Consider the following 72,089-nt stretch of genomic DNA (forward strand, 5'->3'; position numbering starts at 1 on the left):
CATACACACACACACACACACACACACACACACACACACACACACACACACACACACACACACACACACACACACACAGACATATATATATATATATATATATATATATATATACATATCAAAGGCTTTTTCCCTCTGACAAGAGAGGTAGCAAAAAATAATAAATAAAAATAAATAAATAAGTAAAATAAAAACCACTCCTACCCATTCCACCCCCCCCCCAACACACTCTACTCCCCTCTACCCTCTCCCCTCTCTCTCATTTTGGCACCTCGTGGATGACGGGTCATCCCTACATCTTGCCAACCGCCCAGGGTCAGAAGCAGTGTCGCAAGACGCAGCACATCCACAATAAGACCGCTTCATCAAATCGGTGACCCCCTCCCCCCCCTCTCCGTCCCCTCATGCAGAAAAGAAGACAAGGAGAAATCCCTTCGGGCTGCGTCAATTTTTTTCTCATACATGCTCCCTCACCACCCATCCCCCACCCACTCCCCATCATGCGTGACAGCATCATCCACACAAAACCATTCTCCATTCACCCCTGTCTTCTGTCCTCTCCCATACTTCCTCAACAGACATTCCCCTCTTTCCCAATGCCCCTTTTACTCCATCCATCCATCTCATCCTAGGTCGACCCCTCATGTTTACTCCTTCCACCTCTGCTTTCCACACCTCTTTTACTAATCTTTCTTCATTCATTCTTTCCATGTGTCCAAACTATCTCAATAATCTTTCATCAACCCTATTTCCCAACTCCCTTTCCATCCCCGTTCTCCTCCTCACCTCCTCATTTCTCACTCTATCCAGCCTAGTAACTCCTATCATATTTCTCAGATATCTCATCTCAAACACATTCAAACTCCTTCTCTCTACCTCTCTTGTGTCCAAGGTATTTACTCGCTTCTCTCAATCCACATTCTACCTCCACCACCCCTCCCTTTCCTGGCACATTCGCACCCAAGTATCTAAAAGTATCCACTTCCTCCATATATATATATATATATATATATATATATATATATATATATATATATATAATATATATACATATTTATGTATGTGTATATACAGTATATATTATATATATATATATATAATATATATATATATATATATATGTATATGTATATATGACCCTGAAACATGTCTTATTATTAAATATTTGGGGACCCACTGATGATTTTGGCCTTATTGCCACAAGTAGGTAAATCCTGCCCCAATTATTCCTGGGTCCATTTGTAGTTCATATTGGTTTTCCTTCAGAACCTCAGAAGGTTCCATAGAATTCATATTCTCGTATTATCGGCATCCATGACTTTATAACTATATATTTCGTCTAATGAATTATTTTACATGTCCACTGCAATCACAAATATATTATTCTAGCAGCAGAAAACTATGGATATATATTATAGGCCGCTATCATTAGAAAGATATACATATCAAATATACTTTTTGTATGTAAAGGGATAGATCTTTACAAACTTTCAATGATCGTTGTGTAAACTGCGGTCATACGTTTCAATTTGAGCGCGTAAAGGCGGGGATGCATCGTCTGCTTCGAGATCGATTGTATAGCAGGTCCTCGCAACACAAAACAAATGGCGCGAGCGAAGAGAAGTGTTTATATCATTTTCCAAATGTAGCAGAGAAGGATTTCAGGGAAAATAAAGCATTAAATGTACGAGGACAAGTCTAGAAATACAAATAATTGACTGGCCAATCACCTGTGTCAATAGCCTTATTCTGCATTGCGAAAAAACATAGATTTTTGAACTTATTCCGAATTAGACCTCGTTTAACGAAACAATTTAAAATCGTACCAACTAAATAGAAAAATCCAACACGGACGCATTGAGAGTACGCGCAACTATTTTGTCTTGAGATGAAGATGGCAGCCGCCAGTAGAGGAGTATTTGTATTAGTTCGCCATGTTCACAAGCTCACATCTCTACCATCATCCGTTTCATGGTACTCTATGTATTTTGTAAAACTCGTGCAGTATTATATTTATTGTTGTCGATGTGGTGGAGATATTTATGATCCAAAAGTGCAGTTTATTTTCACATTTGGTACTTTCATTCGCTCAACTCGATCAGCTGATCGGGGTACATGTCTCGCCCACTGTGTCTGTTTACATATGTTTTGAGGACAAATTACTTAAAATTACGGAATAGCATATTCGGATAGACATTTCATATGTTGCTGTTAAGAGTGACAACATAATCAGAACACTATTAATTGTCAGAACTTTAATTAAACTCTTACCTATGGCATTACACAACTGTTACTGTATACAGTTGTGTTTAGGTTTTGTGATTGCTTATAATAGATTGTCTGTTATAATATATTTTTAAGATACAGAAGTAAGTTAAGTGAGTTATACATCATGGCCTGATGACCACAACATGAGAGATGGTCCATTTTTACCAAATCATGTTGAATAGAATGACTATTCAACCGGTAATAGAAAAGAGATCACAGACCTAGTCTAGTGAACAATTGGTATATTACGTCATATGTGGGCTGGTTAAGTAACAACTGAATGATAGAGATTAAAACAGCATATTAGAAGCAATGCCAAAGATAAAGTATGCCTAAAATGCGGCTCATCAATTTTGAAACTGAAAAGGTTCGTTGACATAGTTCAGTACCTTTACATGATTATTCAGGGGTGGTGAACAAAATGTTTATCAAAATGAACAAATGACTGACAAGTAATATGTGGTAATTTTAGGATGTGTTTTTACTTGTGGGTGATACTAAACTGAGTGTAAAAATTTCCTGAGATGTTTCATGAAGGAACTGGCACACAGCCTCTGAAAACCAGACCCAGGGTCTTTGTAATTCAGGAGTATTTCCTTCACCTTTTTTTTTTATAAAAAGATGTGACAACTGGTGGATACTCCCAACTATTGGTACTGCAAGCTGGTGCCAGAATTAGTTCCACATTAATGCAATATCCCTTTAAAGAGAAGTTTATGAAAGGGACCAAGGTTTGCTGCCAGTAACCCGAGGCAATACTTGTTATAATTACATAGGACAACTGCATGTAGGAAACCATCATTAGTCCTTGGAGGATCATAAAAACCATTATTTAATACTTAACTTGTTTATACCTAGAGTTCTTCATGGATAGATAAGATTGTATTGTGTCAATTAGAATTAAATCCCTAAATCTCAACATGTGCACAGATGGATTAATCAAAACTGGCATAATCCATTCGTGCCTGGAGTTCTCTTAACAGCAGAAAAAAATGGTATTTGTAAGCATTATATTTATAAAATTCAATAGACATGAATTAATGGAGATTATGAACTGTATGTTACTGGAAAAACTTTTCTAACTGGTTAGAGGTGTGGCAGCTGTACTCTTAATTTTCATGGTTAAGGAGTACAGCACACTTTTGTGTACAATTAAACTGAGTTCCACTTGTGCAGTTCCACCCACCATGAGTTAGAAATTCAAAATGGCTGTAGGTGATGAGCTGCTCTAGGTGAAATTTGAAATTAATTCCAAATGAATTTTGTTTGAAGAGTTGCAATATACAGTTCAAAGCCATGAACAAGAACATTATTCTAAGCTGTATGGTAGGTTAGGTAGGTAGGTTGGTTAGGTTTAGTTTGGCAATGTTATGTAGGTTAGGTTAATAGCTGATCATAATAGCAAATATAGCACACTTGATCACATGCCGTATTCACTATTGTATTCAGCTATGAACATGGCAGTGATGTAAGTAGTGACATTGTATTCCTGCATGCTCGGAACACTGCTATACGCCTAGCAATGAAATTTTGTAGTATGGCTGCCATACCCATATCTTGTATATAATATTTTTACCCATAATTGATAATTAAAAGATATAGGAAATGCTTTGGATAATGTATTTTTGGATTACCTAGTACATCAGTTAGGTTACTGTATTATAACAACTTGTGTGTATGTTAGATAATTGAATTACTTATTGTTGTGCTTTCCCAGTGGGCAGTGTTATGGAGGTGCCAAGTTGCAAGCCAGCAGAGTCCTGAGTAACCCAGTACCATATCTAAGGGCTTATTCAACCTCCAATCTTCCATCAGTAGCTCCAGCTGTGGGAGAAGGGCTTTTGCTGAGTGATAGCTGCATAACTCGACTCAAAGAAATAACAAATGACGATAGCTCCTTTCTGCGTGTTGTGGTGGAGGGTGGAGGATGTTCTGGCTTTCAGTATAAGTTCGATCTGGACACAGAAATTGCTGAAGATGATAAGTAAGTAATTTGTTTTTCAATACAACATTGTACCAAAACTTACATCCCGACAATTCACGATACATGTTTTACTGAAAATCACCTTTGTTTTACTTCCAAGATATCTATTTTTAGATTTTCTATACTTTAAGATATTTGTTTAAATTGCAGGGTATTTGAAAGAAATGGAGCAAGAGTAGTGATTGATGAAACGTCACTAGATTTTGTGAAAGGATCGACAATAGATTACCATAGAGAGTTGATCCGCGCTGCCTTCAGAATTGTCGATAACCCACAAGCTGATACTGGATGTTCTTGTGGTGCTTCATTCTCTATCAAGATATAAGACTCTGGTCTACCTATTGTATATAAATCAGCTTGATAGTAATATCCTATTTATATATTTTGCTTGTTTCAACTTGTTGAATATATGCCTTTTCAAGCAGGTTCTTAGAAGGTACTATACTCAGTTTTGAGCATAGGCCTAAGATTCAAGTCAACTTAACTTTTGAATAATTTTTTCTCGCATTACATTGAATGAAAATGAAAAAATAAAGAAAACTAGGGGAAGTTGAGAGAAATATGGGCTGCAGTGAAGGTAATGGGGAAATGGGGAAGAAGAATGGATGTTCAAAGAGGAATTGGCAGTGTGTAAAAAGATGATGTGTGGAATGAGGAGGATGGGAGGGAATAAGAGAGGCAGCGAATAGTAAGATGAGATGATGGCATGATACCAGAAAGAAGCAAGCATGTGAAAAATGTGAGCAAAGGAGAAATGGGGAAGCATGTGAAAGGTACAGAATAAAGAGTGAAAGCAAAATGCGTTGTAAGGGAGGCCAATAGGAGAGCAGGTGAAGGTGAGATACAGGTTTGATAGAATATTAACAAAAAAATGTTTTGGAAGAAAGTGAAAATAGTGAGGGGGTGATTCCAGTAATGAGAAGGTAAAGGGTGTAAATGGACAAATTCTAATGGAATGGAAGGTGGTAAGGGGAAGAAGGATAGATTATTTCAGGAGTTGTTGAAGGTAGAGGAGGATAGTAAGGCTTTGACTGTAGCAGTGGAAGATACTAGGAAAATGACTGATGGAAGAGGAGAACGATACAGCTATAGAAAAAAAAAAGATACAAACAAATAGTGTTCAAAAAGATGAAAGTTGGTGAGGCATCTGGGTTAGATGGTTTGTAAGTGGAGTGTGACAAGTAGTAGTTATAGTGGAATGACTAATGAGATTTTTTTAATGTGTGTCTTAGAGAATGGAGTATTCCAGTGGATTGGGTAGTGTATATGTAATTGCATTAAGTAAAGGGAAAAGGGACAAAATTCAATGTAGTAGTTTGAGGGATTGTTCTGATAAGTGAAGTATGTAAATTTTATGGGAAAGTGTTAATGGAGAGGATTAGGAGGGAATTAGAGGGTGTAACCTGGGGAGAGTTATGTGGGTTTAGGAAAGAAAAATATACTTGGATAAATTTTTCATAATAAGATGGATATGCAAGAAGTTTTTGGCAAAGAGGAAGGATGTTTTTTGGACTTTAATGGATTTCAAGGTGAATGGTAGAATTGACAGAGGTGTTATAATGTTATGGATGTGTGGGATAGGGGAAAGTCTGTTCAGAGTGGTCAAGTTTTCATAAGAGTAGCAAAGCTTGTGTGAAGATAGGAAATGAGAGTGAATAGTTTGAGGTGAGGATGGGGCAGTGCCAGGGTTGTGTAATGTCACCACGTATATGGATGGGGTGCTGGAGGAGGTAAATGTGAGGGTGCTAGGCAGGGGTTTGGAGTTAAGAGTGGAGGAAAATTGGAAGGTTAGCCAGTTGTTTACGGGTGACACTGCCATTGTAGTAGCTTGTGGCAGAGTTTGGGAGGGTGAGTGGAAAAAGCAGAAAGTAAATGTGGGCATACGTAATGTGATGAGATGCACAATGGGTGATAGTGGAGGCGAGTTTAAAATATGAGAGGTAGGAGGAAGAGGAAAACTACCATATTTGATGAGTTATAAGATTAAAAAAAAAAACACACACACACACACAAAAAGTCTTGGAAAATCAACCTGTGTCTTATAAAGCCGAGGTTAAGCTAGTGGTAAGTGTATGTCATTAGTGGCCCTTTAATCAAACTAAACAAATTTGCACTTGTAAACACAGTGGTGATTGCTTCTATGTATACCACAAAAACAACTTGACAAGGTAATAATGTATAACAAATCATACTGGCAATACATATTGAATAACACCAGTCAAGAAGAAATTAGGTGATGATGCTTAACCGTGTATGTACCAAAATACACTAGAGATCGGTTGCACACCAAACCAGATGATGTGTTTAAGACTCGTTGTGTTTCATTAGTATGATGCCATTGAACTTGTTTAATTGAAATTGTTCCTTATCTTTTAATATTCTTACTGTACATCCATGTTCAATAAAACTGGAAGCTGTGGAAAATTGCTACCTAACAAAACAAAGAGTTTATAAGTGAAGAGAGCAACATGATGAAAGATGGGTTGTGGCAATGATATGCACAATATTTACACAATATATTGTTGATAAATCATTGAAGTTTGAAATTTGTAGATTCCTTCATCTCAACATCATAGTCACAGAAATGACATGCCTGCACAATTGCTTATAAGTTACAAGTAATACAATTTGCAAATATTGAAGTTTTTGAATGCAAGATGTTGGGGTCTAATAAGGATTTGATTACAAATGAAACTTTAAAAGTGACTTGATTGTAGGAAGGATTTCAAATGTTAGGTCCAACTTCTTTGCTTCATAATCAGAGCTTAAACCTGCTTATACTTGTTTATTTTTTTCAATGCCAGCTGAAATTGAGGTGGGTCTTATAAACTGCTGTATTTGGAGTCACAGTGTTGCAGGGAATGGAAGAGTGGAGGTGGAAGAGAATTGTCAATTAACCACTTCAGTACAATGACGCCCACATGGGTGTCATGAGCCGTGAGTGGGTACATGAAGATGCCGGCATCGGCATCTTGATATGTATTTTTTCGCAGTTGTACACGAGTTACCCCTGGATTCTGTGAACTGGTTTGATCATATTTTCTGTGTTTATTATTACTCAGAGTAAGAGAGAGTAAGTGATACAGCAGTGACTTTATATTTTATAATGCAAGTGGTGTGATGAATCGTACATTTGGCAGCCGATGCTGCGCACGAGAATTTGAGTTGTACTGAAGTGGTTAAGGGAAGCAAGTATGTGGGGGGAATGAAAAATGTCACAAGAAACAAGTGTGTGGGGATAAATGCAAAGAGTGGGAGTAACACCCCGCAGTGTAGCGATACTGAAATTATTTCAGCCCTGGGCGGGAGTTGAACCCAGACTGCAATAGTAGCAGGCAAGAACTCTAACCACAGCGTCACGAGGTATGTGTATATGCATGTATACATGTGTATGTATGTGTATGTCATGTTTTAAGGACACCTAATACAAAATGAACATAGTTCATGTGTAAGCGCATGGCTAATGTTCTTGGATATTTGTATCACAGTATTTATTTTGAATAAAAAACTGTATAATAGAATCTGAACTTTCTGTTGACCCTTTCTTATTTTGCAAATGACAAAGCTTATGAAAGAATGTATGCATACTAAACATATTTTTTTTTTATATAAAATCACTTCCAAGAAGACCAAGAATTGCACTGGCATGCCTATTTTCAGATCACTGCCCAACAGTAAAATAGAACACATAGATAAATGGAAGGCCCTTTTTTCCTTACATGAGGGGTGGCCAAGTCAGCACGCACCTACCACGTACACATTAGAACCATACCAACTCAAGACCTGCCTGGATGGCACTGCCCTTGTAGTAATTTGTGGCAGAGTTTATGAGGATATGCAATCACCACACAGAAAACAGAGGAACTTCTAATACATTGGTTAGCACTCAGTCTTTCTAAATGGTATCACAAAATCTCATCAACAAGAGACTTTGGGATGAATTAGGCCTGTGACCAATTTTTTGGGGGCTACATGTCTCCTACAAGAGAAATGGGACAATGAATTGATCATTTAACTCATCAGTATTCAAAACCTATCCAAGCCCACATGCTCTTTCTCTTCTGTCTCCACATATGGGGTATTGACTGCCCCATCATTGGTGGAACCAGTGACAGGTACTTGCAATATAAAGCTGCACTATTTCACCTTTCAAACCCTTCACCTCCATCAGGAGGTGCAGCCCTGAGGGGTGGACACTCAGTCCCTGGACTGGGCCCATGATTGCTCTCTATCATCTTCAACTGTAATTTCTACACCTTTCCACACAAGGAGGACCAACAACTACTGACTGTTCCCCTTCTCACCAGTCAAGATTTTCAGTTTTATTTACCTATGATTATACTCCGACTATCATCAAATCTATCATGATGATGATGATATGGTTTAACGTCACAAACTCCCCCCTATCGGAAGGCTAGGACAGTGCCCCTCACAGAGGACTTTGTAGCATGGAATTTAATGAACCATGCCCTTGGTTCAACTTTGCCGGTGGCAGGACTTGAACCACCATCCCCTTGACCTTTGCCGCAAGTAACGACGCCCTAACCTGCTCAGCCAGCGAGACAAGGAAAATACATTACACCAAAAGGTAGACAACTGTAAACAATGAAAAAAAAAAAAAAAAAAAAGGGTACAAGTAAGAAAACTAAAAATAGACTGATTGCCAGGAGGCAGCTGGTACCACTATTGTCCTGTAGGTCATAGTCACCATTAGTTACTGGTATAGTCTAGAAGCTTTTATTTTCAGGAAGAAACAACAGATCCAAGTATGCCATGCAGCATATCTATATATACATATGTATACCAAAAGGCCCTTTCCTATTGTAAGGGAGATGGCCAAGTTCAAGTAAACACACATTCATTGTCCTTCCCATTTTAGCTCCTTATGGATCATAACAACCCTGCCCCTTGCAACAGCAGCAAGACACAGCACCTCCACACCAGGGGTTGACAGCTGAAGCTGGTTTAATTCCACTGATATATTACATGGTGACACCCATACCCCCCCTGTCCTACATACATAATTTCTTCATCCATATCTCGTACCCTTTTCTTGTCCTTTCCTTTTCCTGCCTTATAGACATTCCTCTTTCATCCTATGCCTCTTTCTCTCCAGTCATTCACCTCATTCTCAGTCTTCCCCTTAAGTTCACTCCATCCTCTTCTGGCTTCAACATTTTTGCTTGTCTTTCTTCTTATTATTTCCATATGTCCAAACCATTCTCTGATCCACCCTGTCTACCAGCTCTTTCTGTGTTCTTCACATTACATTTATGTTTCTCACTATCCATTCCATTTCATCTCAATCATGTTTAGGCTCCTTTTCATTCCAACTCCTACTGTGATATGGGTACAATTTCTCCCATATGTAGTCTTCTCTTTACAACTATCCCCAGATATCACTTTCTCACTAAACTTTTCATTGGCCCCAAAAATTTACTTGCTTCCCTTACTCTATAATTCACCTACACCCCCACTTATCCATTCCCTGCCACATGTACATACATACATATACCAAAGGCTTTTTCCCCCTTACATGGGGGGTAGCCAAAAAGAAAAAGGCATAGAAATCACTCCCACCCATTTCATTTCTCATATATTCCACTCCCCTCCACCCTCCCTCCTATCTTGGCACCTCCTGGATGACGGGTCATCCCTGCATCCTGTCCACTGCCCTGGGTCAGAAGCAGTGTCACAAGACACAGCACATCCACAGCAAGGTTGCTTCATAAATTCGGTGACTCCCCTTCTCCGTCCCCTCATGCAGAAAAGGAGAAGATAGGGAGAAATCCCTTCGGGCTGCGTCAATTTTTTTTTTCATACATGCTTCCTCACCCCCCATCCCCCTCATGCATCACAGCCTCATCTATACACAACCCTTCTCCATTGACCCCTATCTTCTGTCCTCTCCTGTCTTGCCTCCACAGACATTCCTTTCTTTTGTAAAGCCCCTTTCACCCCATCCATCCATCTCATCCTAGGACGCCCCCTCATATTCACTCCTTCCACCTCCGCCTTCCACATTTCTTTTACTAATCTTTCTTCACTCATTCTTTCCATGTGTCCAAACCATCCTAATACTCTTTCATCAACCCTATCTCCCAGCTCCCTTTCCACCCCTGTTCTCCTCCTCATTTCTCACTCTATCTAGCCTAGTAACCCCTATCATACTTCTCTGACATTTCATCTCAAACACATTCAAACTCCTTCTCTCTTCCTTTCTCATGTTCCATGTTTCTGCTCCATACATTGCTGTTGGCACAATCTTGCCACGTGTAACTCCAAATAATGAATTTCTTCTTTTCCTCCACCCTTGTGCATGTAAAACTAATAAAAGATAAATTACAATGATATATATATATATATATATATACATAATCACTAATACATAGAATGCTACATCAAATCATGAGAATGGCCCCTTCTTCAGAGCTATATCCAGGTTAAAGAAATAAAAAATTATTGTGATTTATTTATTCAAGAGGTGTCTGCACTTAAAAGGCAGAACTAGTACTTGGTCAACAAAATAATTTTCACATGTTGAATGTAAACTTGGAGGAAGAGTATCATACTGGAATGGTAAATAAATCATATAATTGATATAATCAATATGAGGAAGCATAATCTTTCTATAATATGCAATGGTACATAGTAGTTCAATCATGAGTATTATACAGCTCCAAGATCCGTCTTGTACTATTTCTTTCCTTTTTTCCCCTGAAATTAGAAAAGAGAGTTGATCAATACATAAACAACACCTATAAATCTGAAACCCCAGAGTTAATGTAAATACAAGTGAAGAATATGGATTTCATGACATGTATACACAAACCCAAAGTGGCTTATTGGTTTTCTCTATTCTGATGTCATTAGTAGGTATCATGTGAAAATATATTGCAGCCAAAGAATTTAGTTCTAAATGAAACATCACTTTGCTACAGCAAAACACAGCAAGGCCAGATAGCTGAAGCTGGCTTACCTTCACTGCTTCATTACACAACCTCCACATATCATCCTTTAAATTCAAAGTGACAGTGAAAATGACCCAAATGAATACAACAGACACCACTGTGTCCTGCACAGTTCTATAGGAGGTCTTATTGGTGACTACTACAGTGTTGCAGGTTAACTGTGAAACTTTAGGCAATAATTACTGTGTTTATCATTACTGAGTGGGTATTTGCCTTTCGACTTGGCTACGTCTCTTGTAAGGGAGAAAAAAGCCCTTGGTATATAGATAGAGATTCATTACTGAAAGTTTGACTGAATGCATATCTAACACTATTCAATTTCTTATATATATAATATATATATATATATAATATATATATATATATACATACATACATATAGCAAGGCTTTTTCCCCCTTACAAGGGAGGTAGCCAAAAAGGAAAGGCATAAAATCATTCCCACCCATTTCATCCCTGAATACACTCCACACCCCTCCACCCTCCCTCTTATCTTAGCACCTCCTTGATGACGGGTCATCCCTGCACCTTGTCCACTGCCCTGGGTCAGAAGCAGTGTCCCAAGACACAGCACATCCACAGCAAGGCCGCTTCATTAAATCGGCGACCCCCCCTCTCCGTCCCCCATGCATAAAAGGAGAAGACGGGGAGAAATCCCTTCGGGCTGTGTCAAATTTTGCTCACACATACTACCTCACCCCCCATTCCACCTCATGCATCACATCATCATCCATATACAACCATTCTCCATTCACCCCTGTCTTCTGTCCTCTCCAGTCCTTCCTCAACAGACATTCCCCTCTTCCACAAAGCCCCCTTCACCCCATCCATCCACCTCATCCTAGGACGTCCCCTCATGTTCACTCCCTCCACATCTGCCTTCCATACCTCTTTTACTAGTCTTTCTTCACTCATTCTTTCCATGTGTCCAAACCATCCTAATACTCTTTCATCAACCCTATCTCCCAACTCCCTTTCCACCTCCGTTCTCCTCCTCACCTCCTCATTTCTCACTCTATCTAGCCTAGTAACCCCCATCATACTTCTCAGACACCTCATCTCAAACACATTCAAACTCCTTCTCTCTTATGTTCCATGTTTCTGCCCCATACAGTGCTGTTGGCACAATCACTCCTTCATACAGTCTCCTCTTAGCATCCATTCCCAATGTCTATTCCTCATTACACTCTTCAATCCACCAAGGCATTTACTCGCTTCTCTCAATCTACATTCTACCTCCACCTTCACTCCACCTTTTCCTGCCACATTTGCACCCAAGTATCTAAAACTATCCACTTCCTCCAGTCGCTCTCCCTTAATGCTCACTTCCAGTCTACTGCCACTTTCACCCCTTGTACATCTCATCACCTTACTTTTACCCACATTTATCTTTAGCTTTCTTCTATCACATACTCTCCCAAACTCTGCCACCAACTTTCTCAATCCCTCCTCCGATCCTCCCACAAGCGCAGTGTCGTCTGCAAACAACAGCTGGCTCACCTCCCACTTTTCTCCATTTTCTTTAATCATCTCCAATCCCTGACCCACTACCCTTGCATTTACCTCTCGCACCACCCCATCCATGTATAAGTTGAACAGCCAGGGCAACATAACGCATCCTTGATGAAGTCCCACCTTTACCTCGAACCACTCACTCTCTCCATTTCTAATCCTGACACATGCTCTACTACTCTCATAAAAACTCTTGACAGCTCCTAGAAGCTTTCCTTCTATCCCATATATCTGCATAACCTCTCACAGTGCCTTTCTGTCTACCCTATCGTAAGCCTTTTCCAGATCCATAAAAGCCCAAAAAACATCCTTACCTTTTCCTATAGCTTTCTCACATATTTGTCTTACCACAAAGATCTGATCTACACAACCTCTACCTGTCCTAAATCCACACTGTTCCTCACCAATTACTCCCTCTGTTCCTCTCCTAATCCTCTCAATCAAGATCCTCCCATAAGCCTTCCCAACTACACTTAACAAGCTAATCCTTCTGAAACTACTACATTCACACTTGTCCCCTTTTCCCTTATAAAGTGGAACTATACAGGCACTCCTCCAGTCCTCCGGCACTCTACCCTCTCTCCAGGAAACATTAAATAACCTCACCAGCCAGTCCACCATCACTGTACCTCCTTTTTTTAGACATTCTGCATGGCATCCATCCAGACCAGGTGTCTTACCTGCTTTCATCATCTTAACAACTGCCTTCACTTCATCCTTCCTTATTTCTCCTCCATTTTCCTCACTCATCACGGTCATTTTCTTAGCATTTCCCACTGCAACTATCTTTCCCTCCTTATCCTCCTTCACATTTAGCAACTCCCTAAAATATTCTGCCCATTTTCCCCTTACTGCCTTCTCTTCCATTATCATCTCTCCATCTGCACCTTTTACCTTTTCTTCTCTACTTGATTCGCCTCCTCTTCCTCTCTTAATTTCTTTCCAAAACATCTTTTTATTACTTTCAAAATTTTCTGTCATACTCTTATCCCACTTCACATCTGCTCTCCTCTTTGCCTCCTTTACCTTTTGCTTTACTTCTCTTTTCTTTTCTTTGTACCTCTCATATGACTCCCTCGTCCTATTTTGTAACCAATCTGTGAAAGCTCACTTCTTCTCTTCTACAACCTTCTTTGTTTCCTCATCCCACCATTCACTACCCTTCCTTCTATTTCCTCCTGTCCTTCTTGTTCCACACACCATCCTTGCACACTTTGTGACTCCCTCCTTGAACCATCCCCATTCCTCCTCCACACCTAGCTCTACTCTATCCTTCACTCCCTCCCACTCCTCCTTCAGCTTCTTCTTGTACTCCTTCTCCTTTTTCTTTTCATTTAAAGAGTTCACTCTAAGCACCTCCCTACCTTTTGTCCCTTTCCTCTTTCTCCATCTATCCTCCACTCTCAACTTACCTTCCACCAAAAAATTATCTGATATTCCCCCACCCTCTCCCCTTAGCACATGTACATCCTTAACTCTTCCTATCATAATCCTATTTATCACTACATAATCCATAAACGCTCTATCTACCACCCTTCCATCCACCACCATCTCCCATGTGTACTTATGCTTGACTTTCTTCCGAAACACTGTATTTGCTATCATCAACTCTCTTTCTAGACACATTTCCACCATCAACTCTCCACTACGATTCTTTCCTGGAACTCCACATTTCCCAACCACTCCATCAATTGGATCCTTTCCTACCCTAGCATTAAGGTCTCCCAGTACTATTACATTGACATTTCTCCCTAAATCCTCTATGCACTCATTTAAATCTATCCAAAAGGCCTCCCTTTCTTCTACACTCTTCTCACTGCCAGGCCCATATGCACTTACAAAGACCCACATCTCCTTTCCCAGTTTCACCTTCATCCACATTATCTTTGAGGAAACCTCCTTCCATTCCACTACACGTTTACTTATCTCTTCACTTACTAGAATAGGCACCCCTTCCCTCCCTTGCCCTCTCTTCACTCCTGATAACCTCCCACTTACACTCCCAAACTTACACTCACCCTTCTCTTTCAACTTTGTTTCACTCAAAGCCAACAAATCCATCTTTCTTCTCACAAACATACTACCTATCTTTTCCCTTTTACTCTCATCTGTACCACATCCACGCATATTAAAAGACCCAAACCTTAGGGTGCTGGTCGGAAAACTCCCAGACCCTCTTATGCCTTTACTTTTTCGTTTAGGAATGTCCCCTGTGGGGCTACAAGGAGAAGGATGCCTAGTCCCAATCCCCATCCCTTTCTTCTCGCCTCTTACGATCCAAGTGGAATTATTTGGTGGCAGTATTCTTTTCCCCCCACACACACTGATCTTGATATAGCTTACCTTATTGCTAAGTTCATATTGTAAATGTTCAATGTGCTCTGCCTGAGCAGTAATTTTTTCATTTAAATCTGCCAGATGCTCTGACATTGTTGATATTTGTTCCTTGTAGTTTCTGGAATGGAAATTATTTGAAAATATAATAAAAGTACAATTTATTCCCTTCCATTTCTCAACTCAAACAATCTGTTGCTCCAGTTCTCCTGTGGGAGATCTGCGGACTCAGGAAAACCAGCCACACCAATAGGTTTGGCTTATAAGTCACTACATTAGGAGATCTCATATTGTATCTAGGATGAGGAAGGGACAGTGTACTATTAAGTGTTCTGTGTCTTCTGCATAATTGGTATATCCTGGACATTTGGTGTCTGATCAGTCCAAATCTGTACTAGTACTATTTAAATGCAGGGTATTGACCTGAATGTACACATGTTAGTGTCACTTTTGTCTGCTTTGGGAAATTTCTTTGATGGATTGATTTCTAGGGGAGCATAAAATCTGGTATGCTGTATTGGTGATCTATAGGTATATGTGCATCTTGAGGATGAAGTTTCAAAAGCACTAAGTCAACAAACCTTGCTGTTGTTTGAAGGGTTTCCTTAAGCTGTGTATTGCTGGCCCTTTGTGAATCCACCTCTATTTCTGCATTGCTCCTTCCTTCCTCACTACCAACTAACCTTCGCATCAAGGACTCACACTGCAATAATTTGCTGCATCAATAACTTAATGAAGCATTGTTGTGTCATACCAAATGTATATGGTCATATTTTAGGATAAAAATTATACAATACCATTATTTCATACATTAAATTTGTTATTGTGTCTGCTTATACTGGCTTTATTTTTTCAAGTGAAGTAAAAATTTGACATTGTTAATATGAATATGAATTTGTACTTAAGTGGAGTGGGTGGGGATGTAATGGATGGAAGAGGAATTATGCCTTTTTGACTTTGGCTACCTCCCTTGTAAGGTGGAAAAATCATTCATTCTTTCCAAGTTTGACACATGGAAAGAATGAGTGAAGAAAGATTAGTAAAAGAGGTATGGAAGGCAGAGGTAGAAGAAGTGAACATGAGGGGGCGATCATGGATGAAATGGATGGATGGGGTGAAAGGGGCATTGGGAAAGAGGGGGATGTCTGTTAAGGAAGGATGGGAGAAGACAGAAGAAAGGGGTGAATGGAGAATGGCTGCATATGGATGATGCTGTGATGCATAAAAGGGAGTGGGTGGGGGATGGGGGGTGAGGGAGTATGTGTGAAAAATAAATTGACACAGCCCAAAGGGATTTCTCCCCATCTCCATTTTTGCATGAGGGGACGGAGAGGGAGGTCACCAATTTAATGAAGCAGCCTTGCTGTGGATGTGCTGTGTCTTGAGACACTGCTTCTGACCCAGGGCAGTGGGTGAGATGCAGGGATGACTCGTCATCCAGGAGGAGCCAAGATAAGAGGGAGGGAGGGGGGTGGATGGGAGTGGAGTATATGGGGATGGAATAGGTGGGAGTGGATTTTATGCCTTTGGTTTTTGGCTGCCTCCCTTATAAGGGAGAAAAAAACCTTTGGTATATATATGTATTAAACTTTGATTATGTGATGAATACCAAGTATGACAATGAATAAGTACCAAAATATGTCACACCTCATTCTGATATAGAGTTGCTTGTCCAACTGCTGCTGTAAGCTGCACATGTAAATTAGAACACCGGCCTGTGAAATAATTGCGAATTTCCTTTTCTCGCTCGTCTCCACCTTCTAATTTCCCTACAACCTCGCCAAGCTGAAAAATAAAAATAATCTTTAGTCAATTTTTTTTTACTGAAAGCATGGATACACTCAAGAAATTATATACAAGAATATATTGCAATGTTTTTTCATAAAGTTTTCTATAAGTGTTTTTCATTTTCTCTCTACAACCTTCTCATGTACAAAATAGAAAATGGATAACCTATAACTCTTGTACTAACTCCAATACTCTTTCCACTTTCTCCACCCTTTCACCCTATAAAATACATTCATGAATACATTTCCCAATACTTTTCTACATATTTCTCTGAACTGTACAATAAATTATACATAATATATTTTTCATTTTGCAATTGTAGTTATAAAAATACATTGTATCATGCATATGCAAGACAATTTCTTATATACTATAAATAAGAAAAGTCTAATTATTTATGCATATGATTGGTATACAAATAAGTGAGAAATATATCCAATTATTAACATCATCTCTGGCTATCTTCTTCATAAGGGAGAAGTCTATTGGTATATAGATAGAATAAGCGTTATCCAACTTACTATTGAAGAAGAGACAATTGATGTCCCTCCATCCTTTAGATTCTCTTTTGACTCTGCCCTTTCTCTATTTTCCTGACTATTTCCACTTAATAGTTCCTTTAATTTCATTTCCAGCTCTCGAACTTTCTGCAAGACATTAAAACATATATGCACACATATATATACTTTAAAGTCATCATGAATATCGTATTTATCATACTCTTCATAGTTAACATTATTTGTACAGGTAAGACACGATAAATATCATTGTAAACTACAAAGATGATACCTTAACTTCCTTCTCATGTCGACACTGTAGAAGCTGATGTTCAAGTCTCCAATGTTCTCTGTCTGCCTGAACCTGTGCTAGCCGCTGTGATACAACAGCAAGCTGTTTGTCTGAGGAAGATTCATTTTCTCCTGCTCGTAGTACTTCATTTGCATTTTTCAGAGCGGTTTCATAAGGGACAGAGGCAGCTTCATCCTTAAAAAGAAAGAAAATGGGACAATTTTGAGTCAAACATTTTTTTTTTCAAAGTTGTGTACCATTACGTCCATTGCGAGATGACTGTACACACGAAGGAAAGATCTCCACCCTTTTCACTCCCACTATGCTTCTATCCTCCATTTCTTTCTGATTAAACCATGTGAAAACTGTACCTTGTTTCTTCCAAAGCAGTACTATCAATTCATTTCCAGTATGCCCCTTTCATGGAACAGATCTTAGTCTTTACATCCTTCTCCAACTCGCCCATACACATGCTTGTCCAACATCCTGACCATGAGCTCATATGACTTCATTTACTCCATTCATCTTTTCATTAGTCTCCCCCTTGCTCTCACTCCTAACACCACCAGTTCATGGATCTTTCAACAATATCCATACTCATCCATTCTCATAACATGACCAGACCTTCAGTTGACCTATTCTATTCTTTCTCTTAATCCCATCTATTTCTCAGTCCATTCATCTATATACCAAATGGCTTTCATCCCCTTGTAAGGGGGGTGGCCAGCTAAGGTATGCATCCACCCTAACCCATCCAATATCCATTTACTTATTTTTTATCTCAGCTCCTTGTGAATGAAGGGTCATCCATCTCCCCTGCCCACTCCCTGAGTCACATTTCCTAACTCTGTATATATCCGTTGAGCATCTCATTTCCACTTCCTTTACATAACATTTCTCTTGAATACATCACCCATGCTTCAGTCCCACACATAAAACTTGGACTAATTACTGTTTTGTACATTTCTCTCAATGCTCCCACTGACAACCTTCTCAATTTTCCATACTATGGTAGCTTCTAATGACATATCACTTTACTTTACAAAGGATATTTTGGCATTCTGCCTTTGTGTGAATGAAAGTAATTCCTACAAGTAAAGGTGTCCCTTGTTCCTATAATTTATTTTGAGGTACATTACAATTCTATTCTATATGCTATTATAAAATAGAATTGTAATGGACCTCAAAATAAAGTATAGCAACAAGGGGAAGAGGGGAATGTCTGTTGAGGATGGATGGGAGAGGACAGAAGACAGGGGTGAATGGAAAATGGTTGTATATGGATGATGTTGTGATGCATGAGGTGGAATGGATGGGGGGATGGGGGTGAGGTAGTATGTGTGAGAAAAATTTGATGCAGCCCAAAGGGATTTCTCCCTGTCTTCTTTTCTACATGAGGGGATGGAGAGGGGGGGTTGCCAATTTAATGAAGTGGCCTTGCTGTGGATGTGCTGTGTCTTGTGACAGTGCTTCTGACCCAGGGCAGTGGACAAGATGCAGGGATGACCCATCATCCAGGAGGTGCCAAGATAAGAGGGAGGGTACAGGGTGGAGGGGAGTGGAGTGTATTAGGGATGGAATGGGTGGGAATGGTTTTTATGTCTTTGTTTTTTAGTTACCTCCCTTGTAAGGGGGAAAAAGTCTTTGGTATATGTATGTAGATTGCAATGTCAGGTGGCACACAATAATAGTAAACTACCTAGTGTCTAAAGGAGGGGAGTGTATCTTTCTTATGTTCGGATTAATAAAAGAAGTATTGTTCCACGTATTGTTTCACTGTTGTTCTACATGCATGCATAGTACAATACATGTGAACTGAGGCTTATAAAGTATAAAAGCAATGTAATGTAAGCTAAAATAAGAATATAGTTTGTCAAGAACTGACACTTTGGTGCTGTTAATAAGGCCAAATCCATGGTCACTGATGCCCATTGGGGCAGTGGCTTACAAGATACTTGGGGCACCCTTGTTGTCAGGTGTATGATGTCTCATATCTGCGTCCTACACCTCTTTCCCCCTTTTAAGCTGACTTGCTCGGCTTATTCCCGGCCTTGGCTCTGAGGTGGCTAGAATGGCAAGGATTTAGTGGTTGAGACTCATCTAAAACAGATGCAGAGTCATGTACAATGAGTACTGCTGGTTGCAAGTGGTGTCTGTTACGCCATAGGAGATGGCCATTCAACGGGTGAATGTGGTAACAGTGTATGGTGTGACCTAATGTCCACTATCACCATCACACCTTGTCCCAAACCTTAGATGTGGGATCTTGTAGTTGGACCTGCTGGGTAACATCAAGGGCGGGCAGTGTACAAGTACACTGGTTTTAGCAGGTTATGACATCTTATACCCATGCCTGTGCACAGTGGTCACATACGTCTGCTTCAATCTGCCATTCCTGCCTGAATGATGCAGGGTGTGCTAAGACACATGTATGGAGAGGACACCCATACAAAATTTGAGCTGGGGAACAACCAGTGTGGTTTGGGGTGTTCTGTATCTCAAGCTGGCCTTGATCAAACTCCTTGCAGTCAATATTGCCAGATGGGGCAACCTTCATTATGAGGCGTTTGATGGATATGACTGCCTCTTTGGTGTGGCCATTGGACTGTGTGTAATGAGGTGATGTCTTCACATGCTTGACTCCCCTGTGTTTCAGGAACTCGCTGAATGTGCAACTTGTAAACTGGGGTCCTCCATCGGTCCTAAGGTGCACAAGGGTGTCCATGTCATGAATGTAGCTCCTGAAGTGGCATATAGTGGCGGCAGCAGTAGTGTCCCAACTGCTTGGGATGACAACGGGCCAACATGACAGACAGTCACCAATGATGAGGAACTTCCCCATTACTGAGAAGTGGTCTGCTGACACGGACTCAAATGGTCTTGTTGGGTTGTCATAATTCAAGTATTCCTCTTGCTGCTGGCTGGGCAAGAGCATCTGGCAGGCAACACAGGCGAGGAAAACATTTGTGATGTCAGTGTTAATGCCTGGCCAGAACACTGTCTGCTGCACTCAGCGCTTGGTGGCCTCGATTCCATGATGGCTGATATGTGGGCATGTCAGCATGGATTTATGTAATGCTGTGGATTCTACGATGCATGGATTGTGGAGCACTAAGTTGCTGTCACAGTAGAGCTTACTGCAAATCTTCCTGAAGGGTAGGAGTGATGAATGGAGGTTGTATAGATGGTTGGGAAAGCTGTGATGTATGCATTTGAGCAGACTGGTGTACACCTCATCATCTGCATGTGCTCCATGATGAAGCCCCTCCATCCTGATGTCTCCTTTCACAGTCTGTGTGTTGGGCTCAGCGAGTGACTGTATGGCTCCGAGTGTAACCATAATCTTGACAGATACATCATGTAGCATTTCATCATCGTTACTTGGGTAGTTAAATGGGCAATGGGCCAATGCTTTGGGAATGCACAGCAATTTGGCTGCACACCATCATGCTGTGAACACATACAGCAACAGCTTTTCCTTGAGGCACTGCAGGCGAGGGTTCTTCACAACGTTGGAGATATACTGGTTCACTATAGGTATGAGCAGGCAGTGGTCAGTCACATGTTCGAAGTTCTAAAGTCCTTTCAGGTAGCAACTGCACTTGTGCAATGCTCATATTGTCATTAAAATCTCCAGCTTGATAGTGGCATAACACATCTCTGAATCAATTAGGAAATGGGACCCACATTGGACCAGATGGAGGCGGCCTCCTTCGTGGTCCTGCAGCAGTGTAGGTGATGCTGTTTAACCTCTTCAATATGAGTTAGATTCTCACATACAGCATCTGATGCCTGAGGTACGATGATTTATGTATCACAATACTCGTGTTATAAAATATAAAATTGCTACCATATTACTCATTCTCTTTCACCAAGTAATAATAAACACAGAAAATGTGATGAAGGCAGTGCACAGAATTCGGGGGTCACTCAGCTACAGCTACAAAATAAATACAATCAAGACGCATACACCGGCATCCTCATGTACCCACTCACTCCTCATGATGCATATGTAGGCGTCATCGTATGGAAAAGGTTAAGCGTGAGGTGTTGGTCTGGAGGGTGGTGGGCAGGTAGGGGTCAAATATTGCCAGATGTGGTGGACTTGATAAAGACTCCTTGACCTTGCAAAAGGCTTAAATGCATGTCACAGGCTCATTAGAGGCCTTAAAGGTTAGGCAGCTGTGGGTATATTGGGAAAACTCTGCTAGCTGGTTGAATAAGCCCATAAACGACCCAAAATCAGTAATGTTGGCTGGTGTAGGGAAGTCTGTGATGGCTCATACTTTCTCTGGGTCCATGGCAATTCCACTGGCAGACAGGATGAACCCACAGAACTTCACAGCAGGGGCAGCAAGGATGAACTTCTCGGCATTGAGAGTGATGTCATTCGCTCTGCACCTGGCCAGCACAGTGTTGACATGGAGAGAGTGGGTGAGGTAATCTTTGTCATATACAAGGACGTCGTCTACCACCTTCACACAATTGGGGACACCCTGTAGTGTCATGTCTCCTCAGAGGCAGAAGGCATTATTGGTTGTCACGAAACCCAGTGGACCACGCAAGTACTTGTAGTGGCCATATGGCATTATAAATGTAGTGAGTGGTTGGTCTAGCTCAGTCAGTTGCATTTGCCAATACCCATGCAGGGCGTCAATGGTGGTAAAGTACCATGCCCGAGTCCATACTCCTGATGGGGGCGAAGGGTGTGGATAAGGGGTAGGTAGGGCATGATAGTCAATCCAACTCGGTCTCCAGGTGGAAGATGGATTTGGTGGGTGGGGTGCATTTGGGAGCGGGTGTAGTAAATGGTGACATCTCTCATGATGTCACCAGTGGCTGCTGACCGGAAAGAGCCATTAGCAGTTCCCTTAACTCCTCTCTATCTTCATGGCATTCCAGTCTCTTCTATGCACGTCATTCAGCATCCTCTTGTTGTCTCTCATGAAGAAGCTGGAGCAGTTGCATAATGCCTACATTCCCAGCAACTTCCATGGCAATGGTCTTGAGTGCCTGCTGTTGTATGGTAGGTGGGGACATACATGTTGACACTAAGTAGCCCTGCAGAGGTGACAGGTGATGTGGGAGGGAGAGGGAGAGGGAGGGAGAGAGAGAGGGAGAGAGAGAGAGAGAGAGAGAGAGAGAGAGAGAGAGAGAGAGAGAGAGAGAGAGACAGAGAGAGAGAGAGAGACAGACAGAGAGAGAGAGAGAGAGAGAGAGAGAGAGAGAAATGGTATGGGTGTCATGTACTTGGGGTTAGTGATATACAAACTCTATATCAGCACTAGACAATCACTGCACTACACATGGAACACTAACACTAAGCACTGTTCACTGCACAATGCATGGAAATATAGTCTCTATGTTCAGTATGCTAGATATGCCATTAGCACTGCACCATGTATCTTTCTTACATTCAAGTTAATAAAAGAAGTGTTTTCCTGTATATTGTTTCACTATTGTCCTTTATGCATAATGTTACAAACCCCTCTAGCATACAAAAAGATCCACCGGCCTTGTGAAGCTCAGGGGCTTGTAACATCAAGAAAATATATTAAACTACCATTACGTAAAATAGAAACCCTTAGACCCTATGTCTATTACTGGGTTCAAACAATTAAGAAAACAGATCAAGGTCACCACCCTGCTGTGAGGACATGGGGAACAGAAAAATATTTAACTTAACTTTATATACATATACCAAAGGATTTTCCCCCTTGCAAGGGAGGTAGCCAAAAAACAAAGACATAAAAAAACACTCCCACCCATTCTATTCCCAACATACTCCACTCCCCTCCACCCTTTCCCTCTCTCTTATCTTGGGACCTCCTGGATGATGGGTCATCCCTGCATCTTGCCCACTGCTCTGGGTCAGAAGCAGTGTCTCAAGACACAGCACATCTATAGCAAGGCCACTTAATTAAATCGGCAATATAAAAACAATGTACCACCCAAGACACATGAGTACAATTAAACAGAAACATGACAATACGTGACAATGCACATCCAACCTCTGATTAACATGCCACATTTGCACCCAAGTATCTATGACTATCCACTTCCTCCAGTCTCTCCCTTAATGCTCACTTCCAGTCTGCTGCCACTTTCACCCATTGTACATCTCATCACCTCACTTTTACCCACATTTATCTTCAACTTTCTTCTTTCACACACTTTCCCAAACTCTGTCACCAACTTCCTCAATCCCTTCTCTGATCCTGCTACAAGCACAGTGTCGTCCACAAACAACAGCTGGCTCACCTCCCACTTTTCTCCATTTTCTTTAACTATCTCCAATCCCTGACCCACTACCCTTGCATTTACCTCTCGCACCACCCCATCCATGTATAAGTTGAACAGCCAGGGTGACATAACACATCCCTGATGAAGTCCCACCTTCCCCTTGAACCACTCACTCTCTCCATTTCTAATCCTGACACATGCTCTACTACTTTTGTAAAAACTCTTGACAGCTCCTAGAAGCTTTCCTCCTATCCCATATATCTGCAAAACCTCCCACAGTGCCTTACTGTCTACCCTGTCATAAGCCTTTTCCAGATCCACAAAAGCCAATAAAACATCCTTACCTTTTCCTATAGCTTTCTCACCTATCAGTCTTACCACAAAAATCTGATCTACGCAACCTCTACCTGTCCTAAATCCACACTGTTCCTCACCAATTACTCCCTCTGTTCCTCTCCTAGTCCTCTCAATCAAGATCCTCCCATAAGGTTTCCCAACTTCACTTAACAAACTAATCCCTCTGAAACTACTACACTAACACTTGTCCCCCTTTCCCTTGTAAAGTGGAACTATACAGGCTCTTCTCCAGTCCTCCAGCACTCTACCCTCTCTCAAACATTATATAACCTCACCAACCAGTCCACCATCACTGTAACTCCTTTTTTCAGACATTCTGCATGGTATCCATCCAGACCAGGTGCCTTACCTGCTCTCATCATCTTAACAACTGCTTTCACTTTATCCTTCCTTATTTCTCCTCCATTTTCCTCACTCATCACAGTCATTTTCTTAGCACTTCCCACTGCAACTATCTTTCCCTCCCTATCCTCCTGCACATTTAGCAACTCCCTAAAATACTCTGCCCATCTTGCTCTTACTGCCTTCTCTTCCATTATCATCTCTCCATCTGCACATTTTACCTCTTCTTCTCTACTCTTCTTCCTCTCTTATTTTCTTTCCAAAACATCTTTTTATTTCCTTAAAATTTTTGTCATACTCTTACCTCATTTCACATCTGCTCTCTTCTTTGCCTCCTTTATATTGTGCTTTACTTCTCTTTTCTTTGTACCTCTCATATGACTCCCTCATCATTATGCTAGGTAAAAATTTGCCCCCTTGTATTATCCAATGAGCTTTGAGTGTATAACCCTGTCACACAAGGATGAACGAGTCTTTATGTATTTAACCAGTGAGCTGTGTTTTTGCCTTCTGGCACCTGCCCAGGGATACCCATTCTGTCAGATTCTAAAATGCTTACATTGAGGTTAGTACCCTCTCCCCTCAGTCTCATAGCAGTGACACAGGATTTGGCCATAATCAACCAAGATGTCACCCATAGTTATAGTACAAACATACATATTTGAAACATTACATTTCCTCATAAATATTAATAAATAATTACATATATGGGATATACACATCACTTAGATGTAACAATACAGAGCACATGTCAAATGAGGCTTATAAAGTATAACATTAATATAATTGGTTGAAATAAGAATTTAGTTTGTTAAGCACTGTCACTTTAGTGTTGTTATTGAGGCCAGATGCATGGTCACTGATGCCCATTGGGGCAGTGGCTTACATGGGGTTTGCCTTGTGCTTGTGTATGATGTCCAAAATGTGCATCCCACAGGGAGAGTGCTGGAGGACTGGAGGAGTGCCTTTATGGTTCCACTTTACAAAGAAAACAGGTACAAATGTGAATGTAGTAGTTTTAAAGGGATCAGTATATCATGTGTAAATTTTGTAGTTGGAAAGGCTTATGAAGGTTTTAAATGAGATGATCAAGAGAGGAACAGAGGGAGTAATTGGTGAGGAGCAGTATGGGTTTAGGAAAGGTACAGGATACATGGATCAGATTTGTGTGGTAAGGCAGATTTGTGAGAAGACTTTGGCAAAAGGTAAGGATGTTTTTTGGGCCTTTATGGATTTGGAGAAGGCTTATGGCTGGGTGGACATGATGGCACTGTGGGAGGTATTGCAGATATATGGGACTGGGGGAAAGCTGTTCCGGGCAGTCAAGAATTTTTATGAGAGTAGTAGCACCTGTGTATGGACTGGAAGTGGAAAGTGAGTGGTTTGAGGTAAAGATGGGGCTGTATTATGTTGCCATGGCTATTCAATGTGTACACGGATGGGGTAGCATGGGAGGTAAATGCAAGGGTAATGGGCAGGGGATTGGAGATGGTTAAAGATAGTGGAGAGAAGTGAGAGGTAAAGCAGTTGTTGTTTGTGGACAACACTGCACTTTTGGCAGTGTCAGAGGAGGGAATATGTGATAGAAAAAAGTTGAAGGTAAATGTGGGTAACAGTAATGTTATGTTGGAAGTATGTCTTAAAGGAGAGAGGAAGGAGGAAGTGGACAGTTTTAAGTATCTGAGGTCACATGTGGTAGGAAATAGAGGAATGGGGGCAGAGATAAACTATAGATTGAGAGAAGCAAGTAAACATCTTGGGGAATTGAAAAGTGATGAGAAATCTAGAAATGGATGCAAAGAGGAGATTATATGAAGGGGTGATTATAATTATGACACTGTATGAGGCTGAGACTTGGAATTTAAGACAGGCAGAGAGAAGTTTAAATGTCTTTGAAATGAAATGTCTGAGAAGCATGGTACGGGTTACAAGTTTGGATTGAGTGAGAAACAAGGTGAGGAAAAGCATTGGAATGGAAAAGGAGAAGGAAGATAGAGCTGATGAAAGAATACTGGGAAGGGTTGGACACATGGAAAGAATGAGTGAAGAAGGATTAGTAAAAGAGGTGTGGAAAGGAGAGGTTGGGGGAGTGAACTTGAGGGGATGACCAAAGATAAGAGGGATAGATGGGATGAAAGGGACTTTGAGCAAGAGGGGAATGTCTGTTGAGCAAGGAAGGGAGAAGACAGGGGATGGATGCAAGTGGAGAATGATTGTGCATGGATATTTCTGATGCAGCCTGACAGGATTTCTTTCCATCTTCTCTATTTTCCACATGGGGGGGATGAAGAGAGGGAGGATGGGGGCTTGTAAGTGAAACAAAACTGCTGTGGATGTGCTGTGTCTTGCTGCAGTGCTTCCGCCCCAGCCAGTGGGCAGGAGACAGGGATGATTCTTCATCCATGAGGAGCTAAGATAAATGAGAAATAAGGGTGGTGGATGAGAGTGGAATGGGTGGGAGTAGGTGGACACCTTTGACTTGGTTACCTACCTTGTAGGGGAGAAGCCCTTGGTATAGAGATAGATAGCTATCACAATGGCAAAATGCATTTCTCTAGTAGCCCAATATCACATATGAGAACACTGCAAGGTATGCAACACCTTCTGGCAGCAACCTTGCAGGTCTGGTGTTTTGCTGATACTGTTAGGTCATTCTATGATGAGAGCACAATGGAGATGTGTTATGGACACAGGGTAGGAAGGTCATTACATGAATATCATATATAGGCTATATATACTAAAGGTCTTTTCCCCATTATAGAAAGTGTTGCCAAGTCAAAACATTTACCCATTCTTTGCCCTCGCACATTCATCTGAAAATTCATTTGGTATCCCATCCATCTTAGCTTCTTATGGATGAAGGATCATTCTTGTTCCCTGCTAACTGCTCTGCTCAGAGGCAATGCAACAAGACACAGCACCTCCACACAAGGGTCAAACAGCCAAAGCTGGTGTACCCCTACTGCTTCACTACATGGCAATTCCACCAACCCCTGCATTCACTCAAGAAATTACAAACCGGTTGAGAATTTCCTTCAGGTCCCATCCTTTCCTCATCCACTCACAAAATCTCTTTCACTCACACCTACCTCTTCCCCTCACCCTTTCCTGCTCAACAGATATTCCTCTTATATCCAATGTCCATATCACACCATCCACCTGCCTCATTCTTGGTCTTTCCCTGAAGGTTCCCCCATACACTTCTGCCTTCCACACTTATAGCTAGTCTTTTCTCACTTATTCTTTCCATGTGCCCAAACCAACAATATTCTTTGATCAAAACCATCTGCCAGCTCTCTGCATCACCTCTAAGTTTCTCTGACATGTAGGTGACCCCCCTTATTCTTAACCTCTTCAATATAAGTCAAATTCTCATACACAGCATCGGCTGCCTGAGGTACGATGATTGATGCATCACAATACTCATGGTACAGAATATAAAGTAACTGCTGTACTACTCATTCTCTTTCAATGAGTAATAATCAACACAGAATAAGTGACCAAGCCAGTTCACAGAATTCAGGGGTCACTCAGCTACAACCACAAAATAAGTACAAGTATAATCAAGATGCCAACACCAGCATCCTTGTATATCCACTTGCACCTCATGATGCTTACATAGGCATCATCGAACAGAAGAGGTTAAACACTATTATAAAAATATCTAGGCTCTTTCTTCATGTCTCATTTGAATTCCGAATTGCTGCTTCACAAACCTTATCATATTAATGTTGATTAGGTTTAATGTCACAAACTTCCCCCTAATGGGAGGCTAGGACAGTGAGATTTGTAGCACGGAATTTAATGAACCATGCAGATAATGTAAAACTAACCTGTGCAGTCGCTGTCATGTAGGTGACTGCTCTCTGATAAAACTGTGCTACAGATGGATGAGGAGAAGAAGGAGTGGATGGAGAAGACCCTCCCTGACTCCAACAATGAAGAACTTGTTCACCAAAAAGAGCTGACATCTAGAAAAAAAAAATTAAAACTAATTCAACAAAAAGAGTCAGTACTTAAATAAGAAAATATGAAAGTTTAAACTGTTTTAGGTGAATTCAATTCATGAATAGCAGAAATATTGATGATTTTCATGGTAAAACTTATATATTTTATAAAAGAAATTCAGGTACTTTGTGATGACCAAAATAAAACTGTACTGCAAAAAATTAATGTAAAGTCATTCAAATAATCTTATCATATACAGAATTAAATGTGTACAGAGACAATACATTCACACTCACATAAATATCATCAAAGAAAATCCTTTGGATTGAATGTTACCTTGCCAACAGCAACAGACATTGTCACAAAAGAAGACATGACTTTTTCATTGGCTTCTTTGGCTTGAAGTTCAACAGATGGAAGATCTTTTTCATGTGTCAGTAATTTCTGCCATGCACTACTTGCTCCTACATTAAAAAAAAAGAAAAGAAAAAGAGAATTTACCATATAATATGAAGTGCTAGAAGCTGGAAATCAATGGTCTAGTGTCCTTAGTGTCGTTCTATGCCTTGTTTCCATCCAAAACAAAAGAAATCGACAGGCAAAGAACATATGCATTTGTATCAGGTGCAATGAAGATTTTGCTAGCAGGATTCATATGCAGCATGGGGACACCAATATATCTTCATCAATTGCAATATGCTGCATGTCAACACCCAAAACACTTGTGTGGTTTAGCTAAGCTAAACTTGATTCCCATTGGCTTAGTCTTTACTGATGTCAGACTGCGCATTTTCCAGCATACCTCGTTGAAAATTCCTCTCCAAACCACAGCACCACTAGCTGCCTTGGTGACTTTTTTCCCATCATACTGCATCTACTATCATGTCACAAAATGGGTTACCTAGTGATTAATTACTGAAGAAAAGATAGGGGTTGACAGGCAAACAAAAAAGAAGTCATCAACATGTTGAGGAATGGACAAAGAATGGTTGATGTTGCTTAGCCCTTCAGGGTAAACAAATCTACAATCGCCAAGTTTTCATTCAACTTCTTCAAGATGAAAACGGAGAAGCTTGTGCCACTGTAAACAAAAGAAAAATGATCCCACTTACCACACAACTGGTTGCCATAAAACCTACAACTTTCTTCAATGTTGTGGTTAGAAAAACCAATAATGAAATCTCACCAAATCCAGTTATAAGTGTTAAAGCAATTCATATATAATGCAACACAAAGCTAGTAACAATTACCAACACTGAACCTGACACCAATGTAAATACTTTATATTCATCTTTCTACATAATGAATAAATCCACCAATCTGTTGTCTTTGTTCTCTTGCAAGAGATCGAAACTCAAGTATCCGACAAAAGCCCCTCAGGGAGACGGAACTGTTAGGCCAAACAATCAAAGGACAACAACATCAACAACAACTCACAGGATGGCAGGGCACTCAAAGAAGTTATGAACTGTTGTTTGTACTTAGTTAATATTTAGCTGTGTAAAATAATTTTCTGTGTCACTAATTATTGTAGGCATGCGTTGTCTGTTTCTGGGTCGAATAATTTTATTCTAAGACAAGTACCACTACGCCTATACACTATTTATCCATCCAAGGGCTTTTTCCCCCTTATCAGGGAGGTAGCTAAGTCAAAAGGCATCCATTCCCACCCATTTCATCCCTACCCACTCCTCTCCCATCCACCACCCTTTCCCCCCTCTCATCTTAGCTCCTCATGGATAATGGGTCATCCCTGTATCCCTAGATTTCTCAGATTCCTGACCTATACACAGAAAAGAAAAACACACCAGAGACACACAACAGTCAAGCCAGCCCATCCTCATTTGGGTTACCACCCAACACGGAAATATTTATTACTGACAAGGAATCTATACTTTTCAAAGAGAGAGAGAGGTAGAGAGAGAGAGAGGTAGAGAGAGAGAGAGAGAGGTAGAGAGAGAGAGAGAGAGGTAGAGAGAGAGAGAGAGAGAGGTAGAGAGAGAGAGAGAGAGGTAGAGAGAGAGAGAGAGGTAGAGAGAGAGAGAGAGAGGTAGATAGAAATAGAGATAGAGAGACAAACTAAGAGAGACTGACAGAGGGAGAGAGATAGGAACCATGCAATATTTTCACCATTTGACACACATCTCTCACCATCATGTCATGTAGTGGTGGGAAACACCTGCACAGTGTGCCATCACTCTTCAGAGGAGAAGAATCGAGTCTTGGCTCCCAGTCTTTCAATACAAGTTCACAATCTCCTCTCATCTCCAACTGAAGGGCACTCTGTCTTTAGTCTCAGACCACTCCCAATACAGTATTTCATCAACTTCCTGTTCCTCCTCCATTTTGCAAGTGAGAAAAGACAATCCTTATCTTCCTTTCTATTAACTAATGGCACTGAATCAAAATCCAGTTCACACATACCATCAGTGCAATCCATCTGTTGCCCCAGTTCTCTCAGAATACTCACAGCAAAATACATGGAAACAACAACTAAGCTGACCCACAATGGCTTGTGAAGAAACTTGGTACTGTTACATGTGTTGTGTGAATGTTAGGATCTAAAAGATACTGTGTTTTGTATCTTCTATTTAGTGTCTACGTCTGGGGCATGCAGTGTCCATTTCCAGAACAATTCTGAGTTAATACTCTTTCACTGCTGGATGATGACTTGAAGTTTGACTAATGTGATTCTTGTGTGTTAAGGGAATCCTTGCTCTTCTGGAACTATGCCTGGGAGTATCATCTAAGTGAATGCTTTCCTTTGGGTAACCCACTTATACGAGGTGATAAGGCCTTTTGGTACCACTTGAGGCAGGCATTTATATTAGCCTATATGGATAATACTGTGTTATTTGTCTCACCTTTAACAGCCACATTGAGATGTTGTAGCCTGGCACTGAAGAGCTTGAGCAAGTGCCCCTGGGCATTCGGGGGTAGATTGGCATGTGGCACACCTTGAGTGAGTAAACAGTACACGTGTAAGTCACATGAATGTAGCCAAAATTACCAACATAAATATTTGTAATAAATATAGAAAGGTTAATCATATTATATGATGGCAAACAATAACATGTGGTTACAATGCAAAATATGTTATAGGGATTGGAGTAAATGTCTTTTGTACTTCCTTTTCCATACTCGACAGACATTCTGTGCGCATCCAAAGCCCCCCTTCACTTTATCCATCTACCGTTTTCTCAGTCTTCTTCTTAAGCTCACTCCATCCACTTCGGTTTTCAATATTCTTGTTTATTGGTCTTTCCTCATTCATTCTATCCATGTACCCATGTCACCCTATCCAACAGCTCCCTACCTATCCCTGCTCTCTACCTCACCTCCACATTTCTCATTATCCAATCTTGTATTACCTATTATATTTCCCACACACCTCATCTCAGAAACATTGATCTCTTTCTCTTTCCCTTCCTAATACAGACGCTCCTCTACTTACGTTCATTCGTTTTACGTTTTTTGATTTTACGTTTGAACTGACTGTAAAAAAAAAATTGTAAATTTTTTTTTCAGTGAATTTTTTAGTTTAGCGCGCTCTCCGTAGTTCAAGCGATACTTACACATGACGCTGCGTCCATTGTTTACATTGCACAAACGACAGACTGTTATTATTTTACAATGTTATGTGTATAATTAATTATTTAGGGGTGTTTTATAAGATACGGTAATAGAATTTATGGATGTATAGTACAGTAACAACTTACGTTCATTTTCAACTTACGTTCGGCCGTTCGGAACGTAACTAAAACGTAAGTTGAGGAGCGTCTGTATTCAAAGTCTGTTCCATCTAGCACCATGTGTACAATCACTCCTTCATACAACTCTCTCTTTGTACTCATCTTCAAATATTATTTCTCATAACATTTCACTCCATGAAGACACGTACTTGTTTCCATAATCCACATCCAACTCCACTCCATTCATAACCATATGTGACCCTAAATACTTGAAACTCTCCATGTTTAGACTTACTTTGCTGGGCAGTGAGAGATATGTATGATGACAGGGCTCCCCATGCTGATATCACTCGACTATATGCACAACTCCAATCTTTTGTGAGTTTCTCCAACTCACCACTGAAGTTGTTATTCTTGCATGCATCTTCAATACTAAAACAAAAGTGGTTTGGTAATATTCTTTGGCTTAGATCAATTTGAGTAAATAATGTTTACAAGACTCACAAAATTTTATCCTAAGAAATTCTACAAAGCCCTACTGAAAAGTATGTCTGATTATTTTTAAGAAAAGAAAATCTATTATCCTTACAACTGCTTGAAAGGTGGCAATATCTTCTGAAAGTGAGCGTGACATGCCGTAAAACTGGCACTGACTGTGTGAAGACCTGAGAGAGTCTCCAAGGCAACAAAGCCTTCGCTTGCTGCATTCTCAGCCAATGAGTTGTATGTCGTGTCCAGCGTGGACCAACAACCTCTCGAACTAACCATGTGTCTCATTAGCTGAAAGAAACCAAAGATGCTCGAATAATTAATCGTAAAAATATGAATATATGGAAATGTTTACAGCTGTGGACTTTGGAAAACGTGAAAATCCAAATCAATCTAAATGAGGGGTTACTCATTAACAATGTATTCATTCCTGGAGGGACCACTGACAGTTTCCTGTTAGTTCTTGTCCTACAAGACTGACATAAAAGAGAATCAACTCTCTGCTCTGCCAACCCTCAAATCCTGTCAACACCTAGACTACTCAGTCTCTGGACCAGGCATACAATCTCTATCAACTATATCTGTATTTCTTTCACCTTTTCACATAAGGAGAAGTGACAACCAGAGACTGATCCCCTCATCCTACTAGTGGATGAAGGATCCTCCTTGTCTCTTTCCAGATCTAAATTAATGCTCCAAGCCACAGCACTTCCATGGCAGGGCTCGACAGCTGAAGCTCCCCCTACTTCATCCTATTCTTATCCACTCAAGAAATTTATGTAGCAAACAATAATAGCTCTGAATGTAAATTATCCTAATCAAATACTAACAGAATTAAGCCAACCAGCTGGTTTAACAAAATATATTCAGTTTCCATTATACATGCACCTATCCTCTTAAGAAAAAAAAAAAAATAAAAATAAATGAATAAAATAAAATCTATAAATTTCAATACTTCATTAAACTGATGCATCCATGAATACCTTTTCTTTAACTGAAGATTCGGGCATAATAAACTCAATCCGATGAACATAGTTGTCATTGAAATTAATGAATGCTCTACACAGGTCTGAGACCAGACCCCCAAATTGTTCCACAAGACTTCGAGCAGTCAACTGTCCTCGTCCGCTTTGGCTTGGCACATTAAGAGAATTCAATTCTGTAATTTCTGGTACAAGAAAATTATTTCTCTGTGCATGAGACTGCTCTAAAAATGATTAAAGTGTTAAAAATAACATCAGATATACAAACAATTTCACCACAACAAATAATTAATTTTTCACCATCAAATGAGTACAAAAATGAACTAACTTTTGTCTGAGAATGGGATGTTTTTTTTCTGTTGTTCTGATTTACTACAGGACACCACTTCATTCTCCCTTACTTCCTTTTCCCCAAGTTTTTCATGCAACATGTCAATTTCTTCATGTGCACTCTTGAGCAATCCTTCATTACGCTTTGCTTCAAACTCTAAGTGTGACCTTTCAGACTCTATTTTCTCTTGAAGCTTCTGCAGATATAAAGTTATGAAAGTAGTGTATTTCATATAAAAGTATAGAAAAACAAAAACATCTCCATACCTACACAAAAATCAATCTATTACAAAAATTGTTGCACTACTTATTATTATAAAGTTATGGAAGCATTTCATATAAAATTATGAAAATAAAAATATCTTTATTCCTACATAAACAACAAATTATTAGCAAAATTGTTAAACTATTTTCTATCATATGCTTGCTTAAACAAACCTTGGATTCTTCCTGTTGTTTATTTAAATATTCTTTCTGCTTCTCAGTATGAACCATTGCTTCCTGAAGCCGAACTTCCAGCTCAGCCACTCTGGCAACATACCTATTCTCGGTCTCGGATAACTGAGCATGCAGTTTAGCATTCTCTTGAATCTTTGCCTGGAGTACAATTGAATTTTACCTTGATAATTAAGTGTAACTTATTTGTAAAGCTATATCTAAAGAAAAAATACTTTTTATCAGTACCATGGTGAATCCCTAAGCATGCCACAAGCTTTACCTGTAATTCTTCAGTGAGCACCGAATTATAAGGAGTTACATCTGATGAAGCCTCACCTTTCGGCCAAGATTTCTTGTTCTTAAACTGTAAGATACAACACCAAAACAAAATATGAAATTATTGCTCCTTCTGAGGGCTACTATAAAAACAACTGCTGCTTCAACTTTCACTGACAGGAAACTCACAAGCTCATAGTGTCTGTCAATATTCCTAAGGCTTCCCCAAAGATCTCTCAAGCAAAAAAAGTTGGACTGTTGTCCATATTGTATCAGTGCGGAAGTGTTTCTGTGTAACTGACTTGTAGTAGTAGTAGTAGGAAAGGAGCATTTGTTAATCATAGGTTCCCCCTTTATGTGAAAAAGTGGAGGGAATATTGTCCCCTACATTTAAGAATGCCCTGAAACACACTACCCATCTTCCAATGACAACCTTCATTCCCATTAACATCTGTCCAATTGCCCCTTTACATTTCTCTCTATCCAACTCAGCTCCACTCACTCTTCTCACTTCCTTCCATAACATAACTTTATTCTCTATAAAATTCTCCATCAAACACATCTTACATCTGTTATCCTCCTGGCCTCCCTTACCTTGTATGTTCCTTCTACCTTCTTCTCTGTATAAATTTTTCATATTCTCGTTTCTTTCCTGACACCAATGCCTCTCATATCCTCCTCATCCCACACACCACATTTGCAAACTTCCTCCTTGAAATATTCCTGTTCTTCATATACCCCCATTTTTCATTTACCTTTCAATACACTCCATACCTCTCTCAGCTTTACCTGGTATCTTTTCTCTTTCTACCTCTTATACAACTTGCTCACTTTAAGTACCTTTCTGCCCCCCTCACTTTTCTTTTTTCTCCACTTAACATCCATCCCCAATTTCTTTTCCATTATACTCTCTTCTGAACTTTTGGGTTTACTACATAATCCATTCCTTTCAACTACCTTCCCACCAGCCAGCATGTATTACTAAATAGCATTCAACTATAAATCATGAATAACTACTCAAATAGATTTATATTATCTGATATAATTATGAAATGACATCAAAATATGACAAACCTGCAGCTCTTCAAGGTCATCCTGCAATAAACTTAATCTGGTGGTAAGTTGCTGGTTACGAAAATTGAGTGAATCAATTTCTTGCTCAGCTCTTCTAAGAGATTGGTCCCTTAATTTAATCAAGTCCTAGAATGACAAACAAGAAATATATATGTTATAGATTTACTACTAGAATGATGAATAAAAATATATATATTCTATTTACCTATGAAATATATTTCATTACAATTAATGAAGACCTATTTTTACAACAAAGGTGAAAACTTGTTTCACAGAGTAAATCACATCAATAATGCTGAATAATGATTCTTAATAAAAAAGACATCCCTGTCATATACATACATATACCAAGGCTTTTTCCCCCTTACAAGGGAGGTAGCCAAAAAGAAAAAGGCATAAAATCATTACCACCCATTCCATCCCTAAATACACTCCACTCCCCTCCACCCTCCCTCTTATCTTAGCACCTCCTGTCATGTAATTACTATAAAATCTGCACAGCTCTTTCAATACTGCTGATAACTTTATTTACCTAACTGTAATACTATTCTGTACTTATACAATAAGCGAGTTGCATGCATGTGGTTCTATTTTTCTCCAATGAGCTTACCTAGTTTTCAATTCACTTATAGTCTTGGCTTGAGCTGTAGCTACTCTTGTGTTTTTCCAGAGTTTAGTGCATCTTCCTCCCCAAAAATCTTAGAGATATGTGTGTCAGATGACACATTCCCAGATTTTTCTCCTTTTTTGTTTTTGAACTGTTTCATTTCGCTCTGAACAATTCAATGATGGCCTTTTGAGCAAGTACCCATTTCCAATACTTGATATTTTCTGACACTGAAATTAATTTTACATTCTTGACCTCAGGCATATGTTACCTAAATAATCATTGCAACCTACAGTCCTCCTCATCTCTTATTCTTATCATGATCTTTGCATTATCTGTGAAATGATGTATGTGTCACTTATGTGATATCTATATCGGGGTATATGGGGATTTCCAAGTCAGTTCTGCACTTGCACTTCTACAAAAAAAAGTAAATAAATAAAATAAAACAAAATAAAATGCTGTGTTACAGAAAGTGAAACAAACTTGGTAGGTTCTATTCAAACATCATACAACATACCCTAAGTTATTAGGAAATAACTCAAGAACAAAACATCTTGAAACTAAATTCTACCTATTGTTTAAGAACCCTATGCAACTTAAAATATATTATTGAATGATATTCATTAATTTTTCACTTACAGTCAACTGTGAAGTCTTTCCTTGCTCCTCAACAACTGCCTTCTTCAGGACCTGGTTCTGTGCTCGCAACTGTTAAAGGAAAACAATATAGGTAATATCATGCAACATGTTAACATTGCTGTCACATCAGTTACAAGTCCCACAGTTCATCTGAACAAGATTGTGCAGCTATGGGAATCTCTTGGCAAGGTGTTGAGGAAGAAAAAGAATAAGAAAAGAAAAGGAGACACGGAAAGACAAGAGAGAGAGAGAGACAGAAAAACAAATTGAGAGAAGGGAGGGAGGGAGGGAGGGAGGGAGGGAGGGAGGGAGGGAGGGAGGGAGGGAGGGGAGAGAGAGAGAGAGAGAGAGAGAGAGAGAGAGAGAGAGAGAGAGAGAGAGAGAGAGAGAGAGAGAGAGAGAGAGAGAGAGAGAGAGAGAGAGAGAGGAGAGAGAGAGAGAGGAGAGAGAGAGAGAGAGAGAGAGAGAGAGAGAGAGAGAGAGAGAGAGAGAGAGAGAGGAGAGAGAGAGAGAGAGAGAGAGAGAGAGACAGAGAGAGAGAGAGAGAGAGACAGAGAGAGAGAGACAGAGAGAGAGAGACAGAGAGAGAGAGACAGAGAGAGAGAGACAGAGAGAGAGAGACAGAGAGAGAGAGACAGAGAGAGAGAGACAGAGAGAGAGAGACAGAGAGAGAGAGACAGAGAGAGACAGAGAGAGACAGAGAGAGACAGAGAGAGACAGAGAGAGACAGAGAGAGACAGAGAGAGACAGAGAGAGAGAGAGAGAGAGAGAGACAGAGAGAGAGAGACAGAGAGAGAGAGAGACAGAGACAGAGAGAGAGAGAGAGAGAGAGAAACATAAGAACAAAGGAGACTGCAAGAGACCATAAGGCCTACACTAGGCAGCTCCGTATCCATCACCACCTGTCATCCCCATCCATAAAGTTGTCTAATCGTAATTTAAAACAACTGATAGTTTCAGCGCTTACGACATGGTTACTAAGTTTATTCCATTCATCGACCACCCTATTAGTAAACCAATTCTTGCCTATTTCCTTCTTAAATCTAAATTTGCCCAGTTTATACCCATTACTGCAAATCCTGCCCTGTTGTTTTATTATGATGACCTTGTTTGCTTCACCCTTGTTATAGCCTTTGATCCACTTGAACACTTCTATTAGATCACCCTGCACTCTGCGTCTTTCCAGAGAGTGTAAGCTTAGGTGCCTAAGCCTCTCTTCATAAGGCAAATTTCCGAGTCCATGTATTATTTTGGTCATTCTTCTCTGTACTGATTCTAGTGAATTTATGTCCATTTTGTAGGACGGAGACCAAAACTGTACCACATAGTCAAGGATGGGTCTAACTATCGCTAGATAGAGTTTAATAATTACCTCTGCACTTCTATTCGTTACCATTCTAGCAATGAAGCATAATGCTCTGTTAGCTTTATTTCTGGTGCTAATGCACTGCTTCCTGGTTTTAAGGTCCAGACTCACCAGAACTCCCAAGTCCCTCTCGCACACAGATTTCTCTAAAAACGTGTTATCTAAGTTGTATCTATTTTCGGGGAGACAGAGAGAAAGAAGGGAGAGAGAGAGAAAAAGAAGGGAGAGAGGGAAAAAGAAGGGAGAGAGAGAAAAAGAAGGGAGAGAGAGAAAGAAGAGAGAGAGAGAGAGAGAGAGAGAGAGAGAGAGAGAGAGAGAGAGAGAGAGAGAGAGAGAGAGAGAGAGAGAGAGAGAGAGAGAAGGGAGACAGAGAGAGAGAAGAGAGAGAGAGAGAGAGAAGGGAGAGAGAGAGAGAGAAGGGAGACAGAGAGAGAGAAGGGAGACAGAGAGAGAGAAGGGAGACAGAGAGAGAAAAGAGAGACAGAGAGAGAAAAGAGAGACAGAGAGAGAAAAGAGAGACAGAGAGAGAAAAGAGAGAAAAGAGAGACAGAGAGAGAAAAGGGAGACAGAGAGAGAAAGGGAGGGAGAGATCGAGAGAGAGAAAAGACAGAGAGAAAATGGAGAAAGAAAAGGGAAAGAAAAAGGCAAAAGAGAAAGAAAAGGGAAAGAAAAGGGGGAGAGAAAGAGATATGTACATATGATGATAATTAACTCATTTATTCTAGGAGCACAAGGATGATGGATTTACAGTTCAATGAGAGCCTTTCATTATCAACCATACAAAAATAAAATAAATAAATACTACTGTTATTAACAGTTTCAAACAGAAGCCTAATGGTGAAACCTCCAGTATTCTGAGTATTTGTTCAGAAGGGCACAGGAATCCTGAAGATCCTGTTTACAAATATGATTTCCTCCTTCAATCCCTTGGTGCAAAACATGAGATAATAATTTCTTTTTTGATAAAAACATCATACATACATATACCAAGGCTTTTTCCCCCTTACAAGGGAGGTAGCCAAAAAGGAAAAGGCATAAAATCATTCCCACCCATTCTATCCCTGAATACACTCCACACTCCCTCTTATCTTAGCACCTCCTGGATGACGGGTCATCCCTGCACTTTGTCCACTGCCCTGGGTCAGAAGCAGTGTCGCAAGACATAGCACATCCACAGCAAGGCCGCTTCATTAAATCGGCGACCCCCCTCTCCGTCCACCCATGCATAAAAAGAGAAGATGGGGAGAAATCCCTTAGGGCTGCGTCAAATTTTGCTCACACATACTACCTCACACCCCATCCCCCTGCCCATTCCACCTCATGCATCACATCATCATCCATATACAACCATTCTCCATTCACCCCTGTCTTCTGTCCTCTCCCGTCCTTCCTCAACAGATATTCCCCTCTTCCCCAAAGCCCCCTTCACCCCATCCATCCACCTCATCCTAGGACGTCCCCTCATGTTCACTCCCTCCACATCTGCCTTTCATATCTCTTTTACTAGTCTTTCTTCACTCATTCTTTCCATGTGTCCAAACCATCCTAATACTCTTTCATCAACCCTATCTCACAACTCCCTTTCCACTCCCGTTCTCCTCCTCACCTCCTCATTTCTCACTCTATCTAGCCTAGTAACCCCCATCATACTTCTCAGACACCTCATCTCAAACACATTCAAACTCCTTCTCTCTTCCTCTCTTATGTTCCATGTTTCTGCCCCATACAGTGCTGTTAGCACAATTACTCCTTCATACAGTCTCCTCTTAGCATCCATCCCCAAATGTCTATTCCTCATTACACCAATAGAAATTAATTAATCAACAAACATAAATATAGAATGGGTCACACATAAGAACATACTTGTCAAAAGTATGTGGTGCCTACTCTTTGTGGCTGTATATGACAAAAATAGGAAGGCATTTTCTGAGGTGAAATTATGTAGATAGAATGTATCAGCTATTTCCCTGCAGTCACACTGGGCCAACAGAGTGGAATGTGAGGGAGAACCCAGCCAGTTGCTTCCACACTGCCATTGGGTGAGCATTTACAGGTAACCCCTCTCTTCTGGACCTTGCCTTTTTTCACACTGATTTTCTTCATTTCCACAGGGTCCGTATCATTACCAAGGCTTCTACAAAGGTGTTAATTAAAGAAATAATTGACAAAATCAATGTTCTAAAGAAGGCAGGCCACGGAACTAAAGAAATCAGTGAAATGTTGAAGGTAGCCAAGTCCAAAGTCAAGAGATACTTGGTGTGATTTCAGGAAGGAGGAGGGCTGGAAATACCATCCCAGTAACCTGGTGCAGGGGGTCCTAAGAAAACTTTTACTTCATAGATTTTGCTTTTTTATTTTAGTGGATTTGACTCTCAAGAATGCTTTAAGATTCTCAAAAACCCTTGGAGAAATTTTCTTAGGATGCCCTATCCTAGGTTTCTGGGATGGTATCTCCAGCCTACCTCCCTCCTGAAATCGCACCATGTATCTCTTGATTTTGGACTATACCATCTTCAACAGTTCACTGATTTCTTTAGTTCCATGGCCTGCCTTCTTTAGTCTAATGATTTGGGCAATCATTTCTTTAGTTAATTCCTTTGTAGGAGCTGTGGTAATCATACATACCCTAGGGAAATGAAGAAAACCAGTGTCAAAAAGGGCAAGGTCCCAAGGAAAGGGGTTACTTGTAAATGCTCTTCCTACTGCAGTGTGGAAGTGACTGGCTGGGCTCTCCCTCACATTCCACTCTACTGGCCCAGTGTGACAGTAAGGGGTTGCCAGATACATTCTATCCACATAATTTCATCTCAGAAAATGATTCCTATTTTTGTCATGAATATGTGGCCACAGGGAGAAGGCGCTGCATACTTTTGATGAGGACAGTGAGTCCTCCTTATACGGTAATTCTTTATCTGGTAAATTCACAGTTATGGTATTTGGTAATTACTACCCTTGATGGGGGATGAGGTAGTATGTGTGAGCAAATTTTGATGGAGCCTAAAGGGATTTCTCTCTGTCTTCTCCTTTATGCATGGGGGGACGGAGTGGGGAGGTCGCCGATTTAATGAAGTGGCCTTGCTGTGGATGTGCTGTGTCTTGCGACAATGCTTCTGACCCAGGGCAGTGGACAAGGTGCAGGGATGACCCGTCATCCAGGAGGTGCTAAGATGAGAGGGAGGGTGGAGGGGTGTGGAGTGCATTCAGGGATGGAATGGGTGGGAATGATTTTATGCCTTTTCCTTTTTGGCTACCTTCCTTGTAAGGGGGAAAAAGCCTTGGTATATATATGTATGTACTACCCTTGATTCTATTTACAGTAAGAAAAATTCACAGATACAGTATCCGCTAGATATTTTGAAGAGGAAAGAGCAGGGAGAAAGTACATCTGCCATATCCTATTATTACATGTTATAATGGGTTTAGTATACGGTAATTTCAATTTGCGGTAAGGTTTTCAGGAACGAATATGTACCGTATAACAAGGACTAACTGTAGTAAGGATAAATTTTAGAGGGACTTCTCATATGCACAGCTGAAGAACAACATGGTTCTATAAAAAGGTATGATAAAGGAAACAATATTGGGATTACAAGAGACAGAAACCAAGTGTCAAAGTCACGAAAATGAGCAAAGAATGACATGTTATACTTAGGCAAGAATGGAATAAAGTATGTCAAAGATGGACACAATTGTGACAATAGCAATTATGCACCCATCTTTTGAAAGGCTACTCTGGTCATATATAGTAACAGATCAATCTAATGACGTAAGCATGACACAATTACATTTACAGCGAATTTCTTGCAAGTTTCAGGTGTTTCACATCATACGCCATTATATTTGTGCTTACGTGTCATTTTCTAATTACAGTACCGCCTATGCCTTTCAATGTTCACAAAAACTTAATTTCCGTTAAAAAATATTATCAATCAAAGTCAGGATAAACAAGATATCTACAATTATCAACAGACTTAAAATCCCCTTCAACCCCCTGCTCGCCTGATTTTAACATCAACGTACGCAATTCTATTAGTTAGTCTTACCTTAGTATATTCTGACGCTAATTTCTGATATTTCGCTTGTATATCAGGAGATTCCATTATGAGATGCAAGGCAGTCACAATCAGTGCTGCAGCACTATTTTTCTTAAATTGTACTATTACCGTACATCTGACATTCCGATGTAAACACAAATAATCAGCTGAAGACTCCTCCTTATCATGAAGTATTATATGTGAAAATTGAAACATATGTAGGACGTGAAACAATTATTCATTAATATAAGTTATCATAGTTTTCTTCTAGTTTAGATGTTTCCTCTGCACCTGTTCAATTTATCTTGTTTTCAATACTAATTTTCCAAAAATACTAACTGTGTTTTATCAGCAACTGTGGTTATTTTAACGGTAACTATTATTTTTTTTTTTAATTATAAGAGCCGCTGCTGACTGGCACGTCTCTGGTGATGATTAGGGAAATCCTCATGAATAAAGGTACATGGGGTACCGTCAATATGGCGACATTGACCATTGCGCGCCTTATAGATATAGTGGGCTCCACAGATCATATTGGATGAGGTGACACCAAAATTATATATCACTTAAAACTAGGTGGCGAGGTGAGGTTACCACTACAACATACAGTATTATCAACCATAGAAGCACAATCAATGTAAAACCGGTCGTTCCTGTTGGATCATCATCATCATTAAGTTCCAAACTCACTACTTCCTGTGTTTACTGGCAATGCACCGCCCAATATAAGCACTGTGCAAACGGTTATAAGGCTTGGTCATTAAATAACCTGAAGAAGATGAATATACACTTAAAACATGACAATGTGTCACAAGACCGGACCGGAGAGTTTGATGGAAGGAAACCTTATACAGTATAACTACAAGACAGTCACACCTGTTTTACTATCGAGGTAAGAGCGAAAGACCTAGTGAAGTGACATTCTTGATTAATTGAGAGATTGCAATTAACGAGGTGTAATCACGCAATATCCAAGGTGCACTAGAAATAATTCAAAAGTTTGCACCAATTTCTAAGAGCTCCCTCTAGAACGATGTGGTTGCAATGGACAAAGGGAGACGTTTGTTGTTTATGGCAATGCTTTTATGGATGTTTGCACATGCGGCTATGCTTGCGCAAGTGAATTTGGTGCAACCATTATTTCCCGAATTATTTCTGGGCTGTATTTATTTATTCTTCATTCTCCTTCTTCTTTTTCTTATTATTATTCATCTGCTTCTTCTCCCTCTTCTTCCAAAGCATTACAAAGGGAGAGCATATCCTGAATTCTGAATTCCTAGAAAAGACCATCCGCTTGCGCGGGATCGGTTTTTGTGGGAGGGGAAGAATGTCTGTAAGAAAATGAAAATATAGTAGTGTATAAAAGAGGGCTATTGCCACCGGGCGAATTAGCGAGCGATTTGGGGCAGTTGGTGGTCGTGGCTCGGGAGAAATGGACTGGGAGCTTGGACGGCGGCGCCGACGCCGGGATTAGGATCACCAACAAAAGTTTAGAAAATGGTAGGAGGCGTAGTAGTGGAGAAAGGTGGAAAAACGGAAAAATCTTTAGTGGGAGGTAAACTGAAACGAGAAGATGTAGTATAAGAGAAAGTTAGAAAGGAAGCGAATTTTAGTCGAAGAAAAAGTAAGTGTAGATGTTTGTGCGTGTGTCGTGGCTATGTTCGTGAGAGGTACGTGTGTGTATCTTACGGGAAGTGAGTAGAGTTCACTTCCCGTGTGTAGAGCGCGTTCCTGATAAGCCACAGGTGGGGCCTGAGTAGCCTGCTTTTCCCCAGGTTGGGTTTGAGATCCTTTAGAGTTGATTTAGTGGCGGTGCGAGGGGGGGTGGGCAGGCGGGCGGTGTAAACCCGCCTGCCGACGTCAACGAAGAGGTCGGCCTGTGCCAGACCGGCAGCAGCAAAGGAGATATATCTCCTCGCCACCACCGGCGAGCGTGTAGAGCGCATTCCTGATAAGCCACAGGTGGGGCCTGAGTAGCCTGTTTTTCCCCAGGTTGGGTTTGAGATCCTGTAGAGGTGATTCAGTGGCGGTGCGAAGGGGGGCAGGCGGGCGGGTGTTGTATTATCTCTCTCCTTCCAATCACAACTCTGAAAGCAGAGAATAAAGTGATTGGGAATTGTGTGTAAAATGTCAGAATGTAAACTCGCTCACCAGCGTCAGCGAAGAGGCCAGCGTTAGGTTGCGGGCCGGTTGGACAGAGAGGCGTCCCAATTCCTCTCCGTCGACCAGCCTGCGAGCAGATGAGGGTTCTGTGTGAGAGTTGGGTTGGGCCTCTGCTAAGCCAGCGAACAAGTGTGCGTGTGCCTCTTTTCTTCCAAGCACTACTCTGAAAACAGATAATTACGTGACTTGGGAAGTATGTGTATTTGTCTTGGTGTAAACCTGCCTGCCGACGTCAACGAAGAGGTCGGCCTATGCCAGACCGGCAGCAGCAAAGGAGATATATCTCCTCGCCACCACCGGCCGGCGAAGATTCCTTTTGGTCCATCACTAGGTCGGATGCGGAAAAATATTAAACTAATAGATAAATAAACAAATAAATGAAATAAATAACTAGATAACGATAAATAATAAACATATAAATGATGATAAATAGAAAATAATAAATAAGGTAAGATATAATAAATGGCTGGCATTACAGCATCTTTCTAAGGTGTTTATCTAAACTAATCCTAAAGCTTCGAACTGTACTACATTGCACTGCCTCTGCAGGAACTTAATTCCATTAATTCACTACATGGTTGGCAAAGTTGTTTCTACCCAGTTACAAATTAAATCTACTTCCTGACTGTTTGAGACCATTGTTTCTTGTCTGATTCGCATTCAATGTGAAAATTTCGTCACTCTTGATGTTGTCAATTGATCCCTTTAGAATCTTAAAGACCCGTATCAAATCGCCCCTGAGTCTACGCCTTTTTAGGGAAAATAGATTCACATGTTTTAGTCGATTTTCGTATGATTTATTTCTGATAATTGGAATCAGTTTTGTGGCTCGCCGTTATACTTTTTCTTATTTGTCAATGTCTTATGAGATTCGGTGACCATACGGATACTGTATATTCCAAATATGGACGAACTAACGATTTATATAGCTTGTTAAATACAGATGGACTTTTAAAATAAAGAGATCGCGTATTCACTCCTAGAATCTTATTTGCTTTCTCTGAGGCTGAAATACAATGTCTAGATGATTTGAGATCATTACTGATAATTACGCCTAGATCCTTTTCACTATCCACTTTTCTTAATGAATTTCCAAATAACTTGTACTCGCACTTAGTGTTATTTTTACCTATGTGCATAACCTTACATTTACTTGGATTAAATTTCATTAGCCACTTTTCAGACCACTGCTGTAGTTTATCTAAATCTTCTTGAATATCTAATTAGTTCAAGTGATCATTTGCCTTTTGACCTTGAAGAATGTCATTGCTTTCCGTAGACATACTTTGTTCGACAGACACGTGTTTAAAGTGATGTGTGAACGGGGTATTTGGTTGTCGAACACGTTGGTTAAACCCCAAATACCCCGTTCACACGTTCACACATCACTGGTTACACGTGTCTGTCGAACAGCGTTCGACGAACCGTTAGACCATGTAAATTCCCTCTTATGGTGACCTGAATGCTGTAATCACATCACCTCTTTCTCTTCAATCTTTCGAAGTTGGCAGACCCAGTGCTATTAGCTTTTCCTTATACTGTTTATCTACCAGGCAGGGGACCAGTTTGGTTGCTGCCATTTGCATTCTCTCGATCTTGCTTATATCCTTCACTATGCCTGGGGACCATACAACTGACGTATATTCCAGGCTTGGTCGGATAAAGGTTTCGATTATTATTATTTTTTCATTATATCTTCATCCATATGGTAAAACTCCACTTTAATCTTATGCAGTAATCCGGATGTCTCTCCTACAATCCTGCTATTAAGTCTGTCAGGTGACAGCTTGTTTTTTATCAACACTCCGAAATCTTTCTCCTCTTTTGCTTTTGTAAAGGGTTCACTTCCCAAGAAATAGTAGGATGGCTTTTTGCCACTATTGCCCATTTCCAGTACTTTACATTTTTTTTTATTGAACTTCATTTGTTATTCTTGATTCCATGCAGGATGACGATAGATTCTACTAGTAGATATTTATACAATAATCTACTGTCCTTCTCATTTTTCACTCTCATGATTTTTGCGTCATCTGCAAACATGTTGGCATAACTTGTTTCTTCCATTATGTTATTGGCATTGAGTCATCGTAATAGCATCTCAATCCTTGGTCTTGTGCAAGACTTTTTGAGAGAGACATGGCCCTGATGACAGTTGACGGAAGGGAGACAAAGTGCGAAGGCGACCGGGAAGTTGAAATGACAGTGGATGGCATTCAAATACAACTAAGAGTGCTTTTTATTAGAACGGTCATAGAGAGGATTGAAGTGGTGCTGGGAATAGATGCAATTACACAGCTCGGAGAAGTCACGTATGTGGAGGGAAGAGATCGAGTGAGAAAAGTGCAGGGGAAGAAAAATATAGGGAATAAGTAGCTAAGGTAGGATTGATGGACGATACGAATGAAAGAGAAACTAGCTAGAAGAGTCTTCGTCATCGAAGAAGACTAAGAAACAGGAAATAACGCGGATAAGGTAAGTGATACGTGTCCCGCGAGCACACATGGACAAGAAACATTATTGGTGCAAGCACTGAACCTTATGGAACTCCACTGGTTACTGCTCTCTATCTTGACATTTTATCCTTTAGTACTGTCCTCATGTATCTTTCCTCCATTTTTTCATCCATTCTAGAAGTTTGTTACTAATTCCTCCGTGTGCTTCAATTTCCACATCAGTCGACTGTCAGGTACTTTATCAAATGCCTTCTCTAGGTCGAGGTGCACACAGTCCACTCACCCTCTCTGTTTTGCGGCGCATCAATCACTCGAGTGTGTGTGTTTCACCATGGTCTTGGATCACCTGTTCGACTCGTGATCGACATTTATTAACCTCCCGAATGAGAGCTTAAAGCTCGTGTGTGTGTGTGTTGTCTTCGGTTCGCGGACTTCATGGTAAAGGACTTGTGAACAGATCATTTGCGGCGAATAATGGAAACTGATAGAATTAGGCAAAACTACAATGTAATAAAAATTATACCATCTATTGAATTTAGGGTATAAATGTAAATGGTAATTAAATAAAAATTGTCATGCAAACCTTATTTTAATGCGTAAATATCGCCAATGTGTTCGAGGCTGGTGCTTCGAAAGACCAAAACAAACACGAAAGAGATAGAAGCAACAATAGATGTAGGCGAAGACAAAATTACTTTACGATGGAATACTTAATAGGAAGATACGCAGTTGTATTCATCATTCCACAACTTCTTAGTTTTGTTTCAGCAGATGATTGTGTTACTATTTCAACTTGTCAATGTTTGTTTACAAATGGATCTTTGATTGACCTGGGTCAAGTGGCTAACTGGGATCTGATGGGAAACCCTACTCCAAGGTAAATTATTTTGACGTAAGGTAGTAGAAAAGAAAATGGCATGTGTTTTCATTTATTATATTGTTATTGCAATTTAGTAGTCTACTGTAGAATTGTAAGCAGTGTTGTAGGAGGGATGTGTTATAAGGTAAAGAGGTAACAACAAATTTAATAGGGTGGAGCTCAGTCATGATTTATTTACATTTCTTTTATGCCCTCCAGAAGAATTCAATACGTCCTCCTCTGCTGAGCATTGTTCACTTAATTTCTTTTGTTTCTTCTATTGCGTCAGTGTTAATTTCAGTTAATCATTTTGATACCACAGGTCTTTCTTATAAAAGACCCACAGCTTAAGTCTGTGGACTCTAAGGAATCCGTTCAGGGTAGGGCAGAAACATAATTCCCCTGAGTGTAATGTTACCAATTTGACCGATGATTATCGGATTGTCACTGTCATCCTGCCCACCTCCATCCCATCTGTCTCACCTGTATCACCTCGGCATAGCAACTTAGGGAAAAAGCACTGCCATATATAATAGAATTTATTCAAACTGTTATAATCCTAGAAAGTGATACTTATTGTATAGTACAACTTCATTTACCATATACAGAATAAAAAATGGTATATATATTTTTTTTTAGTTGTGCATACCTACATGATATAGTTTTAGAAAATTTAATATAAATTTTATAAATTATAATACATGAACATAATATGCTATTTTCTTGGCTTAAGTAAATAACAAAAAACCTTGCTACAAGCAGATCTACTAACGAATGAAGCCATTTGGATACAGTTGAGATGCTATGTTATTGTTACAAAGACAATAGGGCTTCCTTGAACTTTATGAGAGAACACAGGGCTCTGCCATCATCCGTTAATTGTCCAAGGTACAGGCTGTCAACATCTGTGATGACAACAATGACCCAGATGATCTTTAGAATTTGAGGTACTGAATTACTAAATATAGGTTAGGTTAGAATAGACGAATTTATCATCCTTTCATTTCTTTGACCTCGGCATCCATCAAAACAAACATGGCATATCATTCAACTGCCATGAATTTGTTCATTAGTAAATCGGTTTTAACAACTTTTTTGTAATTGATTTCTGCCAAGAAAATTACATAGTACGTTGATGTATTATGATTTACAAAATTAATAATTTTCTATTGTTATACTGTGTAGGTGCGCACATCAAAAAATTTACCCAAAAAATCAAAATCAAATTACATACAAATGGGAAATAAGAGAGAGAGGCATGTACTAAGGTTGATTTAGTAGGATGACTAGTGATAAATCACGAATTAAGCCACACCTTAAATGGACTTCTTGGACTGTATGAATTATATACAAAAGGCAACAAGTGCCAGATTGACCCATCAGTCACTCTAGATAGAAATAGTTTTTTTGTCTGGGTACAGCTAGTATGAGGTATTGTAAAGCGAGATATTCAGCATCCTTTATCCGAGAAAGGGAAGACTATGCTACATAAAGGGTACTGTAGGCTCCATACAAAGAGTGAAGACAATAAAACACAACTCTTTCACTCACAATGGACCTCGTTTGTTCAACTGCCTCCCAAGAGATCTCCGGGACCAGAAAGATACTAGCCCGGAGTGTTTCAAGAGAAACCTGGACAAATGGCTGGATGGGTTACCAGACCATCCACCGATACCAGGATACCCCTACAGCCACCACAACACCCTGCCAGAAGCAGTACAGAACCAAGGACAACTTGGAACGTGCGGAAGCCGACTTCAGCCGTGTCATTAACAGACAAAATTACCGAAAGTATACCGAAAGTAAAGTGATGGTTGCATCACATCTACACAAAAAGATATGGTAAATTTTTAGAAGTGCACACCTACATGATATAGTAATAGAAAACTAGATATTAATTTTGTAAATTATAATACATCAACATAATGTACATTTTTCTTGGTGGAAATCAATAATAGAAAAAGTTGCCAAAAGTGATACACAAATGAAAATATCCACTGTGACTGCTTGAGATGCTATCTCTGTTTTGGTAGATGTGGAGGTTGAAGAAATTAAAGTATGATAAATTCATCTATTCAAACTTAATCTACCTACCTAAGTTAACCACTTCAGTACAAGTCAAATTCTCATGTGCAGCATTGGCTGCCATATGTATAATTCATTACACTACTTGCATTATAAGATATAGATTCACTGCTGTATTACTCATTCTTTTTTACTCTGAATAATAATAAACACAGAAAAAGTGATCAAACCAGTTCACAGAATCCGGGGGTAACTCATGTACAACTACAAAAATTATAATCATGACACTGATGGCAGCATCCTCATGACACCTACATAGGAGTCATTGTGCCGGTGGTTAACCTACCTACCTAACCTAACCTGCATTTAGTAATGCAATACCTATAATTCTAGAGGTCATCATGGTTGTTGCCGTTGTCTTCAGCCTCTGAATATATCAGAAGAAAGATGGCATTTCAAGGAGTTGTTGTGACTTCATTCATTTGTGTATCGCTTTTAGCAATGTTTTCTGTTATTGGTTTCCTCCAAGAAAAATGTATATTACATTGATGTATGGCAGAGGTGGAAGGAGTGAATATGAGGGGGTGTCCTAGGATGAGATGGATGGATGGAGTGAAAGGGGCATTATGAAAGAGAGGAATGTCTGTGGAGGAAGGATGGGAGAGAACAGAAGATAGGGGTGAATGGAGAAGGGTTGTGTATGGATGATGCTGTAATGCATGAGGGGGAGTGGGTGGGGGATGGGGTTAAGGAAGTATGTATGAGAAAAATTTGATGCAGCCCGAATGGATTTCTCCCCGTCTTCTCCTTTTCTGCATGAGGGGATGGAGAGGGGGGGGGGGGTTGCCGAATTTATGAAGCGGCCTTGCTGTGGATGTGCTGTGTCTTGCAACACTGCTTCTGACCCAGGGTAGTGGACAGGATGCAGGGATGACCCATCATCCAGGAGGTGCCAAGATAAGAGGGAGGGAGGAGGGTGGAGGGGAGTGGAATATATAGGAAATGGAATGGGTGGGAGTGGTTTCTATGCCTTTTTCTTTTTGGCTACCCCCCATGTAAGGGGAAAAAAGCCTTTGGTATATGTATGTATGTACATTGATGTATTATAACTTACAAAATTAATACTTAATTTTTTAATGCAATATCACCCAGGGCAATGGGCAGAATTCAGGGATCATCCAGGAGCCAGGATAAGGAGGGAGGGGGTGGATGGGAGTGGAGTATGTAGGGATGGAATGGGTGGGAGTGGATTTTATGCCTTTGTTATTTGGCTACCTTCCTTGTAAGGGTGGAAAAGCCTTTGATATATGTATGTATATCATGTAGGTGTGCACTTCTAAAAAGGAAAAAAAAAAAAAATACCAAACATATGTACACTCAGATCACAAAAGGAGTACTTCAATACTGACCACCAAACTCCATACTTCTGGAAAATTGTTCAGACATTAGTACTACAGAAAAAAATATTTTGAAGAAAAACAAGAACCAAACTAGCAAAACTGTATTCAGGTCACCATCAAGCACCAAAATAATAATAGACATAAGTTGAAATTCTAGATAGGCTGGGGTTTTAGAGTAATTCTGGACTCTGAAATGACAGGCTAGAACAACAATCTTGAAAGGGTATATAGAGAGGTATATTGAGAATCAGTAAGGATATTAAGGGCCATTTCAATGCAAATTACTTCAAACCTTTTTACCAAGCCCTGAAGGAACTTCATTCCAAATGTGCGGCCCCAGTGAGAACTGTCCAAGCAATATATAGATGACTGGTGATAGATATGGATGTGTGTGAAATTATAGAGATTGTGATGAACCTGAAGAGTGGAAAGTTGGGTGGCATCTTCTATATGAGCATAAAAATGCTGGAAGTCATAGATGAGGCCATGATCTATGGGATGCATGCAGGTCTACCACTTGGCAGTGTAGCACCACTCCAGACTAGAAAACAAGGCTGGTCATCTCTTACTAGAATAGGGAAGGGGACTGGCCGGATTGCAACTGTTATCAGTTATCATCAGTCACATTGATCTGTAATACCTGGGCCATGACTTGCACAACCAAAGTACAGTATATAGCATTGCTGATACTTATGGAGGAGGACTAAAGTAAAAACTTTAAATTGTTTGTATTCCTTGTCCTGCTGTACAGCTGTGAGACAAGGATACTGAATGCTAACTTCAAGAAGTATCTTGACACTCTGCACCAAGTGACTCCAGAGAATCATTGTATATTGGTAGGATGTGTATGTAAATTCATTGAAGGCATTCTCTCCAGAATTAGGAGAGCTTCAAGGATCTTCACTCTTCTTGTGTCATGTGCTTGTCCTATGATTTTAGTATTTTTTACCATCAAACAAATCATGAAACATCAAGTCAAACCAGTTGATCCTCTTGACTGTGTGGATTTCATCACCTACTGTAAGAACAAGAAAACATTGAACCTCTTACTCAAGAACAGTCCCACCAACATAACTTGTGCTACAATGAAGTCATCTTGTATATGAATATATAAACAAGGGAACTGTGAATCCATTCATTCCTTATTCATAGGGTTCTGCACCACAAAACTTTAAAGAAGAATCAGCCTACATTTACAGAGTGGAACACGAACACCAGTGACACACACTGAATCTTGCCACTATACTACACTTACTAGGCCCAATATGGTAGGAAATACTAAAATCATAGGTCAAGCACAAGAGACAAGAAGACTGCAGATTCTTGAAGCTCTCCTAATTTAGGAGATAATGTTTTCAATGAATCTACAGACACAAGAATTTAGGGTCCATCTGTGTGGAGAGATACAAGCTCAACAAGGAACCCAGTTCGACTGATGTTGCCACTGCCACAGACTCCTGAAACTGATGCACCAGACTAGGCCATGCATTCGTGGCAGCAATGTACCTGATAGGCTGATCTGTTTCTTATTTCTTATTTGTTGTACCCTTGAATAACTTATCCCCCCCCTTTTTTTTTTTTGTATATAAGTCTATGTTCTAAGATTTTGTCATTGTTTTTGAAAATGAACATAGTATACAAAACATTAAGAACCACTACTTTTTCTTCTAAGTTTGACTCATCCCCTACAGACAAGTGATAGTGATCTTAAATACAGAAGCCAAGTCTAAATTAAGATATCTTGAAAATCTTCATAAGATCATCAGTCCAAATATTGCTCTTTTCTTCAAGGAAATATGTATGTGTATATATATATATATATATATATATATATATATATATATATATATATAGTATATATACATATATGTATCATATATATATATATGTATATATATATATATATATATGTATGTGTATATATATATATATATGTACATATATATATATATATATATATATATATATGTGTGTGTGTGTGTGTGTATTTACCTAGTTGTATTTTACGGGAAGGGTAGCTATGCTCGTGGTGTCCCGTCTTCATATCTCATTTTATCTAAACTGTTTTTAAATTCATGTATTGTTTTTGCACACACCACTTTCTCATCTAACTTGTTCCAAATGTCTATTACTCTGTGAGGAAAGCTGTTCTTTTTCAGATCTCTTCTATAGCTGTCTTTCTTGATTTTCTTTCTGTGTCCTCTTGTATTTCTTTCATCCCATTTTATTAGATCCTCTCTATCAATAGTTTCTATGCCTTTCATGATTCTATAAATAGTTATCAAGTCTCCTCTCTCTCTTCTTTGCTCTAATGTCTGTAGCTCAAGTTTTGCTAGTCTCTTCATATGATAGTTTTGAGAGTGTTGGTGCCAATTTTGTAATTGCTCTTTGTATTCTTTCAAGTTTTGTTATACATTTTTTTGTACTTAGTGACTACATCGTTGCTGCATATTCCAACCTTGGTCTTATCAAAATTATTAGTATTTTCTTCATCCATATCATCCATATCATTAATATATATATATAGCAAACATTATTGGGGCCAGAACTGTTTCTTGTGGAACACCACTTATCACTTCATCCCAATTAGAGTGCTTGTCTCATATCACCACTCTCATTTTTCATTCTTGCAAAAAGTCTTCCATCCATTTCAGCAGTTTACCCTGTATTCCACTTGTAGTTTCTAATTTCTTAAGCAACTTCTTATGTGGCACCTTGTCAAAGGCTTTTTTTAGGTCTAGAAATGCACAATCAGCCCATCCATCTCTTTCTTGTATTATATCTATTAGCCTTGAATAGAAACATATTAAGTTTGTGACGCATGATCGTCCTTGTCTGAATCTAAATTGTCTTGGGTTTAGTACATTGTTTTTTTCTAAATGTCTTACCCATCTACTTTTGATAATTCTTTCACAATTTTTTGCTATTGTGCTTGTTAGAGAGACTGGTCTATAGTTTGTAGGGACATCTTTGTTTCCCCCTTTATATATAGGTACTATATTTACTTTTTTCCAATCTTCTGGAACTTTTCCTTCTTTCAATGAACTGTTTATTATGCTATGTATTTTGTCTGCCAGTTCATTTCTGCATTCTCTCAAAATCCAGTTTGCTATTTCATCTGGTCCATGCGATTTTCTGACATCAAGATTACTCAAGTGTTTCATTATTTCATTCCTTGTTACTTATATTTCTTTCATGGGGGGGACTTTCTCCTCCCATTCGATATCACTAGGTTGTATGTTCTCCCTTGTAAACACTGATTTAAAATGCTTGTTCATAATTTCCACCATTTCTTTTTCCTCTGTGTATTCAACTCCTCCTTATCTTGTTTGTTTTTCCACTTTGTTATTTACAAATCTGTAAAATAGTTTTGGTTGGTCTTTACATTTTTCTATGACATCTTTTTTGTATTTTCTTTTTTCTTCTCTGCACACTTGTACATATTCATTTCTATAACTAGTATATATTTTCCATTTTTCAGGTCTTTTGTCTTCCATTTTGTCCAAGCTTTGTCTCTTTTGCCTTTTAACTCCCTACAACTTTTGTTGTACCAGCACTTTACATATTCTTTTTCTTGCTTTTGTCTTGGGACATACTTTTCCACTCCTTTATAAATTCTTGTCAAAATATTCCATTTCTCTTCCACTGTTGTTTCCTCTTTGTATATTCTTTCCCAGTCTTCTTTTTGAAAGAATTCTCTTATTTTATCAAAATTTGTTTTTTCATACATCAATCTTCCTTTTCTATATTGTTCATTTCTTTTTATGTATTTTTCCTCATTTAGTTCCATTTCAACCAATATGTGGTCACTTTTACTTATTGGTGTCTTATATTCAATCTTTTCCACTATTTCAGGTTCTGATGTGATTATTAGGTCCAGTCTCGATGGTTCTTCTTCATTTCTATACCTAGTGTTCTCTTGAATCCATTGCATCATTGTGTGGTCAATAATCATATCAAGTAGTACATTTCCCCATGAGTCTTCTCCACCCTTTACTGTCATCTCTTCCCAGCAGACTTCTTTACAATTAAAGTCACCCTTTATAACTATTCTTCCTCCATCTTCCATTATCTTATTTAATGTTATCCTTGTGTCTTCTAACATACTTTTATGTTTTCATCCCACGAGGCTGTTTTAGGAGGCACATAATTTATTACAAACTTTCTGCTCTTCCTATCTTTGTCTTCCACTTCCATCATAATCATCTCTACTCTATTTTTTCCATATGTGACATTCTTCACATTTATATCCTTCTTAGTCAGGAACATAACTTCACCCCCTTGTTTTACCTCTCTGTTTCTAATCCAGCAATTAATTATGTGCACCATGTCCTATGCTGTTGGGTGGTAGTGGACCTTTCAATTTTGTCTCTACAATTCCAATTATGTCTGGTTCTTTTTCTTTCAGGTAATCATTCAGTTTGTTCAAGCCTGTTATTAAGCCATCTATATTTGTGTAAGACATTTTCAGTTTTCTGCTACTTCCATCGTGTTTTCTGTTCCCCTTTCATTTTTCTCTGTTATGTACCATTTTCTCACTTTCATATTCACTACTTTCCAATAGAATTTATCTTTTTCTGTGTCTGTTCTTTCATTTTTTTCCTTAGCTTCTTGTCTTTTTGGTTTCTCATCCTCTCCTCTTTGTTCATTTCTCTTTTTATTCATATCTGTTTAGATTGTTCACTGTTTGCTAGTTTCCCTGTTTTTGCTAAGATATTCTCTGCTCTTGTTTGTGACCTGAATTTGATCTTAATTGGTGTGGACTTATCTGTATTGTATTTCCCTAGTCTATATATTTCTTCTATTTCTTTCCCTGTTTCTGCTTCATCTTCTTGAACTACTTCCAATATCTAATTTACTTTCTCCTTCTCCTTTATTCCTGTAGTCCAATTTGTATTATATTTCTCTTCCATTCCCAATATAATTATACGTTTCTTTTTATCCGCTAAGTCTCTCACTATATTCTCTTCCTCATCACTTTAATAATTGTGTCTTTAGTTTGATCTTTCATATGTTGTGCTACTATATCTTTAAATACAATTTTGTTATTTTCTTGGACTTTTTTCCTACCCTGTACTTCTTTTGCTATGGACTCTTTATTCTCTTTATTCTTCCTCTTTAATTCCTCATTCTCATCTTTTACTTCTTTTAACTGTCTTTTTAATTCTTCTATTTCTTTTGTTAGGTCTTTGTTCACCTTCTCTAGTTCTTCCAATTTTTCAACTCTCTGTGAACTCTCTGCGTGATCCTCGTGAGTTCACCGAACCTATCCTCCCAATGTTTGACAATATTTTCAAGCTTTTCTTCTAGGCTTGCTAATCGGGGAGGGTTGGCTTCCCCCCCCCACATTAAATCCTTGGAAATTGTTATCTTCACTTTCCATTGTGCTGCTCTTATCTATATTTCTAATCTTTACACTTTTGTTAGTCCCTTCCTCGTCACTAAATTGATCTGGGCCGCGTTTGTTTATATGGCGTCTGCCTGCCTGGACCAAGTCCTCTTCTTCATTTCCTTACATTTCCCTCAGTAATCCCTCCCTTCTCCTTTTTTATCACCTTCCCACGACACCACAAGCTTTCCCCTTCCCTGTAAATACAATAAGGTACTTCCTTGAAGTTGAGATCCAAGAAAATTTAACTTTTTCTTCGGAACTCCAATCTTCGCCGTCCATCCAACGAATATGTACGTGTGTGTGTGTGTGTGTATTTACCCAGTTGTATCTTTCCACATCCAGTTTTCTTAAAGTCGTGTATAGTTTTAGCACTCACTGTTTTCTCTTTTGATTTATTCCATGTATCTATCACTCTATGTGGAAAACCATTCTTTTTCAGATCTCTTCTGTAACTGTCCATAAGTTTCTTCTTGTGTCCCCTTGTATTTCTATTGTCCCATTTAAGTAGATCATCCCTGTCAGGATTTCAAATCGCCTCTTTCTCTTCTTTGCTCCAGAGTTGATAATTTTATTTTTTCTAATCTTTGTTCATATGTCAGCATACTGAGTGTTGGTGCCATCTTTGTTAGTGCTCTTTGAATTCTTTCTAGTTTCTTTATGTTTTTTTTTTCTTTTTTATTGTACTGGGTGACCATAGTTTCACTGCATATTCTAATTTTGTTCTTCTTTTCAGTGTAACTAGGATTTTCTTCACCATCTCCTCGTCCATGTAGTCAAAGGCCCTTTTTCATTGATCTTATTAAGTTGTAGGTTTCTCCAACTATTTTATTTACATGTTTGTCTGGTGTCATGTCATTTGAAATGATCACTCCTAGGTCTCTTTCTGAATTTACTTTTGTAACTTCTTTTGTTCCAATTTTGTAATTGCCAGATATTCTATTTTTGCTTTTTCCAGACTCCATTATACTACATATTTTAAAGTTGAAATTCACTTCATTCTTTTTACCCCAGTTCCAGACTTTGTCCAGATCTTCTGAAAAGATTTACAGTCTTCTTTGTTACTCACTTTCTTCAATAGTTTTGCATCATCTGCAAAGAAGTTTATGTAGCATTTAATTCCTTCATCCATGTCATTTATATAAATAGCAAATATTACCGGAGCCAATTCAGAGCCTTGGGGTACTCCACTTATCATGTCTACCCATTTCGAGTTCTTTTCTCTAAGTATCATTCTCATTTTTCTTCCTTTCAAGAAGTCTCCCATACATTCCAATAAATTTTCTTGTATTCCACCTATTAGATAAATTTTTCTTAGTTTTTTGTATGGTACTTTGTCAAAAGCCTTTTGTAGGTCCAGGAAGGCACAATCTGCCCAGCCATCTCTTTCTTTTGTTATGTCTAGCAATCTTGAGTAAAAGCATATTGAGTTTGTAGTACATGATCTTCCACTTCTAAATCCAAATTGGTTGGGGTTTAATATTTTGTTCTTTTCTAAGTGTTTAATCCATTTGTTTTTAATAACTTTCACATATTTTAGCAATTGTGCTTGTCAGGGATACTGGTCTATAATTTGTTGAATTTTCTTTGTCTCCTCCCTTATATATTGGTACAATATTAGCATTCTTCCAGTCTTGTGATACTTTTCCTTTTTTGAGTGAGAAGTCAATTATCTTGTGTATTTTGTCCGTGAATTTGTATATGCATTCTTTTAGTATCCAGTTTGCTATTCCGTTTGGGCCATGTGACTTTCTGATATCGAGTTTCTTTATGTGGTCCCTTATTTCTTTCTCTGTCACCATTATTTCTTCCATTTTGGGGGATCCTTCCTGGTGACTATCATCCCACAGTTGTGAGCTTTCAATTGTAAGAACAGACTTAAAGTGTCTGGTCATTACTTCGGCCATTTCTACATCTGTGTATTCTTGATTTTCTTCACGCAGTTTTATTATTTATTATTGCATTTTGCTAGTACCGTATATCTTTTTCAGTTTCTTTTTTCCTCTCTTATGTCTACATATTCATTTCTCAGATTAATGTATATATGCCATTTAGTCTCTTTTTGTCCCTTTTCCATCTTTTCCAAGCTTTGTCTCTTTTGTCTTTAGCATCGCTACACTTTTTATTATACCAGCACTTTATGTACTCCCTTTTCTGTTTCCGCTTAGGCACATATTTGTCTGTTCCCTCCTTGTAAATTTATTTGAAAATGTTCCATTTCTCTTCCATCTTTGTTTCATCATTTGCAATGTGTGTGTGTATACCTAGTTGTATTTTACGGGAAGGGGAGCTATGCTCGTGGTGTCCCGTCTTTATATCTCATTTTATCTAAACTATTTTTAAATTCATGTATTGTTTTTGCACACACTACTTTCTCATCTAACTTGTTCCAAATGTCTATTACTCTGTGAGGAAAGCTATTCTTTTTCAGATCTCTTCTATAGCTGTCTTTCTTGATTTTTTTTCCGTGTCCTCTTGTATTTCTTTCATCCCATTTTATTAGATCCTCTCAATAATTTCTATGCCTTTCATGATTCTGTAAATAGTTATCAAATCTCCTTTCTCTCTTCTTTGCTCTAGTGTCTGTAGCTCAAGTTTTGCTAGTCTCTCTTCATATGATAGTTTTGAGAGTGTTGGTGCCAATTTTGTAATTGCTCTTTGTATTCTTTCAAGTTTTGTTATACATTTTTTTGTATTTGGTGACCACATCGTTGCTGCATATTCCAATCTTGGTCTTATCAAAGTGATTAATATTTTCTTCACCATTTCTTCATCCAGGTATGTAAATGCCACTTTGATTGTTCTTATTAAATTATAAGTTTCTCCAAAAATCTTGTTTATATGTTTCTCAGGTGACATATTATTCATAATAATGACTCCCAGGTCCTTCTCATTTTCTACTTTTTTTTATTCCTTCTCCCAATTTATATGATCCTTCTATTCTTTTTTTGCTTTTTCCAAATTCCATTATACTACACTTTTTGGTATTGAACTCCATCTCCCACTTCCTACTCCATTCCCATACTTTATTGAGATCACTCTGTAGTGCCTCACAATCTTCTTCCGTGTTCACTTTTTTTAAGTTTTGTGTCATCTGCAAAGAAGCTCATGTAACTTTCAATTTCTTTATCCATATCATTAATATATATATAAAGCAAACATTATTGGGGCCAAAACTGTTCCTTGGAGAACACCGCTTATTACTTCATCCCAGTTAGTGTTTGTCTCTTATCACTACTCTCATTTTTCTTTCTTGCAAAAAGCTTTCCATCCATTTAAGCAGTTTGCCCTGTATTCCTCCTTCAGTTTCTAATTTCTTAAGTAACTTCTTATGTGGTACTTTGTCAAAAGCTTTTTTTAGGTCTAGAAATGCATCTCTTTCTTGTATTATATCTATTAGCCTTGAATAGAAACATATTAAGTTTGTGACGCATGATCGTCCTTGTCTGAATCCAAACTGTCTTGGATTTAGTACATTGTTGTTGTTTTTTTCTAAATGTCTTACCCATCTACTTTTGATAATTCTTTCACAGATTTTTGCTATTGTATTTGTTAGAGAGACTGTTCTATAGTTTGTAGGGTCCTCTTTATTTCCTCCTTTGTACATAGGTACTATATTTGCTCTTTTCCAATCTTTTGATACTTTTCCTTCTTTCAAGGAACTGTTTATTATGCTTTGTATTTTGTCTGCCAGTTCATTCTTGCATTCTTTCAAAATCCAGTTTGCTATTTCATCTGGTCCATGCGATTTTCTGACATCAAGATTACTCAAGTGTTTCATTATTTCGTTCTTTGTTACTTCTATTTCTTTCATAGGGGGGACTTTCTCTTCCCATTCGATCTCTCCAGGTTGTATGTTCTCCCTTGTAAACACTGATTTAAAATGCTTGTTCATAATTTTTGCCATTTCTATTTCCTCTGTGTATTCAACTCCTCCTTGTCGTAATTTCTCAAATTCTTGTTTGTTTTTCAGTTTGTTGTTTACAAATCTGTAAAATAGTTTTGGTTGATCTTTACATTTTTCTATGACATCTTTTTCATATTTTCTCTTCTCTCTGCACGCTTGTACATATTCATTTCTATAACAAGTATATATTTTCCATTTTTCAGGTCTTTTGTATTTCTTACATTTGGTCCAAGCTTTGTCTCTTTTGTCTTTTAACTCCCTACAACTTTTGTTGTACCAGCACTTTACATATTCTTTTTCTTGCTTTTGTCTTGGGACATACTTTTCCACTCCTTTTTTATAAATTTTTGTCAAAATATTCCATTTCTCTTCTACTGTTGTATCTTTGTGTATTCTTTCCCAGTTTTCATTTTGAAAGAATTCTCTTATTTTATCAAAATTTGTTTTTTCATACATCAATCTTCCTTTTCTATATTATTCATTTCTTTTCATGTATTTTTCCTTATTTAGTTCTAGTTCTATCAATATGTGGTCACTTTTACTTATTGGTGCCTGGTATTCTATCTTTTCCACTATTTCAGGTTCTGATGTGATTATTAGGTCTAGTCTCGATGGTTCTTCATTTCTATACCTAGTGTTCTCTTGAATCCATTGTGTCATTGTGTGGTCAATAATCATCTCAAGTAGTACATTTCCCCATGAGTCTTCTCCATCCTTTACTGTCATCTCTTCCCAGCAGACTTCTGTGCAATTAAAGTCGCCCATCATAACTATTCTTCCTCCATCTTCCATTATCTTGTTTAATGTTATTCTTGTGTCTTCTAACATACTTTTATGTTCACTCTCTTCCCATGAGGCTGTTTTTGGGGGCATGTAGTTTATTACAAACTTTCTGCTCTTCTTATCTCTGTCTTCTACTTCTATCATAATCATCTCTACTGTATTCTTTCCATATGTGACACTCTTCACGTTTATATCCCACTTAGTCAGGAACATAACTCCACCCCCTTGTTTTATCTCTCTGTTTCTAATCCAATAATTATATGCATTGTGTCTTATGCTGTTGGGTGGTAGTGGACCTTTTAATTTTGTCTCTACAATTCCCATTATGTCCGGTTCTTTTTCCTTCAGATACTCGTTCAGTTCATTCAGTCCTGTTATTAATCCATCTATATTTGTGTAGGACACTCTTAACTTTGTTATTTCCATTGTATTTTCTGTTTCTTTTTTGTTTCTCTCTGTTATGGTACATTTCCTCACTTTCATATTCACTACTCTCCAATAGAATTATTCTTTTTCTGACTCCGTTCTCTTCTTGTTTTTTTCTTTAGCTTCTAGCCTTTTCATTTTTTCTTCCTCTCTTTCCTCTTTATTCATTTCTCTTTTTATCCATACCTTTTTATATTGTTCACTTGCTGCTAGCTTCCCTGTTTTTGCTAAGATATTCTCTGCTGTTGTTTGTGACCTGAATTTGATCTTAATTGGTCTGGTCTTATCTGTACTATATTTTCCAAGTCTAAACATCTCTTCAATTTGTTTCATAATTTCAGGTTCATCTTCCCGAACTAATTCTAGTAAACTGTTTACTTTTTCTTTTTCCTCATTAATTCTTGTGGTTCTATTTTGGTTAAATTTCTCTTCCATTCCTAATATAATTATACATTTCTTTTTGTCTGCTAAGTCTCTTACTATATTCTTCTGTCTCATCACTTTAATAACTGAGTCTTCAGTTTGTTCTTTCATTTGTTGCTTAATTATGTCAGTAAATGCAACTTTACTGTTTTCTTGGATTTTTTCCAGCCCTGTGCTTCCTTTGCTATGACCTCTTTATTGTCTTTATTATTCCTCTTTAATTCCTCATTCTCTTCTTTAACTTCTTTTAACTGTCTTTTTAATTCTTCTATTTCTAAAGTTAAGTTTTTGTTCGCCTTCTCTAGTTCTTCCAATCTTTCAACTCTGCGCAATCTTGGCTATGTTACTGAACCTATTTTCCCAATGCTCGGTCATTTTATCAAGTTTTTCCTCTAGTCTTGCTAATCGGGGGAGGTTGGTATCCCCCCCACCCTCTTTAAATCCCTGGAAACTATTATCATCACCTTCTACTGTGCTGCTCTTATCTATATTTCTAATCTTTACATTTTTGTTGATCCCGTCATCACCGAAATCATCGTCATCATCGGTCCGTCTTTTGTTTACAAGACGCCTGGCCTCCTGGACCATGTCCCCCTCTTCCTCATTTCCTTCCATTTCCCTCAATAATCCCTCCCCTTTTCCTTTTTTATCACTTTCCCTGTACACCATGAGCTTCCCCTTCCCTATAAATACAATAAGGTACTTCCTGGATGTTGAGATCCACGTAGATTTTCCTTTTTCTTCGGAATTCCAATTCTCCCCGTCCATCCGATGAAAGTGTGTGTGTGTGTATAGAGTACTCGTCAAAAGTATGAGACACCTACTCCCTGTGGCTGCTTATTCTTGACAAAAATAGGAAGTCATTTTCTGAAGTGAAATTATGTAGAGTGTATTTGACTACTCCCTGTTGTCACGCTGGTTAAACAGCATAGAGTGTGAGGGAAAACTCAGCCAGTCACTCCCACAGTGCCATGGGAAGAGCATTTACAGGTAACCCCTCTCTTCGGGATCTTGCCTTTTTTCACGCTGGTACAGTGTTCTTCATTGCTATTGGGTCTGTATCATTACCATGTCCCCTGCAAAAGAATTTATTAAAGATATAATTGCCCAAGTCATTGGATTAAAGAAGGCAGACAATGGAACTAAAGAAATCAATGAAATGTTGAAGGTAGCCAAACCCAAAATCAAGAGATTCATGGTGTGATTTTGGGAGGGAAGAGGGCTGGAGATATCATCCCAGAAACCTAGGATAGGGCATCCTAAGAAGACTTCTCCAATGGTTTTGAATATCATAGTGTACTTTAGAGTCAAATCCACTAACAAAAGCAAAATCTCTGAAGGAGAAGCCTTCTTAGGTTTGCCTATACCAAGTTACTGGGATGGTATCCCCAGCCCTCCTCCCTCCTGAAATTGCACCATGTATCTCTTGACTTGGATTTAGCCACCTTCAACATTTCACTGATTTTTTTTAGTTCCATGGCCTGCCTTCATTCATTCAATGACTTTCCAATTACCACTTTAGATAATTCCTTTGTAGGTGCATTTAATGATACAGACCCCAGTGAAATGAAGAAAAACAGTATGAAAAAAGGCAAGGTCCTGAAGAGAGGGGTTACCTATAAATGCTCTTCCCAAAGCAGTGTTGAAGCAACTGGCTGGGTTCTCCCTCATGTTCCACTTTGTTGGCCCAGTGTGACAGCAGGATGTCGCCAGATACATTCTATCTACATAATTCCACCTCAGAAAATGCCTTCCTATTTTCAACATAAATATTTGGCTTCAAGAGAGTAGGGGTCACATACTTTTGACAAGTACTGTATATATACATGTATGTAAGTATATGTACGTATGGTGTTTATGCTTCTCCCCTTATATATATATATATATGTATATATATACATATATTTATATATATATTAATATATATATATAATATATATGTATATATATATATATATAATATATATTAATATATATATATATATATATATATATATATATATATGATATATACATGTATGTATATATATATATATGTATATATATATATGTGTGTATATATATATGTATATGCATATATATATATATATATATATGTAATATATATATATAATGTATATATATGTGTATATATATATGTATATATGGAGGTGAGATGGCAAAATGAAACGTTAAGGCTAGAGTATGGAGCTTTATTCAGAACCAGACGTTTCGACCTCTTGGGCCTTCCTCAGTGGACCGAGGTCGAAACGTCTGGTTCTGAATAAAGCTCCATACTCTAGCCTTAACGTTTCATTTTGCCACCTCACCTCCATATTTGTCTATCTTTACATGTATATACATATATATATATATATATATGTGTGTAAGACTGAAGGTGGAAGAAGCAGACAAGGAGTAATGGGAGAATTTCACGCTTTAACATTTCGACCCACAGGGTCTTGATCACAAAGCTAACAACTCAAACGTAACAGGATATTTTATACATGGACGGGTCATCTCATGGGACGCTTTGGAGAGCTTGTTATTTTATTTGCGTATTCTTTTATTATTAATAAGCTTGTGGCTTTTGCTAAACATATAAAGCCTTCTCTATGGTTAATGTTGTTATTAGTGTTGATATATGCTGCCTCAATTGTCTTCCTTAGTTTCTTGGATGATCCTTTATTTAGTACGGTTGTGTTGTTCCAGTCTGGAAGGTGGCCATGTTTATCCACATGCATTACTATGGAGTTAGATGTCCTATGGGCTTTTAAGTCATTTTTATGTTCATTTATCCTTTTATTAAGTCTGCGACTGCTTATTAATAATAAAAGAATATGCAAATAAAATAACAAGCTCTCCGAAGCGTCCCATGAGATGACCCGTCCATGTATAAAATATCCTGTTACATTTGAGTTGTTAGCTTTGTGATCAAGATCTTCTGTCTTTTTTCCATCTGGTCCAGGCTTTGTCTCTTTTGTCTTTTAACTCCCTACAACTTTTGTTGTACCAGCATTTTACATATTCTTTTGTTATTGTCTTGGGACATACTTTTCCACTCCTTTTTTGTAAATTTTTGTCAAAATATTCCATTTCTCTTCTACTGTTGTTTCTTCTTTGTATATTTCTTACCAGTTTTCCTTTTGAAAGAATTCTCTTATTTTATCAAAGTTTGTTTTTTCATACATCATTCTTCCTTTTCTATATTGTTCATTTCTTTTCATATACTTTTCTTCATTAAGTTCCAGTTCAATCAATATGTGGTCACTTTTACTTATTGGTGTTTTATATTCAATTTTGTCCACTATTCTAGGTTCAGATGTAATTATTAGGTCTAGTCTCGATGGCTCTTCTTCATTTCTATACCTAGTGTTCTCCTGTATCTATTGTGTCATTGTATGGTCAGTAACCATCTCAAGTAGAGCGTTTCTCCATGAGCCGTCTCCACCCTTTACTGTCATTTTTTCCCAGCAGATTTCTTTGCAATTAAAGTCGCCCATCATAACTATTCTTCCTCCCTCTTCCATTATCTTGTTTAATGCTATCTTTGTGTCCTCTAACATACTTTTATGTTCACTCTCTTCCCATGAGGCTGTTTTCGGGGGCACATAATTTATCACAAACTTTCTGCTCTTCTTTATCTGTCTTCTACTTCCATCATTATCATCTCTACTGTATTCTTTCCATATGTGACACACTTCACGTTTATATCCTTCTTAGTCAGGAACATAACTCCACCCCCTTCCTTTTTCACTCTGTCTCTAATCCAATAATTATATGCATCATGTCCTACACTGTTGGGTGGTAGTGGACCTTTTAATTTTGTTTCTACAATTCCCATTATGTCTGGTTCTTTTTCTTTCAAATAATCATTCAGCTCATTCAATCTTGTTATTAATCCATCTATATTTGTGTAAGACACTCTTAGTTTTCTGCCACTTCCATTGTGTTCTCTGTTTCCCTTTTTTTTTCTCTTGTATGTCGACTTTCTTTAGTTTCATATTCACTACTCTCCAATAGAATCTCTCTTTTTCTGACTCCGTTCTTATCTCGTTTTTTTCCTTAGCTTCAAGTCTTTTCTGTTTTTCTTCCTCTCTTTCCTCTTTATTCATTTCCCTTTTTATCCATACAGAAAGCCTACTAATAAAGACGACTTTGTTCACTTTTTCTCAGCCCACAGTAAGCGAACTAAGACTGGTGTCCTTATAGGCTTCTTTCTTCGAGCCTACCGTATATGCAGCAGTGAACTCCTTGAAGACGAGTTGTCTTTTATCAGAAAAACTTTTAAAGAATTAAAATATCCAGGCGGCCTGATAACCAAAACAGAAGGCAAAGCTAGAAAAATCCACGATAAATCGAACGCCCAAACCAGCGGACCAAACGACCAGGCGTCCGGATCAAATGACCATACAGTAACAAAAAACCTAGTCACACCGCATTTCATTACTGTACCTAATTCTGATAAAACCGAAATTATTGATAGATATTTACTGAAAGGTGGCATAAACATCGCCAAGGTATCATGCAATAAAATAGGTAAAATGTTTATAAACCACACTAATGACAACAACGACCTCAGTGTGATCTACCACATTCCATGTAGTGGCTGCCCCTCGGCTTACATCGGTGAGTCAGGTCGAGGAATCGAGAAGAGGATAAACGAACATAGGAATGATTTAAAAGCACACAGAACGTCCAACTCCCTGGTCCACCACCTCGAAATATGCAACAACCTTCCCGAATGGAGTAAAGTTGAAATTTTACACAAAGGATTACAAAAGAAGATGAGAAAGACAGTTGAAGCTGCACATATAAATGTCCAAGAAAATAATAACGACAGAGAAGGATTTATATGCCTATCTAAAGCAGCCAGTCTCTTAATAATTAATGCGCTGGAAAAAACCTGACACTCGAAGCTTCACAAGTTCCCCCACTACGGGTATAAATGTTGTGACCAAGATGTTCTGTAACAAGTTCTCTGAGGAAGGTTATAATAACCGAAACGTAAGAACAATAAATGTATTCTTAGCCCATCTTCGTTTACCCTTCCCCACCTATCACTCTCTCATATATATACATATATATATATATATATATATATATATATATATATATATATATATGTTATTATTATTATTTATTTATTTATTTGTGTGTCTTGCTGCATTGCTTCTGACCCAGGGCAATGGTCAAGATGCAGGGATGACCTGTCATCCAGAAGGAGTCAAGAAAAGAAGGAGGAAGGGAGGGAGAGGTGGTGAATGGGAGTGGAGTGTGTGGGGATGAAATGGGTGGGAGTGGATTTGCCTTTTGACTTTGGCCTTCCTTGTAAGGGGGAAAAAGCCCTTGGTATATATGTATATTTATTTTATTTATTATTATTATTATTATTATTATTATTATTATTATTATTATTATTATTATTATTATTATTATATATATATATATATATATATTTTTTTTTTTTTAAATCAGTCTGTACACATTCATGAAAGGTGTTGAATCTGTCTCTTGCTCAGTTAGGGAAACTACTTTTTTCACATCCATTGACGTATCTTGTGGAGAAATTGCATTCCATATATTAAATATAAACTTTGTAAAATCTTGTATTCAAATAACATTACATTCTTCTGGCTTTTGCTACAATATTATGTTAAAGATTTGTCATCTTATTCTGTAATTGATTTCAGGTTTCTACAGTTAGGTGCAAAGAAAAAAGGAGACAGAAACAAGTACTCATACAACCCATGTTACAAGTTCATATATGGCTCATCAGGAGGCTGCAGCTCTGGGGTTGCGGTAAGAACTTAAATTTGAGGGTCATAACATATTCTGAGTGATGCTTTTTAATTATGTTAGGTCTCTTCACTCTCTGATCCTGTAACAGTGCTTCTTGTCTCTTCTAGTATAACTTACCTGCAAGACTGGGAATAATTTTGATTGGTGTTTTACAAAAAAAAAAAAAAAAGGATTACAAAGGAGGAGCATGGTGACAGGAGACCTTTTGGTCCATAAATAGGTTGGATGGAGAAAAAAAAAAAAAAAAAAAAAATATATATATATATATATATATATATATATATATATATATATATATATATATATATATATATATATAATATATATATATATATATATATACAGGAGTCCCTCAAATAACGCGGGGGTTAGGTTCCTGAAATTACCGCGTATGACCAAATCCGTGTATGCTGACTGTCCATATTAAATACCGAGAACAGTATGTATGTGTACTTGTGTGTATTTACCTAGTTGTAATATACGGGAGGGGAGCTATGCTCGTGGTGACCCGTCTTTGTATCTCTCCGCATCAAGTTTTATCTTAAAATCTTGTATAGTGTTAGCACATACTGTGTGTGTGTGCGCGTGCGTGTATGTGGCGTTTGTGGCGTATGTATGTGTTTGTGCGTATATACATGTGTATGTGGCGTATATGTGTATGTGGTGTATATACATGTGTGTGTATGTGGCGTATACACATTGTGTGTGTGTGTGTGTGTGGCGTATGTACAGTGGCCGCGAAAAGTTTGGGCGCGTAACAAATGTAAACACTTGTGACATTTAAATAATCATTTAAAGACCTATAAATAGCTTATTACATACCTTATTTACCAAGCGATTTTCCTTTAAGCTTTATGACCTTCTCCAAACGTGCCGGGATGCATCTTGCCAGGTTTTGTACGTGTTGAGGAATAATATTATCCCAAATATCCTGTATTTCTGTTTTTAGCTTAGCTGTTTTTTAATTATATGCCATACGTGCTCAATGGGATTTAGGTCTGGAGAATTTCCAGGCCATTTTTTGAAGTAATCAACACCACAGTCTTCTAACCATTGGGTAACAGACCGAGCTGTGTGAGCAGGAGCTCCGTCCTGCATAAACCAACTAGCATTGCACTTTTCAAAACTTTCAGGCAGGTTATCACACAATAACTCGAAATAAGTGTGCTGATTTACACACTCATTTTGTGCAAGAAACACTAAATTGCCAACTCCACCAAATGCAAAGCATCCCCACACCATAACACTTGCAGCATGTTTCACCACTTTAGCTGTATAGCGAGGGTCATTAGGGTCAGACCCCCTGGGGCGCCTCACACGCTTCGACCTGCAGCCCGACGACACCACAAATGTTGACTCATCACTCCACAATACTCGTTCCCAGTCTTCTAAGGACCAGTCCTTATATTTCTTGCAAAATGCTATGCGATCACGTATGTTTTTTGCACTTTGGAGGGGAAGAACTTTAGCACAGCAACTACGGTATTGTAAATCTTTGGCTAAATGATCAGAAATACATCTTACAGACACATCATGCAGCAGTGCAGGGTTATTTTCTTTCAGTTTTCGAGCTGTGAGCGTTGGATCTTTATCTAACTGCCTCCTAATAACCGTAGAAGTACGATTTGATATCTTCCTTGGCCGACCAGAGTGCTTTGGAGTAGGAATGATGTTACTTCCTCCGTCTCAAAATTTCTTGGTCTACTTTTGCACTTGACGCACTCCAATTCCCACACGAGTAGCAATATCTTTACACTTATAACCCTCCTTATAGAGGGTTATGATTGTAACAACTGTGTCTCTTCCCAGCTCTTTACCACTTCCCATTACGGAGATATCAAGGCACAAAAACAGAGACCACCGCAAAAAAAAGACTACTCCCCGTGAGAGATGTTTAGAAACTGACTCCACGTGACATCGAGTGCGCCTAAACAGAGTTGCTAAGTAGTGCGTATTGTCTCGGCTAAATACGGGTACAAACGCTAGCATTGAAAAATAACGAAAAGTTTGGGCGGAAAGTTGTATTTTTTGCATGTTTTGAGTTTAGCTGAAAGTTGGGGAGCCTATAATTTTGCGCCCAAACTTTTCGCGGCCACTGTATATGTGTGTGTATGTGGCGTATGTATGTGTGTGTGGCATGTGTGTGTGTGTGTGTGCGTGCGTGTGTGTATGCGTCTGTGTTAACATGTACAAGTAAGCATGTACGTGCGTGTGTTTGTCTTCGTATTTGTGTGTACACGCATGCGCATTCACAACATACACTGGTTATCTAACACGTGTCTACTGTTTTTGATCTCCCAAACCACCGACGCCAGTAACAAGAACCTCATAAGAGAAATTAAGACACGACAAGCGCAGTCATTATCAGACTTATTAGTTGTGTTCCAAACGAAAGAAACATTACACTTCAACAGGTTAGGGCGGTAAAATTGTTTGCGATGTTGCCGCGTGTGTGCGTATGCGTGCCCGACTCTGTGGGAATTTTAAAACGGTTCTCTACATTTGAGATGGTTTTGAAATAAAATCCGCGTATGATTGAATCCATGTTATTCGAATCTGCGTTATTTAAGGGACCCCTGTATTTACCTATTTACCTAGTTGTATTTACCTAGTTGTATTTTGCGGGAAGGGGAGCTATGCTCGTGATGTCCCGCCTTTGTATCTTGCAGTGTCTAGTTTGTTTTTAAACTCATGAATGGTTTTTGCGCATACTATTCCATTGTCCAGTTTGTTCCAAGTGTCCAAAACTCTATGAGGAAAACTGTTTTTCTTCAGTTCTCTTCTATAGCTATGTTTTTTTATTTTCTTTCCATGTCCTCTTGTGTTTCTTTTGTCCCAGTTAAGTAAGCTCTCACTATCGAGTACCTCTGTGCCTTTCATGATTCTGTAGATGGTCAATAGGTCACCTCTCTCTCTTCTTTGCTCCAGTGTCGGTAACTCCAGTTTAGCCAATCTCTCTTCGTATGATAGGTTTGCAAGTGCAGGTGCCATTTTTGTAGCTGCTCTTTGGATTCTTTCTATTTTCTTTATATTCTTTTTGGTACTGGGGGACCACAATGTCGCTGCATACTCTAATCTAGGCCTTATCAATGTAACCAATATTTTTTTCATCATGTCTTCGTCCAAGTATGTAAACGCCACTTTTATTGATCTTAGCAAGTTGTAAGTCTCCCCGACAATTTTGTTAATCTGTATATCATAGGACAAGTCGTTCGTGATAATTACTCCCAAATCTTTTTCGGATCCTACTTTCTTTACTTCTTTGGTTCCAATTGTATATTTTCCTGATATTCTGTTTTTGCTTTTTCCAAACTCCATTATGCTACACTTCTTAGTATTAAAGTCCACTTCCCATTTCTGACTCCAGTTCCATACCCTATTTAGGTCTTCTTGCAGTGCTTCACAGTCCTCATCAGTTTCTATTTTCCTTAGCAGTTTGGCGTCATCGGCAAAGAAGCTCATGTAGCAGTTCACGTCCTCATCCATGTCATTCATATAGATAGCAAACATTATTGGTGCCAGCACAGATCCTTGCGGTACTCCACTGATCACCTCTTTCCAGTCTGAATATTTTTCTCTGAGCACTACTCTCATCTTTCTACCAGTCAGAAAGTCCTCTATCCATTTTAGTAGGTTTCCCTGTATTCCTCCTATGTGTTCCAGTTTTTTTAGTAGTTTTCTGTGTGGTACTTTGTCAAAGGCTTTTTGCAAGTCTAGGAATGCACAATCAGCCCATCCATTTCTTTCTTGCACTATGTCTATTAGTCTTGAGTAAAAGCATATTAAGTTTGTGGAGCATGATCTTCCTTGTCTGAATCCGAATTGTCTTGGGTTTAATATGTCATTGTCTTCCAGATGTTTTACCCATCTATTCTTGATTATTTTCTCACAAATTTTGGCTATGGTGCTTGTTAGTGATACTGGCCTATAGTTGGTGGGTTCTTTGTTTCCTCCTTTGTGTATTGGTACAATGTTAGCGTTTTTCCAGTCCTCGGGTATCTTTCCTTCTTTGAG

General features: G+C 38.8%; 3 protein-coding genes across 3 annotated transcripts in view; 2 read left to right on the forward strand and 1 right to left on the reverse strand.

Annotated features, from left to right (window-relative positions):
• The first annotated feature begins 1,825 nt into the window (after positions 1-1,825).
• On the forward strand, positions 1,826-7,773 carry LOC143027096 (iron-sulfur cluster assembly 2 homolog, mitochondrial). Its single transcript, XM_076188064.1, has 3 exons — positions 1,826-1,974; positions 3,986-4,252; positions 4,403-7,773. Exons 1-3 carry the CDS (start codon positions 1,889-1,891, stop codon positions 4,575-4,577), a joined length of 528 nt encoding a protein of 175 aa, XP_076044179.1. The 5' UTR covers positions 1,826-1,888; the 3' UTR covers positions 4,578-7,773.
• A 2,926-nt stretch (positions 7,774-10,699) lies between these two features.
• On the reverse strand, positions 10,700-42,645 carry LOC143027097 (protein phosphatase 1 regulatory subunit 21). Its single transcript, XM_076188065.1, has 18 exons — positions 42,476-42,645; positions 37,067-37,135; positions 35,818-35,943; positions 34,748-34,831; positions 34,468-34,626; positions 34,028-34,226; positions 33,700-33,884; positions 32,817-33,007; positions 32,523-32,659; positions 31,400-31,492; positions 28,872-28,999; positions 28,421-28,558; positions 17,646-17,840; positions 17,378-17,503; positions 16,716-16,853; positions 15,650-15,771; positions 15,078-15,189; positions 10,700-10,969 (listed from the first exon to the last, which is right to left on the reverse strand). The coding sequence occupies exons 1-18, from the start codon at positions 42,530-42,532 to the stop codon at positions 10,949-10,951; spliced, it is 2,280 nt and encodes a 759-aa protein (XP_076044180.1). The 5' UTR covers positions 42,533-42,645; the 3' UTR covers positions 10,700-10,948.
• A 4,871-nt stretch (positions 42,646-47,516) lies between these two features.
• LOC143027099 (cation-dependent mannose-6-phosphate receptor-like) overlaps positions 47,517-72,089 on the forward strand; it is a 49,570-nt gene continuing 24,997 nt past the window's right edge. Inside the window, exons 1-2 of the mRNA XM_076188066.1 lie at positions 47,517-47,959; positions 67,967-68,075. Of these exons, the coding sequence (XP_076044181.1) occupies positions 47,784-47,959; positions 67,967-68,075 (285 nt within the window). The 5' untranslated portion in view covers positions 47,517-47,783. The remainder of the gene's footprint in view (positions 47,960-67,966; positions 68,076-72,089) is intronic.

This window comes from Oratosquilla oratoria, chromosome 7 (assembly GCF_046742065.1).
Source record: "Oratosquilla oratoria isolate Oo_2021 chromosome 7, ASM4674206v1, whole genome shotgun sequence".
Lineage (NCBI taxonomy): Eukaryota > Metazoa > Arthropoda > Malacostraca > Stomatopoda > Squillidae > Oratosquilla > Oratosquilla oratoria.

What these genes read in the sequence shown, in the direction of transcription:
- LOC143027096 (XM_076188064.1), top strand. Translation starts at nt 1,889, where the DNA reads ATGAAGATGGCAGCCGCCAGTAGAGGAGTATTTGTATTAGTTCGCCAT. An exon ending in CTACCATCATCCGTTTCATG is followed by an intron (nt 1,975 to 3,985) that starts GTACTCTATGTA and finishes GTGCTTTCCCAG; the next exon opens with TGGGCAGTGTTATGGAGGTG. An exon ending in GAAATTGCTGAAGATGATAA is followed by an intron (nt 4,253 to 4,402) that starts GTAAGTAATTTG and finishes TTTAAATTGCAG; the next exon opens with GGTATTTGAAAGAAATGGAG.
- LOC143027097 (XM_076188065.1), bottom strand. Translation starts at nt 42,532, where the DNA reads ATGGAATCTCCTGATATACAAGCGAAATATCAGAAATTAGCGTCAGAA. An exon ending in ATGACCTTGAAGAGCTGCAG is followed by an intron (nt 34,832 to 35,817) that starts GTTTGTCATATT and finishes TGTATCTTACAG; the next exon opens with TTTAAGAACAAGAAATCTTG. An exon ending in ATCTCTCACTGCCCAGCAAA is followed by an intron (nt 31,493 to 32,522) that starts GTAAGTCTAAAC and finishes TACTCACTCAAG; the next exon opens with GTGTGCCACATGCCAATCTA.